Here is a 70946-nt window from a genome sequence, read left to right as displayed (position 1 = left end):
GTGATGCTGCTGTGTGTGAGATTGTGTGTGTGAGAGTGTGTGTGTGTGTCAGTACTTGCTCATAACCAACTGCTTCCTTTGCTTTACAGTAACTTCTTAAATATTGATCCAATAACTATGGCCTACAGTCTGAACTCTCCTGCCCAGGAGCACTTCACCTCTATCGGTATGTATTCTGAAAGTCTGAGGACACTGGCTTCATGTGATAAGGAAGCTGGCAGATTGTTGTGGCTTGTCCTCCAGCAGTAGTTTTTAAATGAGGAAACCTGAGCAATTTCCAACAATAGTCTGACCCCTAGTGGCAGCAGATTCTGAAGATAAGCCTGTTTTTCTTACTACCTGTGTTGTGAGTCACTGATTCCTAAAGAGAACTATTTGTGGAAGGGAAATTTTTAAAAAGCAAGAAATAGGGCTGGAGAGATGGCTTAGCAGTTAAAGCACATGCCTGCGGAGTCTAAGGATCCCCGTTCTATTCTCCAGGTCCCACGTTAGCCAGATGCACAAGGGGGTGCGTCCGTCTGGAGTTTCTTTGCAGTGGCTAGAGGCCCTAGCATGCCCATTCTCTCACTCTCTCCCTTTTTCTCTCCCTCCCTCTCTCTGTCTCTAATAAATAAATAAAAATAGATAAAATCTTTGAAAAAAATCAAGAAATAGTTCTCAGGGCTGGAGAGATGGCTCAGGGACTATCGATACTTTCTTGTAAAGCCTACTTGTCTGGGTTTGATTCCCTAAAACCCATGTAAAACCAGATGCACAAAGTGGCACATGCATCTGGAGTTCGTTTGGAACAGCAAGAGGCTCCTGGTGTACCCATATCCTTTACCCCTCTCTCTCCCTCTCAAATGATTTTTAAAAAGTTCTCTTTCAGGTACAATGTGTACTTAGCTTTGAGAAACCTTGGGCAGTATTTCCCATCTTCATTCCTATACTAAATGCATGTTTGAAAGCAATATAGGAAAGTTGTATGAATGCCAATCATACTCAGGAAGTTGTATGCATATATCTTTTAATGTGAACATTTTATTCCTTAGATATTTGTCAAGGCTGCTTGTCAGTTGAATATATTGCAAGTGAATTTATTCACTCAGTATTATGATGTGCTAGCAGTAAGGACCTGTCTTATCTCGCTCATGCCCAACATGTCTTGTACTGTTGCATGTCTTAAATGGCAAGGCTGGCATAGCATGGTATTCATGTAAAGTATATGCTATTCATCTTCTGAAAATTTTGCACATCACAAAACTTGCCTGGGATGTGTGGGTGTGTGTCATGCACATGTCCAAGAGAGATGGCAGAGATAATTTGTTCTTTGAACCAGATCACGTGTGTTCCCCATCTCTGGCTCTAATTACACCTGTGGTGGTTGCATGGGTGTTCTGATGTTACAGCATCAGGTGTTTCACTAACGTGGGCAGAGAACTGGAGGGCTCAGGTACGCAGGCTCAGTCTTGTGGGGTGGGGATGTGGGAATATCGTACTAACCTTGATGAGCATCCCTTGTTCATTTCAGGGCGTGCTTCACAATCTGTTGCAGTGAATGGCCACTTCTTTGCAGAACATGGTCCATCTCCGAAGTCAAACTTGCCCCCTCTTATTATTTCCCCAAGTGAAAGCTTGGGACATTGTGAAGAGGATCAAATTGTGTGTGGCTTTAAGAAACTCTCAATAAATGGGGTCTGCCCCACCACACCTCCACTTACACCCATAAAAAACTGCTCTCCCCTCCTCCCCTGTGCAGCTGTATGTGATCGGGGCTCTCGGCCACTCCCACCACTGCCCATCTCTGAAGACCTCTCTCTGGACGAGGCAGACTGTGAGGTAGAATTCCTAACCAGCTCAGACACAGACTTCCTTTTAGAAGACTGTGCACTTTCTGGTTTCAAATACGACATTCCTGGCAGGCGAAGCTTCCGTGGGTGTGGACAAATCAACTATGCATATTTTGACACCCCAACTGTTTCTGTAGCAGATCTCAGTTCCGCGTCTGACCAGAATGGGGGTGTCCCAGATCCAAATCCTCCCCCACCTCAAAACCACCGCAGATTAAGGAGGTCTCACTCAGGACCAGCGGGGTCCTTTAACAAGCCAGCCATCCGGATATCCAGCTACATACACCGAGCTTCTCCCAGCTCTGATGAAGAAAAGCCTGAGGTGCCCCCCAGGATTCCTATACCTCCCAGGCCAGCAAAGCCAGACTACAGAAGGTGGTCAGCAGAAGTGACCTCCAGCACCTACAGCGATGAAGACAGGCCTCCCAAAGTTCCCCCACGAGAACCTCTGTCACGGAGTAATTCCCGTACCCCAAGTCCTAAGAGCCTTCCATCTTACCTCAATGGGGTCATGCCCCCAACTCAGAGTTTTGCTCCTGACCCCAAATATGTCAGCAGCAAAGCTCTACAAAGACAGAACAGTGAGGGATCTGCCAACAAGGTTCCCTGCATCCTGCCCATTATTGAAAATGGGAAGAAGGTTAGTTCAACACATTATTACCTACTACCTGAGAGACCACCATACCTAGACAAATATGAAAAGTTTTTTAGGGAAGCAGAAGAAACAAGCCCAAGTGCCCCAATCCAGCCATTACCTGCTGCCTGTGGTATGGTTTCTGCTGCAGACAAGCTGGACTCCAGGATGAAAATGGATCTGGGGGGCCACGTGAAGCGCAAACACTTATCGTACGTGGTTTCTCCCTAGATGTGGGGGTCATGGTTCAGCAGAAGTTACATGGGAGCAGTTGGCTCTCAGTTTTCCAGTTTGAAGTTCACAGAACCATCTGTCAGATTGCAAAATGAAATTGGTGAACTCTGTCTTAATAAGAAAAGGTGTGAGCAGTCATGAGGTGCTGTTATGCGGAGAATCCTTGATTTTCCCTGATTTTGTCAGCATAGGAGAAAAAGTCTATAATTTAAAGATGTGATAGTGGGGAGGGAAGGATGGGGCAACTTTTACATATTGACTACATTATATACCTATGTATAAACTTGTGGTATAACCATAGACCATAGCTGCAGAATAACCAATTAGTCACTATCTTAGAGTAATATATATTCAGAATAATGAAAACTCAAGCTGGAGGAATGGCTCAGGATAGCCTGAAAATTGAGCAAATGGAAGAAAAAAAAAACCAGTATTTAGATCAAAACCATAATTTTGTTATGTTTGGTAAGTTTGAAGATTTTTGGCTTGTAGGCCTGCTATATAGTTTGTTTCATATATTTTTTGCAAGCAGTGTCTCCATCTAGGAAAGGGCCTGTGTTCTTTACTAGGCTTGGACCATCATGTCTAAGTCGTCCCAAGGCCTAATACTTCCAGCTTGTGGATTTTATCTTTTTGAGGGGAAAGATAGCAATTTCTTCACAGCCATATTATCCCTTGTGCATGTCTCCCATTTTGAAAATTGACAGTAAGAACTGGTGGATGATTTTTCCATGCTTTCTCCCATCCACAGAGATGCCCCACTGTTGCAGGGGCTTTGGAGGTGGTAGAATATGGATGGAGTTGTACTTGCCATCAGCGTTTGGGATGTGAGTTTTATAGACTAATGAAGCAGTTAGCTATGTGATTGAGAGTTACTATGTGGAGATGTGTGGTGTGTTTTTTGTTGTTTTTCTTTTTTTTTTTTTTTTAGACTATTAATAAACAAATACAGCACAAGCTGGACTTGTGTTGCTGGTTCCCATTCAGTATTCCCTGGGGATTGTTTGCTTTTTAAGTGAAACACTTCTGACCAATAGCACAATACGTCTTAATGCCAGAGGTCACTTCAGCATCTTCTGCTTTGGAAACTCCCATGGCTAGCTGCTTCACTGCCTCGAGATTCAGAGAGACACGAAGCTTGTGTTCATTTTCTTACATCCTCTGATGCATTTATCTCATATAGATAAGCACAAAAGAGAAGGTGCTCACTAACAGAGGGACATTGCTGCGATGTTCTCTTAATGGTTAAGCTGTTCAGTTTAAACTGCTGAATGACACTATTTGAGCTATTTAAAGCTTATTATATTTTAGTATGAACTAAATGAAGGTTAAAACATGCTTTAGAAAGTGCACTGATTTCTGCATTGTGTACAGTGTTGGACAAAGGACTTGTTCATTTGTTGCATTATTTTGAATATTGTCTTTTCATTTTAATAAAGTTATATTACTTATTTATGACACCGTTAATAGTTTCTTGCCTAAACACTATAAAATGTCTCAAGCAGTTGTGTCCTTTTCAACCACAAGGGAAAATTTGTTCAAGTTTAATACACTTTCAAACTCGCTGTCCTTTTCTAAACAATTTAGCAACTTTATTTGTGGATGTACGTCAGTTGGTAGCATGCACGAAGCCCTGGGTTAAATATCCAACACAATATAAAATCAAGAAGTTTGCTTTTTTATTTTTTTATTTATTTTTTTGTTTTGTTTTTCGAGGTAAGGTCTCACTCTGGTCCAGGCTGACCTGGAATTAACTCTGCCATCTCAGGGTGGCCTTGAACTCATGGCAATCCTCCTACCTCTGCCTCCCGAGTGCTGGGATTAAAGGCGTGCGCCACCATGCCTGGCTGCTTTTTTATTTTTATTGATTACTTTATTCATTTATTTATTTGGTTTTTCGAGGCAGAGTCTTGCTTTAACCCAGGCTGACCTGAAATTCAATATGTAGTTTCAGGGTGGCCTTGAACTCAAAGTGATCCTTCTACCTGTGCCTAAGTGCTGGAATTAGAAGGTGTGAGCCACCGCACCCAGCACAGTTTGCTTTTTAAAAAATATTTATTTGCAAACAGAGAAGAGAGAGATGGAATGGGTGTGTCAGACCCTCCAGCCACTGCAAATGAACTCCAGGTGCATGTGCCACTTGTGCATCTGGCTTTACCTGTCTTTCTCTCCCCTTCTGCCACTCTGGTTTCAGTTCTGGGCACTAACGTGAGTTCTTGGCTGTCACAGCTACATTTCTTCTCTACAGTGTTCTCTACACAACAGCCACAGTAATCTTTTCCAAAATGGTGAATTGAACTTGGGTCGTTAGGCTTTGTAGGCAAGCATCTTAATTGCTGAGCCATCTATCCAGCCCAAGCAGTTTGCTTTTACCTGTAAAGATTATGTAAACTTGATTCTTGTGCTATCAAAACAGTCACACTCGGGGCAGGGGCTGACAAGGAAAGAGCAGTGGCAGAAACCAGTGCAGTCCTACAGAGTACATCTATCTGGTTTCTTTTGAGTTTTAGGGACTAAGTCTGGGTTAGTCTGGGTCCTGTGGGAGGCTTCGCTGCTTGCTTGTTTAAAGCCATTGAGAGAAACCTTGCTGCCCTACCCTCAGAGAGAGAGTGTCTGGTTGCTGTCTAGCAAGGTGCTTCATCAGAGCTACATGGCCCTTGGTCTCAGTGGCTCATCCTCTACTTTCTTGAGACAGTCCCGCCATCCTTACCTTGGACAACCCAGGCTCTGTTATTCCTAGGTGATAGTACCAGCCTCGGGACCTTAACCAAGCATTCAACTGACCTGAGTGAAAGTTCCAACTTTTGCCTTTTTGTATCTGTATTGTGTGGATTATTTGACATTTTATCTCCCTTTCTCCTTGGCAAAGTGTGGGGAAATTGGATGACTATGAAAACTGCATCTTCCCCGTAATCCCCAGCACATGGCAAGGGTCTGAACCATGAGAATGGCTGTGGTCGTCTGAGAGGTATCATTTCTGGCATTTTCCAGATGAGCATGAGTTTAGGATGTTTATTCAGCAAGTTTTGTTGAGTGGCAGCCACATGTTAAAGCTGGAAAGAAAAAGAGACCCTCTCTACATATGGAATTTAAAAGTGCTTAAAGGGTAACAAACAGAAGGGCTGACAGGTGACTGAAGGGCATTTACCCTTGGAGTTGGAGGTGGGGGTAGTGAGTTGTGAGGGATGTCAGAGAAAGCAAGCCTACGGGACCCAACAGCAGGAAGACACTAGGCATAGTCACAGAAGGCCACTGGCCAGGAGTAGGCTGGGTGGTGGAAAAAGGCAGTGGGCACAACTCAAAGGATCCCAAGTGGGAGAGGAACGCTATGTGATTTGTCTTAGAAAAGATGACTGGCTGTTGTGTAGAGAAGAAATGCAGCTGTGGCAGCCAAGAACTCACGTTGGTACCCAGAACTGAAACCAAAGCAGGGGGCAGGGTCCAGATCATGGAGGTGGGCTGTATGCCAGCCTCAGGAGCAGGGACCTGCTTCCTGTCCTCGCCTGAGCACTGCCGGGCACAGCAGTGTCAGAAGGACCGGTGGGTTGAGTGGTTGAGCGTTGCATTTACCTCACCAGCATCCATTTCTTGCCCCTCCCCCACTACCTTTCCTTTCACTTGTTCCTCCCACTTTGCTTTTTCTCTGACTTCTGACTTTTCCCTTGAATTTGCAGGAATACAACTTTATTTATTTATTATTTATTTGACAGAGAAGGAGAAAGAGAATGGGCACTCCAGGGCTTTCAGACACTGCAAACGAACTCCAGACATGTGTGTGCCCTCTTGTGCATCTGGCTAATGTGGGTCCTGGGGAATCGAACCTGGGTCCTTTGGCTTTGTAGGCAAACGCCTTAACCGCTAAGCCATCCTTCCAGCCCAAACAAAACTTTTCACAATTTTCTTTCGTGCCAAAGAAATGTGCCTAGCTACCATACCAATGGCAAACTGCTGAAACATTCCAGAACACATTTGCCCACTAACTTCCCAACTAACACCCCAAGCAAGTTGAAGTCTATAGTTTTCATGGCTTCTGACACTGAGGTGTTGCTCTGACACACCCACTTGTGCTGCGCTATTGAGTTAGTTCTCTCTTAAAGACCACTCTCTGGTTACAAAGTACTGGCCTGAGGTTGGGAAAACCAGACACCAGTGTCAGCCTCTGTGTGTGAGCCTCAGCGCTCATCAGTGTGCAAGATTGTGCCACACTCCTAGCATCATGCACACCTAAGGGACCATCAGGACCTTTTATGCAGGACACAAGCGAGGTCAAGAGGGCTCTTGTGAAGCCAGCTCAAGATGTGGTTTAGAGATCTTATCAGCCCCTATACTGCAGTAATAGGGAGGCCCACCCTCTAGTAAATTCTAGAAATATGTTAAGGGAACCTCATGTTTGTTTACGTCTCTAGGTCTTAAAGGATGTTATTTGTTCATTTACTTGAGACAGAATCTTGCTATGTAGCCCAGGCTTGCCTCAAACTTGCAATTCTCCTGCCTCAGCCTACCAAGTTGCTATGATTATAGGCATGTGTCACCACACCCAGCTTCAGGTGTTTGAACTATAAAGAAAAAACTCAACAAAATCCCATAGAACTAGAGAGATGGCTTAGCGGTTAAGCGCTTGCCTGTGAAGCTTAAGGACCCCAGTTCGAGGCTCGGTTCCCCAGGACCCATGTTAGCCAGATGCACAAGGGGGCGCACGCGTCTGGAGTTCGTTTGCAGTAGTAGCTGGAGGCCCTGGCGCGCCCATTCTCTCTCTATATATATCTGCCTCTTTCTCTGTCTGTCACTCTCAAATAAGTAAAAGTAAACAAATTTTTTTAAAACCCATAGAATCTTCTAAAACAGTTTATAAGTGATTATAAAAAAAGAACCACATATATATGCTACTAGCCAAAGAACTGAAAAGAATAATATGGTGATTGTGAGGATTGAACTCAAGGCTTTATGCATGTTCTGTGCACTCTATCACGGAACTCCCAGACAAGAGCCAAATCTATTTTAAACTATTTTCTCTTAGGGTCCTTAATTTTATCACATAATTAATAGAATATATTGAAGATTTTTGTTCTTAAGACTAAGCTAGCATAGTTATTTTTAGGGCTTTTTTGTTTGACTTTTGATTTTGAACTAATTATACACTTGATAAGATTTCAAAACTCAAAGAGGTTCCCTATATCCATTTCTCAATGATAACACATCTTAGATAATTACCCAAACCATGAAATTGACAGCTGCATAATACTTGGATAATATTTTACTTGGGAAAAAAGTCCTATCAAAATGAACACTGAGGCCGGGCATGGTGATGCCCAGCACTGGGGAGGCAGAGGTAGGACGATCACATTGAGTTGAGGCCACCCTGAGACTACATAGTGAATTCCAGGTCAGCCTTGGCTACGGTGAGACCCTACCTCGATAAACAACAAAACACACGCACAAAAAAGAGCACTGGTCCTATTTTTAAAAGCAGTTCAGAAATTGATTTTGGCATTCTACTAGGCATTTTGTAAAAAGCTAATAAAACCTTTGTAAAAGGATGTTATCCTGTAAAAACGCATGATGCTCACCTATCATGTGAGGCTGCAGTGTGACACTTGAGAAGATAAGGCTTGGTGACTTCATTGTGCCAGGGTTTCCTGCAGGATTGCCTCAACCCTAGGAAAGCCTCAAGACACCCACAGCCTCAAGGTCCCGCGTCTGGGATGACAACGAGCCAGCATGCTAAGTGCTTCTTCTTAATCCTATGCTAAACCTCTGAGGCATTCCTGTCCTTAAGAAAATAAGTTTTGTTCAGAGTGAAAATGCATTCCAGGACTCGTGTTCTTTGCAGAGTAGGTCATTTCACAGAATGTTCTGGCCCCTTTGCTCTCTCTCCACCTATGAGTCACTCAGTTTTTCAGTGAAGTTTTAGGGCCGAGTTGCAGGGGGGAGAGAGCAGAATTTAGTAGAAGGTTCTTCTTTGTCCACACCTGGCTTCACCTCTGACTCCCTGGAACATGATTAAGGCATGCCTAATGCACTTACCCACGTGAGGGTGTGAATCTGCTTGCCTGCTTTTCACCTGCATGGATCGAACCCCAAGATACTTCTCTACCTAAGGCACAAGGAATCTGCTACGACAAGCCCGTTTAAACAAGCTCTCCTCGGCTTTTGTGTTATCTGCCCGGAATCCGGAGCGGCGTGCGCACTCGTGTATGTTTTGTGTACCTGAGCCTGCATCAGAGCAGCCCCATGACTTTCATTTGTTGCTCAGTGGCCACCGCCCTGTGGCAGCAGGTGGGGCTTTAGTGTGTATGTGAGGGGCTGGGAATGGATGGGAAGGAATGTGCTCTGAGCACTAGTTGGCACCTGTCTTAGAAAGAGCTGCTGTCAGGCTAGGGGCTTAGCATGCCTCTCTCATGCTGTCATCTCTCATGCTGTGAGTCCAGACACCTACCGAGAACCCCAGGCTAGAAAACCTGTAGCAAGTTCACAAACAGCATCCATAGGGATCTGTAAATCTGTCCCCTCCGTGGAAAAGTTGTCACCGAGTCCTTAGGAATGTACAGGACATTCTCTTATCCAGACCTAGGCAGTGCCTTCGTTCCTTGGCACTACTGGGGAACCACGTCAGTGAACATCTCATCACACGCCTCCCATGTATTTCTTCACAGTCATGAGGGTTTAGCCAGTGCCTTCCCCTGGGACGGCATGACTTGTCCACTCCCCTCTTGTGTAAGTCAGAATGAGTCGTGTCATTCTGGCCTGCTCGCCAAGCCGTCCTCTGGCTGAGCCGTGGCACCGCCTCGGGCACAGCACACAGGAAGCTGTATTTTGTTATTTGGAATTCCTGGCTGTCCTCATGTTCTCAGATGAACCACTGTCCTTGTACACAGTGTTTCTCCTCCCTCGCTGATCAGAGCTCTTGGCTGAGCCACGGCCAGTTGACAGCTCCTGCAGTTGGCTGACTAATGGAGCCTGGCTCTGCAGCTTGGGGCTGCGGAGGCAGCGTGCACCCACGACGGCATGCACAGGACCGGACTTGCCTGTGCACCACCTGGTCCTAAGCCCAGAAGCTTCTAATTACATGTCTGCTGTTTGCAGGATCCCAGGTGGCCTGCGCTGGCCTGGGCTGAGACCTGGAAAGAGAGTGGGGTTCAGCCCTCAAGGCCAGGTGGGTGCAGAGGCCCCTCAGAGCAGAGCAAGGTGCTCTGCGTCCCGTCAGCATGGCTCTGAAACCGCAGCCACTACTCTGTTTCCCCACAGACATTTCAAGCTACGGCTCCTTCCCATTCGCTTGAGTACAGACAGAAACCAACCTGGCCCCGCAGGAGACTGAGGATGGCATGGCTTCTGTACACAATGTAGCTTTGTCTTAGGAAGCGGCACATGGTTGTCAGAGCTCGGCTTGCTGATGTCTGTCGGGAACTCGCTGCCTGCCAAGCACTGTGCTGGGCCCCCTAGAACACTGCGCGGTAGCATAAGGACCAGCCTTGGAGCCAAGAGACCTCCCTCAGTGGAAGCACAGGGCCTGGGGTGTGATTCCAGAGGACCTGGGTTCAATCCCTACTCCTATGGGAGAAAACAGAAAAGAAAATGGGAGAGGAGGGGAGGATAGAATGAAAAGAACAAAAGGAAAGAGAGAAGGAAGGAAGAAAGGGAGGGAGGGAGGGAAAAGGAAGGAAGGAAGGAAGGAAGGAAGGAAGGAAGGAAGGGAGGGAGGGAGAGAGGGAGGGAGGGAGGGAGGGAAAAGGAAGGAAGGAAGGAAGGAAGGGAGGGAGGGAGGGAGGGAAGGAGGGAGGGAAAAGGAAGGAAGGTAGGAAGGGAGGGAGGGAGGGAGGGAAAAGGAAGGAAGGAAGGAAGGAAGGAAGGAAGGAAGGAAGGAAGGAAGGAAGGAAAGAGAACAGGACATGTGCATGCATGATGGAGAAAAAAGTCCCTATCACAGCACCCAAATTGCTCCTAACTGGTGCCAGCCACGCAATTGATACCGGCTGCACTGTGAGCCACTGAACACAGTCTATTGATCCTGTCAAAAATATCAGCTGTGTAGGAGGATTTTGAGGACAACAGCCAGACACTGTTTTGTTTTTGTTTTTAAAGTCACATTGTTTTTTTTTGGTTTTTTTTTTTTTTCCCCTTACAAACTCAGCTAACGCTGAATCCGTTTGCTTGTTCCTTTTGCAGAATCCAGACTCCAATGCCAGACTACCATTTGTCATCTGGTAAATGACAATGGTAAGAATCTCAAGGAAAAAAAAAAAAAAACTAGTTCATGCCACTGAGGTATCCATTCAAATATTTCCTCTACAGTCTGGTGTTTTAGTCTGTGGACAACTTCTTTTATGTAATTAATTCATTTGTTTATTTCTTACTTTGAGACAGAGTCTCACTCTAGTCCAAGTTGACCTGGAACTTTCTCTGGAGTGATCCTCCTACCTCATTCTCCCCAGTTAACCATCATGCTGGGATAGTCATGTAATTTTTTTTAATTGTATACTTAAAAATTCAGTGTTTTGGGCTAGAGAGAGGGCTTAGCAGTTGAGGTGCTTGTTTGCCCACATAAAGCCAAATGCACAAGGTGGTACACGCATCTGAAGTTCCTTTGCAGCAGCTGGAGGCCCTGGCGTACCCCCCTCCATCTGTCTCTCTCTGCTTGCAAGTAAATAAATAAAAATATTTTTAAAAAAGATTCCATGTCTTCAGTGACCATACAAAAAGTCACTTTTGTGGATACAGAATTTTCTCTGAACAGCCAATATAGGCAAAAGAACTACCACTCACCTGGCATGCATAATTTTGTCCTAGCTTCATCCCCACCCCAATGCCCATTTCCATCAACACAACTCATATTATTCTTTCTGAATCACACATTAGCACCACACCCTTAGTTGCACATAAAACTCTGCATGTTGTGTGTACTGGAACAACCTCTGACTGCCCAAGAAGCCCACCTCTGGGACTGCTTATCATCTTACCTCCCCACAACTGGGTCCAGCTGGGAATTTAGCAGAAAGAGTTGTTACTAAAATTTGGATTGCTGTGAGTTCAAGACCTGCCTAAGACATAGTGAATTCCAGGTCAGCCTGGGCTAAAGCAAGACCTTGAAAAAAAAAAAAGGAGAGGCATGGCTGTGCACACCTGCAATACCAGTACTCAGGAGACTGAGGCAGGAGTCTCACCTAGAGTTCAAGGGTAGCCTGGGCTACAGAGACTTTGTCTCAAAAAAAAAAAAAAGAAAGAAATAAAAAGTGGGCCACAGGGCTGCAGAGATGGCTCAGCAGTTAAGTGCTTGCCTGTGAAGCCTAAGGACCCCGGTTCGAGGCTCAATTCCCCAGGACCCACGTTAGCCAGATGCACAAGGGGGTGCATGTGTCTGGAGTTTGTTTGCAGTAGCTGGAGGCCCTGGCGCACCCATATTCCCCCCCTCTCTCTCTCTTGCTCTCGCTCTCAAATAAATAAATAAAAATAAACAAAAAAATTATAACAAAAAGTGGGCCGCAGATGTAGTCCAGTGGTAGAGCACTTGTCTAGCATACATGAGGCCCTGAGTTTAATCCTTAGCACTCCATAAAACAAAACAACAAAAACCCTAGCCTTCATGCAAATATTTCACAAAGCAAACAGATATAAAAACAATAATTCTCAGAGATTAAAAAGAATAGTATATCCATGAAACAAGAACAGGTTATTATGTAAATGAGCCAAGGGCCAGGCTCTAAGAAGGAACAAAGGATGGATGGCATAGGGGAGATAATGAAAACATAGTAGAAAGGAGGCTGATGATGTAGCTCAGTGGCAGAGCATGTGCCAAGACCTGGGTTCAATCCCTAGTACTGAGGAAAAAAAATAAAAGGAAGGAAGGAAAAAATGAAAATAAATTTCCAAGACCCAGAGATAGAGGAAAATGAGCAAACACCCAGACATGTTTTCCAAAATCACCAATGATAAAGAGAATAAAGTTTCCAAAATGAAAGGAAATGAAAAGCAAAACACACACTATAAATGAGCAAGAATGGCATAGGATCCAGTAATACAGGATGTTAGAGAAAAAAAAAAAAAAAAGCTAAGGAATGGCATGGTGGCGCACACCTTTAATCCCAGCACTCAGAGGCTGAGGTAGGAGGATTACTTGAGTTTGAGGCCATGAGATTACATAGTGAACTCCAGGTCAACCTGGGCTAGAGTGAGATCCTAACTCAAAAACACAATAATAGTAATAATAATAAATACAAATGAAAAGAAGAAAACAGTGATATGATCATGGTTCTAAGAAAAAAATTACTTTGAGCCTAATGGCTTATGCTTAGCTAATCAACATTAAAGTGAGCTTTGAAGTATACAAAATCTCAGAGCATTTTCTAAAATAGATCTCTGAAGCCAGGTGTGGTGGCCCACACCTTTAATCCCAGCACTCAGGAGGCAGAGGTAGGAGGATCACCGTGAGTTCGAGGCCACCCTGAGACTACATAGTGAATTCCAGGTCTGCATGAACTAGAGAGAGAGAGACCATACCTCCAAAATAAATAAATAAATAAAATAGATCTTTGAGGTAGGGTCTCATGTAGCCCAGGCTGCCCTTGAGCTCCTGATCCTCCTGCTTCAGCCTCCCACATACTGGGATGACAAACCCGGCTCCTCAGAGCACTTGTCGCCCATAGATCTGCTGTCTGGGAAGATTTCTCACTATGCTCTGGTTTGGATCTGGAATGTTCCCTAAAGGCCTATATCTCAAAGGCTTGTCCCCAGCTTGGTACCACTGGGAAGCAGTAGAAGTTTTAGGAGGTGGGGCCTGCTGAGAGGACTTCTGGTTATTGCCTTTGAAGGGAATCATGGAACCCAAACCCTTTCCTCCCTTCTGGCTTTGAGATAAGTGGCTTCCGGCTCCTCCACAAATGCCCTGCAATGATAGGTTGTCTCACCACAGTCCTAAAGCTACAGGTAAACCAAACCCTCTAAGCCTGTGAACCAAAACAAACCCTCTCTCTGTAAGTTGATGTGTCTTGGGGATTGTTATAGTTATGAAAAGCTCGCCAGCAAAAACTGCAACCCAGCAAGAAAAAAACTCTAAGTAGGAAGAGGATGGTGTGTCCTATGGTGAGGGCAAGCAGAGCAGCCAGGATAACGTAAGTGACTGCCAGGCATGACTACAGATGAAGAGTAGGGAACTTAAGATTCCAGATTCATCCAAGGAGACAGAGAATGAGGAATAAAGTGAAAACAGACTAAGAATAGCCACGTCCTTAGAAAAGAGGACAGACTTGATTGATTTGAGATCTTGTTGATACTACGTAAACATTGAAAGTCTAGAGGGAGCTGGGCATAGTGATGCATGCCTTGATTCCTAGCACTCAGGAGGCAGAGGTAGGAGGATCACTGTGAGTTCAAGGCCACTGTTAGACTACATAGTGAATTCCAGGTCAGCCTGGGTTAGTGTGAGACCCTATCTCCAAAAAAAAAAAGGAAAAGGCTGGAAAGAGATGATGGCTCAGAGGGTTAAAGGTCTTGCTTATAAAGCTTGCATATGACTAGAGTTCATTTCCAGTGGTAAGAGGCCCTGGTGTATTCATACTTTCTCTTTCCCTCTCTCTTTTCTCTCTCTCAAATCAACAAAACATTTAAAATATATTTTTTTGAGAAAGAGAGAGAATGAGTATTAGTGAACCAGGGCCTCCTGCCACTATAAACAAACTCCAGACACATGGACCATTTTATGCATCTGGCTTCACCTGGGTGCTGGGGAATCAAACCCAGAACTTCAGGCTTTGTCAACAAGTGCCTTTAACCACTAAGACATCTCTCCAGCCCCAAAGCATATTTTTTTTAAAGAGGAAGCCTTTCGATATTCCATCATGAGTGAACAGCAGAGGAGGGCATGAGGCATCCATGTGTCCCTGAAGAATTGGTTGCTGGGGGAGTGGGAGACATTTTAAACAATGGTATGGCTACTGGTAGGACCATGTGCTCTAATAAAGAATTCCCCACCCGGGCTGGAGAGATGGCTTAGCGGTTAAGCGCTTGCCTGTGAAGCCTAAGGATCCCAGTTCGAGGCTCGATTCCCCAAAACACACATTAGCCAGATGCACAAGGGGGCGCACATGTCTGGAGTTCGTCTACAGTGGCTGGAGGCCCTGGCATGCCCATTCTCTCTCTCTCTCTCTCTCTCTCTCTCTCTCTCTCTCTCTCTCTCTATCTATCTATCTGCTGCTTTCTCTCTGTCTGTCGCTCTCAAATAAGTAAATAAAAAATAAACAAAAAAAGGAATTCCCCACCCATGCATGTAACCTTATTAAACTCCATGGGTCACACCTACACACCAGAAAAAAAAACAAAAAAAAACCAAAAAAAACCAAGAGGCATCAAAGTATAAGTAGGACTAGCTGGGAAGAAAAAAAATTCAGTAGAAAGAACAGGGGAAGGGGACTCGCTCAAGAGAAGGTAGGGGAAGACGATTATGATAAAAACACATTGCATATATAAAATTGTCAGGCATCTCAGGGTCACAGAGGCAGCTCTGTGGGTAACAGCTTTGCTATGCAACGTGGCAGTAGCAGTAGGGGCCTTCCAGTCTGGCTCTGGGGCCTTTTCCATTGTTACAGGGGAGACCTCCTGACTCCCATACCTCATGACTACACACCCCACACTGCACACCTCATGACTACACACCTCACACTGCACACCTTACACTTCAGACTGCACACCTCAGACTTATACACCTCACAGTACATACCTCACACTGCACACCTCAACTGTATACCTCACACTGCACGCCTCTCACTACACACCCCAGAGTGCACACCTCACACTGCACACCTCAAGCTGCACACTTCACACTGCACACCTTGGACTGTTGTCCTCAGACTGCAGACCTGACTGTATACCTCACACTGTAGATCTAGGATGGCAGACCTCACAGTGCAGACACAGATATGAAACAAGGGCACTTTGTATGGGTAAGAAAAAACTGTGTGTGAAACAGGCTGATCTACAATAATACACCACCTTAATAGCTCTATATACTCATTACAATGATGATATTAATGTGTGCAGCCATCACATGAGGGGGCCCAAAATATGATGAGACCATGGATCTAGAGGAGGTGGGGAAGAGCAAATATTAAAAGGAAGATGAGAGGGCCAGACATGGTGGTGCACACCTTTAATCCCAGCACTCAGGAGGTAGAGGTAGGAGGATTGCAGTGAGTTTGAGGCCACCCTGAGACTACAGAGTGAATTCCATGTCAGCTTGGGCTAAAGAGAGACCCTATCTCAAAAAAACAAAGAAAAGAAAAGAAAAAAGAAGGATGAGAGCTGAGAAAGAATTAAGGAATGAATTACACTTGTAAGAATGAAGCAGTAGCAGTATTTGACAACTAATGAGAATTTTCTAGAACTGATTAATATACTAAGCTTCCATTTCAAAAATCCTAGTATATCTCAACAGAGTAAAAAAGAAAAAGAAGGGAAGAAAAGAAGAGGACTAGAGGGAAGAAAATACAATCATAATCTGTGGATAAAGAAAAAAATTAGGGAGCTGAGATGACCTTGTGGATCAGAATGTTTGCTGTGCAATCATGAAGACCTGAGTTGGAACCCCAGCATTCACATAAAAAGCCAGGCATGTTCTTCCCCTCTCTCTCTCTCTTTTCTCTTTCCTTCCCTCCCCTAGTCTCTCTCTCATACATATACATATATATGTGTGTGTGTGTATATATATATATAGTTTAAGGCTGAACAGATTGCTTAGTAGTTAAGGTGCTTGCTAGCAAAGCCAAAGGACCTATGTTCTGTTACCCAGGAACCATGTAAAGCCAGATATACAAGGTGATGCATGTCTCTGGAGTTCACTTGAAATGGCTAGAGGACCTGTTGTGCCCATTCTCTCTCTGTCTCTCTCTCTGCCTCTTTCTCTCTCTCAAATAAATAAAATATTTTTAAATATTTTAAATATATATGCACATAATATAGTTTAAAAAGTGCCAGGTGTGGAGGCACATACCTTTAATCCCAGCACTCGGGAGGTAGAGGTAGGAGGATTGTCAAGAGTTTGAGGCCAGCCTAAGACTACATAGTGAATTCCAGGTGAGCCTGAGCTAAAGCAAGACCCTAGCTCAAAAAAACAAAAACAAAAGCCAACAAAAAGTTTAAAAAATGGTTGGAGAGATGGCTTAGCAGTCAAGTCACTTGCTAGCGAAGCCTAAGGACCAACGTTTGATTCCTTAGTACCCAGATAAGCCAGATGGACAAGGTGGCATATGCATCTGGAGTTTGTAGTGGCTAGAGGCCCTGGTGTGCCCATTCTCTCTGTCTTATCTTCTCTCTTTCTTCCTCCCTCCCTCCCTCTCTCTCTCTCTCTCAGATTATAAACAAACAAACAAAAAAACAAACATGGGCTGGAGAGATGGCTTAGCGGTTAAGCGCTTGCCTGTGAAGCCTAAGGACCCCGGTTCGAGGCTCGGTTCCCCAGGTCCCATGTTAGCCATATGCACAAGGGGGCGCACGCGTCTGGAGTTCGTTTGCAGAGGCTGGAAGCTCTGGCGCACCCATTCTCTCTCTCTCCCTCTATCTGTCTTTCTCTCTGTGTCTGTTGCTCTCAAATAAAAAAAAAAAAAAAAAAAAACATGCCAGGCGTGGTGGTGCATGCCTTTAATCCCAGCACTTGGAAGGCAGAAGAGGAAGGATCACCATGAGTCCAAGGCCACCCTGAGACTACCTAGTAAGTTCCAGGTCAACCTGAGCTAGAGTGAAATTCTACTTCAAAAAACCAAAATATAAAATAATGTTTAAATAAAATTTTTTGAAATATAGATATTTATTTATTTATGTGTGAGAGAGAGTATGGGCACACCAGGACCTCTAGCCATTGGAAATGAACTTAAGATGCATGTACCACTTTGTGCATCTGGCTTACGTGGGTCCTGGGAAGTCAAACCTGGGTCTTTAGGCTTCACAGAAAGCACCTTAACTGCTAAGCCATTTCTCCAGCTCTAAAAAGTATTTTTTAAAAAATCAACAGTCAGACATGGCTGTGTATGCCTGTAATCCCAGGGCTAAAGGAGGCAGAGAGAGGGCACTGGGCAGCCAGTTTAACCAAAACAGAAAAAGTAGGGAGCATCAGGTTCAGCGAGAGACTCTGTCTCAGGGAAATAAGGTGAAAGAGGATAAAGGAGCATACTGGCATCCCCCTTGGCCTTTACACACATATGCACAAAGTATACACATGTTGGCACACACATACCCATACACACATACAAAATACATCCACACCAAAGGAAAAGAAATTTCGAAGAAGCCAGAGGAGGTGCAGGGTATGTGACCCACAGAGGATAGTAATCAGACTAACTTGCCACGGCAACAACAAGAAGCAGAAGAAAGGACTCAGCTAAATGAACACATGGTGAGGCCAGAGTTCAGAGTCCAAACGCCATTCATAAGAAGTGCTTCCCAAACATATCATCAATAAAAATTGAAAGCAGTTCTGGGGAGATGTCAGCAAAACGCTTGCCCTGCAAGCATAAGAACCTGAGTTTGATCCCCACAGCCCTGTTTTAAAAAAAAAAAAAAAAAGAAGAGGAGGCTGGGGGCTGGGCGCTGAGGAGACAGCTTAGCAGTTAAGGCACATGCCTGTGAAGTCTAAGAACACATGTTTGAATCTCCACTTGTCACATCAGCCAGATGCAGTGATGCAAGCAGGCAATGCCGCACATGTGCCACAAGGGGTGCATGCTCCTGGAGTTCGTTCACAGTGGCTGAAAGGCCCTGATGTGCCCATTTTCTCTCTCTCTCTCTTTGCCTCTTTCTCTCTCTCTAGTCATGTAAAGCCAGATGCACAAAGTGGCACATGCCTCTGGAGTTCTTTTTCAGCAGTTGGAGGCCCTGGTACACCCATTCTCTCTATCTCTCTTCTCTCTCTCTGTTTGCAAATAAATAAATGAATAAATATATTTTTTAGAGAAATTGAATGGTGATTGCTGAACACCATTGGCAACACCATGGTTGGTTCCCACATGACCAACACTTTGCTCCTAGGGAGGGACAAGAGAGAACTGAGTATGGTGCAGAGGCTGCATGTGTGCGGGAGCAGCACTCCCAACAACCAGAAGGTGGAAACAGCCGGAATATCCGTCAGTGAACGGAAGAATATGACACACACATGTGATGGATCCACTGGGCTGGCTCCCCAAGACATCTCAAACATATTGAGTAACTGTAAAAATAAACATACATACAACGCATTAGCATCAACAACAGAAACCCATATCAACTGTGGGCAAAAGACTTAAATAGCCATTTCTCCAATGAAGAAACACAACTGATAATGAGGGCAAGGAAAAGTACTCAATATGTTTAGTCATCAAAGCCACCCAGGTCAAGAGCACAGTGTAGGCAGCACTCACCAGCAATCCGCGCTGAGGCAGGAGCCTATGAAGGCTGGATTCAGGTGTCCCCCATAAACTCATGTGTTCTGAATGCTAAGGTTCCCCAGCTGGTGGCAATTTGGGAACTGGAGCCTCCTGGCGGCAGTGTATTGCTGGAGGTGAGCTTATGGGTGTTATAGCCAGTTTCCTCTTACCAGTGTTTGGCACATTCTCCTGCTACTGTTGTCCGCCTGATGTTGGCCAGGAGGTAATGTCTACCCTCTGCTCATGCCATCATCTTCCCCTGCCATCATGGAGCTTCCCCTTGAGTCTATAAGCCAAAATAAACCCCTTTCTCCCATCAGCTGCTTGCGGTCAGGTGCTTTCTGCCAGCAACAAGGAGCTGACTGAACAGCACCCAAGCTCAAGGCCTGTCTCAAAAGCAAAACAGGGCTGAGGAAATGGCTCAGTGGAGAAGCACCCACTGCTCAAGCCCGAGCACCTGAGTTGATCCCCAGGCCCCACATAAAAAGCCAGAAACTGATGGACTCTGACAGTGAGATGGGAGGCAGAGATGGGAGAATTTCCTGGAGGCACCAATGAGCCCAGCAGAGCAGCAATGGAGTGAGGTCCAAAGACATGACCCCTGCCTCAAATGAGGTAGAAAGATGAGGACCAACCCAAAAGGTGTCCTCTGACCTCCACCCCCTGTGGCAGATGTGTGTCCTTTCTCTCTCTTTCTCTTACACACACACACACACACACACACACACACACACACACACACACACACACATTACCACCATGAAAATTACCTATGATGCAATTCTGCTTCTCAGTCTAGGCCACAAGGAACAGAAAGCAGGATCTGAGATCCTTGCCCACTCGTTCATGACAGCAGATACTTAAACAACACGTGCTATGTCCATACAACTGAGTCTCCTTCAGCCTTACAAAGGAAGGGAATTCTGACCTGTTAAAATACAAATGCTGAGGATGTTAAGTAAAGTAAATAGGCCAGAAAGAAAAAGACAAACACTACAGAATTCCATGAGAATGAGGCAACAGTCAAACTATGGAGTCAAATATGGAGTGGTGGCTGCCAGGGGCTGAGGGAGGGCGATTATACGCGCTTGATGAGAACGGGCGTCATGTTCTACGGGATGAACAGAATTCTGGAGATGATGATTCCTGCATGACTTTATGAATCTATAGACACCACAACCGCAAGGCTCCAGAGTGGTAATGGTTAGCACTCTGGACTCTGAACCACACAAGTAAAATACTTAGGGCAGGCTAGACATGGTGGCGCACACCTTTAATCCCAGCACTTGGGAGGCAGAGATAAGAGGATCACCATGAGTTTGAGGCCAGCCTAGGACTACAGAGTGAATTCCAATTCAGCCTGGTCTAGAACGAAACCCTACCTCATTAAAAAAAAAAAAAAGATGGCAAGTTTTATGTGTGCTTTTACTGCAATGAAAACAATGGAAACTGGACACGGTGGCACACACCTTTAATCCTAGCACTCAGGAGGCAGAGGTAGGAGGATCACCAAGAGTTCGAGGCCAGCCTGAGATTAAATAGTGAATTCCAGGTCAGCCTGGACTAGAGTAAGACCCTATCTTAAAAATCCAAAAGAAAAAAAAGTTTTTGGTATATGTGTGTGATATGTGCATGTTCATGTGTGTGAGTGCAGACTGCATTTGCATGCATGCCCCAGTGTGCCCGTGGAGGTCAAAGGACAATTCTGAGTGCAGGGCCTCACTCTCCGTCTCATTTGAGGCAGTCTGCTTGCTATTCACTACTGCATTCCCCAGGCTAGCTAGTCTATTCACTACTGCATTCCCCAGGCTAGCTAGTTTCTGCCTCCCTTCGCACAACATGCGCATTGGGATTACAGCCACAGCATCCCAGCACCCAGGCATGGATTCTGGGAATCCAAACTCAGGTATTCATTTGTGCAGCAAGCACTTTATACAGTGAGCTGAGCCCCTTAGCTTTTTTTTTTTTTTTTTTTTTTTTTTTTTTTTTTTTTTTGTGGTGGTGAATTTCAAATCCAGAGCCTTGTTAATCTTAAGAAACAAGTCTTATCATGTTGCCTAGATTGTCCTTGAACTCCTGGTCAATTCCCCTGCCTCAGCTTCCTAAGTAGCTGGAGTGACAGATGGGCCACCATGCCAGGCTGATTTTCATTTTTTTAAAATATATTTTTTTAGGGCTAGAGAGATGGCTTAGTAGTTAAGATCCTTGTCTGTAAAGCCTAAGGACCCAGGTTCAATACTCCAATACCCAAGTAAGCCAGATGTACAAGGCGGTACAAGTGTCTGGAGTTTGTTTGCAGTGGCTGTAGGTCCTGGCATATCTTTCTCTCTCAAATAAATAAAACAAAAAAAAATGTATTTATAAGAAAGAGAAAGTAAGTATGGATGTGACAGGGCCTCCTAACACTGCAAATGAACCCCAGACACATGTGCTACTTTGTGTCTGGCTTTCTGTGGGTATAAGGGAATTAAACCCCAGCTAGATGCCTTTGCAAGCAAGTGCCATTAACCACTAAGCCATTTCCCCAGTCCTGAATCTTTTTTTTTTTTTTTTTAAATGAGAGAAATCCATTCCTAGAAGAAATGGTTAAATAAGTTACACTACAGCTGTGCTGTGGGATCCCACTCCACTCTTCTGGAAACAAAGTTGACCCAACATGGGCAGATGTCCAAGTCATACTGAGTTTCAAAAACCCCAATTTGCAAAATATGCACAATAGCTCCTATTATGTATTTATTTAAAAATAACTTGAAACTCATGTGCATATGTAGTGTGTACAAAAGAGCAAAACTTGTGTGGGTGTAGGTTAGTACATGACATTTGTGTGTTCACAGAAAATCAAGTGCCCAGGGACCCCAGAGTGGGACTTCCCTGAGAGAAGATGAGGGATGGGGCAGGAAGGAGAAATTTCCAGTCCTCACTTAATGCATTTGTGCGCTGCTCGACTCTTTCTTAAAGAGCATACATTGACATATTTGTTGGATAATTAAAATTTTTTAAAAATATATTTATTCGCAAGTAGAGAGAGATAGAGAGAAGCTGACAGAGAGAATGGGTGCTCTAGGGCCTCTAGCCGCTGCAAAAGAACTCCAGATGCATGTACCACTTTGTGCATCTGGGTTTACACGGGTACTGGGGAATTGAACTTGAGTCGTTAGGCTTTGCAGGTAAGTGCCTTAACCACTAAGACATCTCTCCAGCCCCTAGTTAATTTTTTAAAAAAATATTTTATTTTTTTTTATTTATTTGAAAGAAAGAGAGAGAGATAGGCAGGAAGAGAGAGAGAATGGGTACACCTGTGCTGCTAGCCACTGCAAAGGAACTCCAGATACATGCACCATGTTGTGCATCTGGCTTAGGTAGGTCCTGAGGAATTGAACCTGGGTCCTTTGGCTTTGCAGGCAAGCTCCTTAAACACTAAGCCATTTATCCAGCCCCCTAATTAAAATTTTTTAAAGTGCTTTACGACTCACTTTACAGCACTGGGTTGATGCCTCCCACATTAATGACAGTATTATCCACCATCAGGGATAACTGTCTCTGTCCGAAGTGTGCCAGGTGACTGTCGAGATAGGACTGCACAGTGGTAACCAAGCATACATGCCTGTGAACTGACATCCTTGCCTTGGGTGGGGCTGGTGCAGGAGACCGTGAAAGGCCACCCAGCCACAGCAACCCTGTCACTACCGCCCCCCCCCCCCCACTGCCAACAAGCTCTGCATTACAAGGCTCTGGCTAGCCACCCTCTGGCCCTGGGGCTAGTCTTCCAGCTGTGTTTGCAAACTGACCACCCAGCACACACAGCTACAGGCTCCAATCTCTGGCCCGCAGGACAGGGCAAACCCAGCATGGACACTGTCACGTTCCAGTGGGGTCTAGAAACAAAATGCAGCTTTCTCTTTCGTGAGCTGTGAGATCCTGTCCTGCCCGGGAGGTTCTACCCTGAGCCCAGCACTTTTGAAGAGGCACCGAAGGTTCTGAGATGTGAGCCCGGAGGGGAGGTCCTTTCTATCCTGGCGGCTCTTACCACAGCACTTGGGGTTCCATCGTCACCTGCGCACAGTTCATGTGCACAGTGCTCCTCCAATATTACAATTTTGGTCTTAATTTTTTTTGGGGGGGTAGGATCTCACTGTAGCCCAAGCTGATCTAGAATTTACTATGTAGTCTCAGGCTGGCCTCAAACTCATGGCAATCTTCCTACTTGAGCCTCCAAGTGCTGGGATTAAAGGCATGTGCCACCATGCCTGGCCAATTGTCTTAATTTATTTTTATCTATTTATTTTTGGGTTTTCGAGGTAGGGTTTCACTCTAGCTCAGGCTCTCCTGGAATTAACTATGTAGTCTCAGAGTGGCCTTGAACTCACAGCAATTCTACCTCTGCTTCCCTGGTGCTGGGATTAAAGGCATGTGCCACCATGTCCGGCTTATTTTTATTTTTAAAAATATATTAAAATTTTTTTTTTAGGGGGCTGGAGAGATGGCTTAGCGGTTAAGCGCTTGCCTGTGAAGCCTAAGGACCCCGGTTCAAGGCTCGGTTCCCCAGGTCCCATGTTAGCCAGATGCACAAGGGGGCGCACGCGTCTGGAGTTCGTTTGCAGAGGCTGGAGGCCCTGGCGCGCCCATTCTCTCTCTCTCCCTCTATCTGTCTTTCTCTCTGTGTCTGTCGCTCTCAAATAAACAAAAAAAAATTAAAAAAAAATTTAGGGCTGGAGAGATGGCTTAGCAATTAAGCACTTGCCTGTGAAGCCTAAACACCCTGGTTCAAGGCTTGATTCCCCAGGACCCACATTAGCCAGATGCACAAGGGGGCACATGCGTCTGGAGTTCATCTGCAGTGGCTGGAGGCCCCAGCACACCCATTCTCTCTCTGCCTCTTTCTCTCTCTGTCCTGTTGCTCTCAAATAAATAAATAAAAATAAAAATAATTTTTTTTTTTTAGGAAAGCCCAATAGACTGGCCTTTTTTTTTTTCAATGCAAGAAAGCAAGAGTTGAGCAAGAATGAATGAGAAAGAATGAGAGAATTGGAGTGCCAGGGCCTCCAGCCACTGTAAGCAACTCCAGACGCGTGTGTCACATTGTGCGCACGTGTGACCTTATGTGCTTGCACTACCTAGCGCTTCTGGCTGACGTGGGACCTCAGCTGTCAAACATGGGTCTTCAGGCTTTGCAGGCAAGTGCCTTAACTACTAAGCCATCTTTCTAGTCCTATTTTCAAATTTTTAATTAATTAGTTTGCAAGCAGAGAGAAATAGAAAGAAGAGAGACAGAGAAAGAATGTCAAGGCCTCCGGCCATTGCACATGAATTCCAGATGCATACACCACTCTGTGCATCTGGCTCTATGTTGGTACTGGGGAATCAAACTGGGTCGTTAGTCTTTGCAGGTTGCAGGCAAGTGCCTTAACTGCTACATCTCTCTAGCCCAGTCTTAATTAAAAAAAAATAACAACTCCCATTCTTGAATTCCACCCAGCACAATAAGTTAGTTGAGCTAATAGTGGTATTGTTAGGAATCAAACCTAGGGCCTCATTCATGCCACTGTGGAGCAATACTCATGACCCTCTGTGACTTCTTTGTGTTATTTCTGTGTAGCCAGAGGTTAACATCAGTGGTTTCTCGCAATCATTACTTTTCTCTTTACTTATTTATTTTTAATTTATTGGAGAGAAACAGGCAGGTAAAGAGAGAGAGTGGGCACACCAGGCCTCTAGCCACTGCAAATGAACTCCAGATGCATGCACTACCATGTGCATCTGGCTTAGGTACTAGGGAATCAAACCTGGGTCCTTAGGCTTTGCAGGCAGGCGCTTAACTGCTAAGCCACCTCTCCAGCCCTCCTGTTTACTTGAGGCAGGGTCTTTTGCTTGAGCCCAGAGCTCACAGATTTACCTACTCAAAGCTAGCCAGCCTGCCCCAAGGATTACTTGTCTCCATCTCTCACACCATGTGATTACAAGCAAGCACAGTGCCCATCATACACACTCATGTGGTGCTGGGGCTCCAAACTCAGGACCTCACACTTGCAGAGCAAATGCTTTATCACTAGGCCATCTCCTCACTCCAATTTGTGTGTGTGTGTGTGGGATACATGCACGTTCATATATGTATGGGTACAAATGTATATGCAGGTGTGTGTGTGTGTGTGTGTGTGTGTGTGTGTGTGCGCGTAGGCTAAGGGTTGACATCAGATGTCTTCTTAAAATTACTTATTATTTAAAAAAATATTTTATTCAATTGAGAGAGTACTCTATGCCTCCTGTTATTGCAAACAAACTCCAGATGTATGCACCACTTGGTGCGTCTGGCTTTACGTGGATACTGGGGAGTCGAACCTGGCCAGCAAGCTTTGCAAGCAAGTGCCTTTAACCACTCTAACCACTGAGTCATCTTCCCAGCCAGCCAGAGTCTTCCACTGAACCTGGGGTTCACCACTTGGGCTAGATCAGCTGGTCATCAGGACCTAGGGATTGTTCTGTTTCTGACTCCCCAGAGTTGAATCACAGGCACGCACCACCACACATGGAGTTTTTCAGGGGTACTGGGGATCTGAACATAGGTCCTCATGCTTGCACGGCAAACACTTTACTCACTGAGCCATCTCTCCAGCCCTTTGCTCATGTTACTTTTAAAATAAATATGTTTGTGTGTGTGCATGTGTTCATGTGTGTACACACGGCCACCGTACGCATGTAGAAGTCAGGGGATAACTTCCCAGTCAGTCCTTGCCTTCCCTCGTTTGAGGCAGGGTTTCCCTCTGGATCTCACTCTGCTGCTGCTTCTAGGAGGCCCTGTGTGTCTCTCCCATCAAGTCATCCGTGGGCGATGATTACAGAAGCCTCTGGCTTTCTACATGGGGTACGGATCCAGCTCAGGCAGTGCTTTCCCCACTCAGCCATCTCCCCAGCTCCATGAGTTTTAAGCTAGGCAAAGCCATCTTTTTCTTTTTCTTTTTTTTTTTTTTTTAATTTTAGTTGTTTGTGACACTGTCTCTTTGTGTATCCCCAGGCTGGCCTCAAACTTGGTTGGCAATTCTGCTGCCTCATTGTCCTGAGCATGAGGATTACAAACATGCACCATCACACAGGGCCAAATTGTTTTTTTGTTTGTTTGTTTGTTTTCAAATGCTCACGTGCAAAATGTAACCGTCAAAATAAAGCACCTGTATGCACAGGCTGCATTGCTGGGGCCCGACAGGCGGGCAGCCTTGCCAGAGACCTGGTGAGGGCAGCCAGCTCCGGGTCTTGTTCGGGAGCCTGCAACCGGTTGGTCCTACAAGCTGCAGGAAGTGAAAATGGTAAGATAATGTGAGTGATGGGGGAGGTGCCGGTGATGGCAGTGGATAAGGATGAAGCTGATGGGGTGATGGCGGTGAATTCATCACTCACCTGCCCAGTGCCAAAGATCCTCCTCAGAGCAGCTGTCGTGGACAGAGCTCAGTGACAGGAACTACTGCACCCCAGCATATGTGTGAACAGAAAAAAAAAACCCTTCCCTGTGCCTACTGAGGCCTCTGTCTGGCCCCACGGGCCCTTGAAGAGCTATGGCTAACCAGTGAGCGAGGCCTGAGCAGCCCTGCTTCCAGCGAGGCACTTGCTGCTGGCCCTGTCGTGTGCGCAAAGGTGAGACACTCCCTAAAAACACCCAGAGGCTGCTGTAGAATTAGCCTCCCAAGTTCATGTTCTCACTCCTCGTGGAACCAACACCCTAGAATATGGAGCATGTAATCAGACTCCAAGACGATACAGACGGGTATCCACTTAATGCTTCAAAAGGGAAGAAATGTTTTCTATGGCCCTTGGCTTTTTTAATGGCGGGAAGGCGGGGGTGGGGGGAAGCAGGACTTAGAGACCTGTGTGAGAGAAAACTGGTGTGCCAGGACCTTAGCCACTGCAATCAAACTCCAACGTGTGTGCCCCTTTGTGCACGACCATGTGTCTGGCTTACATGGGTCCTTCGACTTCAAAGGCAAAGTGCCTTAACTGCCAAGCCATCTCTCCAGGCTGCCCTTGGCTTTTACAATGTTGCTGTGGCACAGGGCAGATGGGTTCTTGACCTCTAAGAAGACTGTGTGGCACCAGTGATCTCCACAGGGCTGTGAATGGACTGAGTTGCAGGATGTGGTTGACACATGAATCTCCCCAAGGCGGGAGAGAGAAGCACTCTCAGTTATAGTAAGGAAAAAAGCAAGGGGTGCAAACCCAGTGTCTGGCAGCACGATCCCTTTGGAGCAAAATGTGAAAGAAGGCCAGGTGTGGTGAAGCATGCTCATCCAAGCTGAAGGCCGAGGCGGGAGGATCATGAATTCCAGGACAGCCTGGGCTACAGAGTGAAAGCAAATTCATCTACAAAAGTTCTTCCAGCACAAGGCGGGAGTGCCACCCCTGCATGCCAGGTGCTCAGTGGGCTGAGGGCCTTGCTGAGGCACCATGTGGTGCCTGCAAACCAAAACACTCACGGCAGGGGGGTCGGTCCTCACTGCTCTCCAAGCAGCCCTGGTTGGCCCTGGAGCCTAGTTGAGGGAAGCCAACCTTGAAAGTTCCCTTCCTACAGGAACTTAGTCTGGGCAAACGCCTAGACCCCTAGGTGGGGGTTTCCCAGTGTATCCCACAGGCCACTGAGCTCTCAAAGCTCTCTCGAAGCTGTATCTCTTTCTCTCTCTCCCTCTCTTTGAAGGTGAGGAACTTTTACTAAAACCCAAGACAACATACAAGGAAACTAGAACCAGGTGAAGGGCTTCACTTAGGGTGACCCTAGGCTGACTGGGCTACATCCCTCCATCCCAACTCCAGGCCACCATGCCATGTGGACAGCCCCTGCCACCTCAGCTCCAGGGCCCCAGTCAGAGGGAGGGTAGCAGGTTGGACTAGCATGGGAGGCAGCAAGCAGGCAGAGTGGCCCAAGGGCTTGAATCTTATCAAGGCCTCAGAGCTAGCAGATCCCACTGGCTGAGAGATCCAAGGTTTTGATGAAGCAGCTTCCTGGATCACCCACCCCACTCTAAGCACTCCTCCGGGGCTGGTCTGCTAGCTACCCCAGGGCATGTACAGGAAGAGAGTTCATCTCTTCCAGCATCTTCCTCTCAGAAAACACCATTCCAAGAAGCCGCTCAGAGGTGGGGGCTGTAGAACGCTACTTTCAGACCAGCAGTCTGTTTTCTTTTTCCTTATGTTTGTTTTGGACACTCAAGCCCCGGCTGGCCTCAAACTTGTGACTGACCTCCCGGGAGCTGAGCGTACAGGTGTGTATTTTAGATGCCTCAAATTCATCACACTGAAGTATGAATGCATTCCCATACTTTCTGCCATCTCCTTTCCCCAATGCACGAATGGCATCTTCACCTGGCCATCAGTACAAGTCAGAAATGTACCCTTCCTGTCTCACCCCCATGGACATCCTCTGCAGCCAGCCCTACTCTGCCTGTGTCCCGCAAGAGCCTGCGGCACCAAACACTGTGTGCTGGCGCCCCTGGCTCCCATCCCAGCACAGCGGACAGACCTGGAGCAGGGTGATCGGGGCTCCTCCTCCAGCAGCCACCTCTCTAGCTCCAAGTTACTGGTTTCTCTCACCCCAACCCTTGCCTGCTCCTCCATACCCCAGCAAGCTCCTGCCTCAGGGCCTTTGTACTTCTTATCTCTTCTGCTCCAAGGCTCTTAATAGATACCTGCCTTTTACTGCCCAATTTCTTCAGATTTCTCCAAAGATCCCTTATCAGACAGGCCTTCTCTATCTGGCAGGAAATGGCCCTGCCTGGCCTCCTTGCCCTACTTCTTTCTTCATCATGGCAAGTATCTCCACAACTTAAGCTTTACAAGGACAAATACCATTTCACTGGCTGATTCTCAGGACTAGTGACAGGGCTTGCCACAAAGGTACTCAGGGAAAAGAACTCACTATGTAGTCCTCGCTGGTCTGGAGCTCACTACAAAGACTAGACTGGCCTTGAACTTGTGGTGATCATCCTGACTCAGTCTCCAAGTGCTAGGATTCCACCAAACCACACCTAGTCAGCTTACTTTAGGTATGATTTCAGGTCACTACCTCAGAAGCCTACCCAGCCCACCTCTACCACATAAGTCTCCAAGGCTCCTGCTCTCTCTCTCTTGGCATCCTTTTATTTTTTTTCCAAGGTAGGGTCTCACTCTAGCCCAGGCTGACCTAGGATTCACTATGGAGTCTCTGGGTGGCCTTGAACTCATGGTGACCCTCCTACCTCTGCCTCTCAAGGGCTGGGATCACATCTGGCCCTTTTGGTTATCTTTTTATGCTGGCATCACAATCCACACTCATTGTTTTCCTTTTTAGTCTTTTTATTTATGAGAAATGGGTGCTCTACATGGTGGCATGCCACCATGTGCATCTGGCTTACTTGGAACCTGCAGAATTGAACCTGGATCCTTAGGCTTCACAGGCAAGCACCTTAACCATTAAGCCATCTCTCCAGCCCTGTTTTCCTTTTCAGAAGTTAACATCTGTCTTGCTTTCCAGACTAGGATTAGCCATCCGCAGGTGGGGACAAGGTGGTAGTGAGCATTCTCCAGATTTCCCTGTAGCCTCTTGGCCACTTCAGTAGAGTATCAGAGCTGAGTGTCTTCCACTGTCTAGTCTTACCTGGGCATGTGGCCAGGGCACATAGGGCTCTGGTGGGCAGCACCAGGCCATACACCCACCCTCAGTTATTTTTCTCCTAAGCAGGAGCTCAGTGGTTCTTGGGCATAGCAGTACTCTCACCCAAGCAGACACTTGGCAACCTTGGGAAGCTCAGGTCTATCAAAGACTTTCTCCACAGTGGAAAGAGACTGAAAGACAGAAGTTCACCAGCACAATTGCCTTTTCTTTTTTTTTTTTTAATTTTAAATTCTTTATTTTTATTTATTTATTTGAGAGCGACAGACAGAGAGAGAAAGAGGCAGAGAGAGAGAGAGAATGGGTGGGCCAGGGCTTCCAGCCACTGCAAACAAACTCCAGATGCGTGCGCCCCCTTGTGCATCTGACTAACATGGGTCCTGGGGAATTGAGCCTCAAATGGGGTTCTTAGGCTTCACAGGCAAGCACTTAACTGCTAAGCCATCTCTCCAGCCCCTTTGTTTTATTTCTGAGACAGGGTCTCATGTCGTCCAGGCTGGCTTCAAACGTGTGACATAGCTGAGGGTGGCCTATGAACTTCTGATCCTCCTGCCTGTACCTCTGTGGTGGTTTGATTCAGTTACCCCCCATAAATTTAGGTGTTCTGAATGCTAGGTCCCAGCTGATGGCAATTTGGGAATTAAAGCCTCCTGGAGGCAGTGTTTTGTTGGGGCCGAGCTTATGGGTATTATAGCCAGTTCCCTCTTGCCAGTGTTTGGCACACCCTCCTGTTGCTATTGTCTACCTGATGTTAGCCAGGAGGTGATGTCTACCTTCTGCTCATACCATCATTTTCCCCTGCCATCATGGAGCTTCCCCTTGAGTCTATAAGCCAAATAAACACCATTTTCCCACAAGATGCCCTTGGTTGGGTGTTTTCTGACTGCAACAACCTCCCAAGTGCTGGAATTACAGGCCTATTCCACCATGGTCTGGTTTATGCAGTGCTGCAGCTTATCCAGGGCTTTACACACTGAGCCTCGTCCCCAGGCCTTGACCCCTGTGCGTGCGTGCATGCATGTGTGTGTACAATCTTAGGGTGTTGGTCCTCACCTTGTGCCTTGTTTTAAGACAGAGTCTCTCCTGTTACTTGCTACTGCCAACACCAAGCTAGTTAGCCCACAAGCTTGGAGACTCTCCTGACTCTGCCTCCCACTGATGTAGGCATGTTAGGATTACAAACAATACACTACTTGGGTTTGGTTTTATGTGGGTTCTGGGGATTCAAATTCTAGTCAAATGCAGCAAGTGATTCGAACCACTATGTCAGCTACCCAGCCCTTGTTGGCATTTAAAAAAAAATACTTATTTTTATTTGCAAGAAAGAGAGATCAAGAAAAACAGAGAGACAGTGTGGGTACACCAGGGTTCCAAATGCATATACTACTTTGTACATCTGATGTTATATGGGTACTGGGGAATCAAACCCAGGCTGTCAGGCTTTGCAAGCAATCACCTTCAACCAGTGAACCAATTCTTTAACCCACCCCATCAGCATGTTTTTCTTTTTTGAAGTAGAGTCTCACTCTACTCCAGGCTGACCTGGAACTCATCTCTGTAGCCCTCAGGTTGGCCTCACATGCACAACAATCTTCCCATCTCTGCCTCCTGAGTGCTGGGATTAAAGGTGTGTGTCACCATGCCCAGTGCTCATTGGCTTTTTTTTTTTTTTTTTGGTTTTTCAAGGTAGGGTCTCACTCTAGCTCAGGCTGACCTGGAATTCACTCTGCATTCTCAGGGTGGCCTCGAACTCACGGTGATCCTCCTACCTCTGCCTCCCGAGTGCTGGGATTAGAGGTGTGCGCTACCACACCCAGCTTTTGTTGGCATTTTTAACAGTATGTAAGAAACAGCAGTTAAGCACAGGCTGTTCTGTGCTCTTCCTCGCACCTGAGAAGGGGCTCTGCAATCCCTTTGGTCCAGCAGCTATACCAAGAGGAATCAGCAGCAGATGGACTTATGTCAGGAAAGAAACAACACAAAGGCAGCCACAAGGAGCTTGCTAAATGTCCTGTTTATTCTGCCAACAGGGTTCAGAGACGTACAGACACTACAGGATGAGTCTCCCATGTGGCAGCTACTTCACTACGAGGTACTTCATGAAGGTGGCTGGCTCTGAGCATGCACCAGGCCAAGTGAAGGACTACACAATAATGGCCTACCTCCACCTCAGAGTCCACGGCCTAGACCTAGTCTTTAAGAACAAGCGGCGCCTTTACTTGGTCGGCCACCTCCTTGCCATTGAGCGCCTCCACAATGGCCAATGCAAACTCGAAGCTGGTTCCGGGCCCGCGGCTGGTGAGGATCAGGCCGTCCCTCTCCACACGGCTCTCCGAGTAGCTGTAGTGACCTGCGAGAGCAGACAAGGTTGCCCTCAGCTGCACTGGCGGGACAGCGCCTCAGCAGCAGCCCTCCCACCTTTCCATTCTCCATGGAGGCTGCCACTGGTCTCATGTGAAACAATGAAACATTAGGACCCAATGTGGCAGCTGACCACTTAGAGCCCCTCAGGAAGATATCAAAGCAGCTGCTGGTGGACAAGGGGATCAATAGGAAAAGCAATGCTAAGGGGATACTGGTGCCCATCTTCCCTTACCACTCTGCCATGTGGACTTCAGCATCAGGACAGGGCCTGGAGGAGGGGCAGGGATGACAACAGTGGCAAGAGCAGAAACTATCTGTCCCCTACACAAGGGCCACTGGCCCTCAGCAGCCATAGACCAACTGCCCACGCAGCCCCTTCCCATTGGCTAGCTTTAGGCAACTAGAACAATGTGGGGTCCCTGGGCAAGGACTCTTCAAGCTCTCCATCACCCAGGCCACGTCCACTGCACCTGAAGGCAGGCCATACCTGCCCAGTGCTCTCCCACCCAGGACTCTGTTTACCTGTTCCCTCACCCTCACCTCCAAGCCCAGGTCTCTCCTGCAGGGCCAAACCCAGAGCAGCTCCTTTCACGAGGCCCAGATGTGCTCCTCCTACCACTGGGCCTGCACGCCACATGGAGCCATGGAGCAGTCCTGGCCTCGGCAGCGAGTGAGCACCTCTTTATGGCCTCCAGCACCTGCACCATCTGTCTGTCTATCAACTGTTTTTTTGTTTGCCATCTACTCTGCAATGCACTGGGCCCTCCCCCACTTGTCTGCTCAGAGCACTGAAGGTACCCCGGAGGTGAGGGAGTCACCTTTCCCTGACTGAGCACCCCAGCACCCATCCGCTGTCAAGGAAAGGCTCTATATGGTAGTCCTCACTGCTGGTTTTCCCTGTGCAGCACACCCCAGTGGAGAGCCCGTCAGCGCTCTCCTGCACCAACACAGTATCCCGCATTCACGCCATCAAGGCTCTTTCTGGCCTTTGTACTGACATAATCCGCAATTTGTAATCACAGGAGAGGGAGGTTTGGGACAGCTTCCGGGGGGGAAACCGGATGAAGGGATCTAGAGGGCAGCAAGAGTTAGCAGAGGGATTACAGCAGACAGAACTTCTGTGAAGGACTAGACACAAAGATGCCACCCACTTGTCCTCGCTCCCAACTTGGTGGAGACTACCATGCATGGTGCCCATCTTAGGTGCTGGGAGTGGGGGGCGTGGTTTCAGCTCCTGTTTCTGTTTCCAGTGCTTGGGACAGAGGAGGAGCTGGGAAAAGTGTGCTCAGGAAATCCAGATAACCTCAGAAGGTGTATCACTTTCAGTGGCACCAAGAAATTACAGGAGACTCACTTCCTCACAGGGTGAGCAGCAGTGAAATACTGACAGAGGGCCCAGAAGCTCCTGTTTCTACTGCAGAGAGAACAAGGACCCTTCATTTGAAGAAAGTTTCTATTACCTAACTCCACTTTCTGACAGCTAAACCAAGCCAAGATATTTTAAACACTCAAGTAGAAAGTAGACTCGTTACATCTATCAAGAGTGTGAGAGGAACTGCCCAGATGGTAACAGGGAGTTACTGGGCAGTGTCCGGTGGGTAAAGGATTGAAGAAGGCCTCACCCTGGCTCAGCAGGTTAAAAGTACTCCACCACCAAGAAAAGCCAGAGGCCCTTGTCAACTGCCCCCATCTAGTGGCCACAGCAAGAACAGTACTCAGGGCTGCTCAGAGCCTATGAAAACACAGCAGGTGGGATTTGTGAGTTTAGAATAAATTCGTGGATTTAATACCTCATGTTCTTGACACAAAGTGTTATGTTACGAACACAGTGCAGAAATAATTTTGTAAATTCATTTATTTATTCGAGAGACAGAGAGAGCAGGAAAGAGAGGCAGAAAGTAAAAGAGGTAGATAGAAAAAGAGAGCATGCAAGGGCCTCTAGCTACTATAAATGAACTCTAGATGCATGCCTCTGGCTTATGTGAGTACTAGGGAATCAAAACTGGTCCTTCCTGGCTTCACAGGAAAGCACCTTAACTGCTCAGCCATTTCTCCAGCCCAGAAATAATTTTTCAAAATATTTTATTTATTTACTTGAAGGGGTGGGCAGAGATAGAGAGAGAATGGACACACCAGGACCTCTAGCCATTGCAAATGAACTCCAGATGCATGCACCACTCTGTGTATCTGGCTTATACGGGTCCTAGGGAATCAATCCTTGGTCCTTAGGCTTCACAGGCAAGTACCTTAACTGATAAGTCATCTATCCAGTCCAGAAATATTTTTTTAACTTGAAAAAAATGTATCAAAGCCAGAAGTCTCTTCAGAGGCAACCAAATGGGAAGGCTTGGGACATGGGGCACAAGTCAAGGCTGCTATCTATTCATGAAGGGCCCTGTCTCCCAGCCACACTCACCATTTTATACAGTGTTTATAGCCACTGTGGAGTTGTAGCAGAGCAGCTGCCATAGAGCCCTGAAGTCTGGAGAGCCCAAAATGCTTGCTACCTGGTCCTTTAAGAAAAAGTCACCAACCCCTGAGCACAGCAGTCATGGGTCTGCCCTTCAGCAGCTGTCTGACCTCTCTGAGCCTTGCTGTTCTCTTCTGTAAAGTGGGAATAACATGGTTCTAAGAAAGTAGTGCTACTGCCAGAGATGGGGGCTGGCTGAGCAGCCTTTCACTTCCACAACCCAGTGTGGGCCACGCAGTGGTGGCAGGCGGGGTACATCACACAGCCATTCAGAGCCTGGCGGTAATCCCAAGGCAGGGTTCGCCTTCCCCTCACCAATGCACAGAAAGGTTAAGGACCTAAAGCAGGGAGCTCCCCAAGTGACCTGGCTCCTCAAGGGTCAGCAAGGGACCAGGTACTCAGATGCTCACAGGCCAACAACCAGTGGACACTGGGAGTGAAATGTTAGTGCTGTGACCTACTTGTTAAAGAAGTGAGAGGTTGAAAGCCTTTGCTCCTTGGATGGATCGCTTATCCAAAGCAAAATTCCACAGATAACTTATCAAGGGCAAGACAAGGCTAAGAAGGGTCAGGACATACTACCCTCAGCGTCCGGCAATGTGCAAGCATGTGGGAGCCTTGAAACCACAAGAAAGGGGAGGAGAGGGCAGAGGGCAAAACCAGATGACAGATAGGGCTGGGCACAGTTCTGGTTGTCTGAGCCTCAGTTTCCTATTCTGGGCAGTTGAGGGGATGCCACTTGCTTGCTGGGCACTGCTGGGGGTGCTCTGGGTAAGCTCTGTGACTGTGAGCTTTGTGAGCCTTTCACCACTCTTCTGATTGGCCTTCATGGATTTTTTTGTTTGTTTATTTTTTATTTATTTGAGAGCAAGAGACAGAGAAAGAGGCAGAAAGGGCGGGGGGGGGGGAGAATGGACACGCCAGGGCCTCTAGCCACTACAAATGAACTCCAGACATGTACACCCCCTTTATGCATCTGGCTAACATGGGCCCTGGAGAATTGAGCCTTGAACCAGGGTCCTTAAGCTTCACAGGCAAGCACTTAACCACTAAGCCATCTCTCCAGACCCATGTTTTTGAGGCAATGAAAAAAATAGATGCAAAGGCTGCAGCCCACGGTGACTGACACAGGGCCAGCCCTTTTTGTTCATATGTAGCACGCCAGCAACATGACACAGGCCTTCTCTCTCTCCATTCCTTCCACTCTGTCCATGTCCATTAGCTCAGTATAAACTCAGCTCCTACATGTGTGTGTGTATGTGTTGACAGTATGTGCATGCATATGCACACAAGTCAGAGGTATCAGTCCTCAACTTCCATCTGTTGTTTGCTTGTTTTTCCATTTTTTGAAGTAAGGTCTCTCTCTAGCCCAGGCTGACCTGGAATTCACTCTGTAGTCTCAGGCTGGCTTCACACTCACAGTGATCCTCCCACCTCAGCCTCCTGAGTGATGGAATTGAAGGTGTGCACCACCAACCCCAGCTCGTCTCCTGTTTTTGAGACCGTTCCTTATGGTTCACTATTGTGTACACTAGGCTAGCTAGCCCGTGAGCGTTCAGGGAGCCTTCTATCTCCACCACATCAGGCTTTAAGGGTCTCAACTCCGCTCTTTCCCACTAAGCCATCTGTCTAGTCCTTGGCTCCCATATTGAAAACACCCAGAAACCAGAGTCTTCAAAAATATATACTGATCAGGGCATGATGGGGCATGCCTTTAATCCCAGCACTCAGGAGGCAGAGGTAGGACAACCACCATGAGACCACAAAATGAATTGCAGGTTAGCATGTGCTAGAATGAGATCCTTCCTTGAAAAACACCACCACCACACACACACACACACACACACACACACAGTGAGAAAGAGAGAGAGAGGGAAAGAATTGATTGACTTAAGCAGTGAATTTTACTGATAACTTAAGTCTCTTACAGAGGTAGGAGGATCACTGTGAGTACAAGGCCACCCTAGGTCAGCCTGGGCTACAGTGAGACCCTAAGAGAGTGAAGTCCAGTGCTAAACTACAGCCTGAGCAGGGGCGAGGTCCCACACAGATCCACTGATTACAGCAAGATGTGGATGCAGGGCTGACCATGAGGAGACCTTCTATCCTCTGCTCAATTCTGCTGGGAACCTAAACTACCTCCAAAGAATAAAGTTTGTTCCTTTGTCTTTTATGGAGTGGTGCTAGTGATCAAACCCAAGGTCTTATGCATACTAAGCACACACTATGGCACAGGCCCCAGCCCCTAAACTACAAGTGTATTTTTAAAATGCTATATAGTGGAAACTGTGTCATTTAATTTGAATAGGGAGTTCCAGACATGCTCACAAAGTCATTCAAGGATGTTCACTGCAGCACAGATTGGAGATGAAAGCAACTTTAGTCCATCCCAAGAGCCAGCAAAATACATGGCACATTCAAAGACCAACCAGCAGATGAAACAAATCTATATGCACTGCACAGGCTGCCTAAGACAGAGGTAATGTGAAAAGAAAATGTGACTATTGCCTGCACAAGGCCATGTGCCTACCATCCCAGCTACAGTGGGCTGTGTGGAGGGGGGGGGGTCACTTGAGCCCAGGAGCTCAAGGCCAGCCTGGACAATAGAGAGACATCCATCTCCAGATTGGAGATTTAGCTCAGTGAATGACCAGCACAAGGCCCTGGGTTTGCTCCTCAGCACAGGAAGAAAAAAAAAAAAAAAGAAAGAAAGAAAGAAAGAAAAAGGAGAGGCTCTATCTTAAAAACAAATGAAAACAAAAGCTGCAGAGTGATACCATCTGAGAAAAACGTTAAACAAAAGGATGCAGTCCACATGTACAAAGTTCTAGATTTACACAAGACACTTCACAGAAGTTATGTGACAGATGGAAAGAAGTGGGGAAGAAAGGGAAGGTAAGTTTCACTTCACCCCTTATACTGTTCACATTTCACCATGGAGAGAAATCACTCTCTTTTAAAAATATGTTGTTTTTATTTTTATTTTTATTTGAAAGAGGGGGGGGAGGGAGGGAGGGAGGGAGGGAAGGAAAGGAGGGAGGGAGCGAGAATGGGCACACCAGGGCCTCCAGCCACCGCAAATGAACTCCAGACGTATACGCCACCTTGTGCATCTGGCTAATGTGGGTCTTGGGAAATTGAACGGAGGTTCTTTAGCTTTGCAGGCAAGCGCCTTAACCACTAAGCCATTTCTCCAGCCCTGAGAAATTACTCTTATATACTATATAAAAATGGAATGTCTGGAGCCAGGCATGGTGACACATGCCTTTAATCCCAGCACTTGGGAGTCAGAGGTAGGAGGAATGTTATGAATTCGAGGCCACCAGGTCAGCCTGGGCTAGAGTGAAACCCTACCTCCAAAAAAAAAAAAAAAAAAAAAGAGGGAACACCTAGCTGATGTTAATAAAAGCAACATGTCACCAAGGAAGCAGGCCCACCATTGGCGAAAGGGAACTTGCTGAAACTGCATCATGGTTTAACTTTAATCCTCAGGCTGCTGGCAGTATTCAGTAAAAACACTAATTACACTGGCATTTCATAATGCTTTCTGTCTGCAACAAGCAGGGATACAATGCCTCTACACACAGAGAACACATTCTCCCCTGCCAGCCCAGGTGAGCACCAGCCTCAACGAAACCTATGCAGAGGAGACAAGGCTGCCACACAGCAGCCCGGAGACCCAGGCCTACACTGCAGAACTGTACCCAAACCTCAAGTGCTGAGGAACAAGGCTCAGTCAGTTTACCGGGGTCTTTTCACACACAAAAATATAAGCATATACTTACTTCCATTCATCATTTTGTCTTTAGCAAGCGGGTGTGTGGTAACTTTGCTTCCAAAGCCTATTTCATGAGCCAACAGCGCCGTAGGACCTAAAAGGAAGATAAACAAAAAGATCAGAGTGCACACACAGAAACCCATGCCTTAAAAAATGCAACAGTAAGTGTGCTTCAAAATTAAAACTCTTACCTAAAATCATCATGATTCTGAAACTAAACACTTCTTGCTATGAGAGGAAGGTAGGCTCCTGATAAGCCACTTGCCAAGCACATCTACAAAGTGCACACACCCCAAACACTTCAACAAGGCTTAGTCAAAGACCTAGCCCAATGCTAGCAGAGCAAAGACAAATAAACAGAATGGCCCCTCTCTGACAACCAGGGACCCAATATACCCAGGGTATAAAGGTGGGAGATAGCCCTGGGCTAGCCTCCTGTATTCTCTTACCAAAAAGAGAGATAAGTTTCCATGGAGGAGGAGGAGGCATCAGATACACTGAACTTCTGGGCTCTGCTGTATATCATCATCTTACTTTTCCAGTGACAGTAAAAACTTAAAAGATTTTTAAAAAATTTTTATTTATATGAGACAGAAAGAGGCAGATACACACACACGAGGGGGGAGGGAGGAGGGTGCATCAGGGGCCTTAAGCCATTGCAAAAACTCCAGACACACAGCCGGGCATGGTGGCGCATGCCTTTAATCCCAGCACTCAGGAGGCAGAGGTAGGAGGATTGCCCGTAAGTTCAAGGCCACCCTGAGATGACAGAGTTAACTCCAGGTCAGCCTGGACCAGAGTGAGACCCTACCTCTAAAAAACAAAAACAAAAACCAAAAAAAAAAAAAAGAAAGAAAGAAAGAAAGAAACTCCAGACACATGTGCCACCTTTTGCATCTGGCTTACATGGGCCCTGGGGAAATGAACCTGGGTCCTTTGGCTTTGCAGGCAAGTGCCTTAACAGCTAAGCCATCCCTCCAGCCTAGTGGAAGAGATTTAAAAAAAAATATAACTTAAAGGCTGGAGAGATGGCTCAGTGGTTAAGGCGCTTGACTGGAAAGCCTAGTGCCCTGGGTTTGATTCCCCAGTACACATATAAAGCCAAATGCACAAAGGATGAATGCATCTGGAGTTCTTCTGCAGTGGAAGGAGGCCTTGATGTACCCATTCTCTTGGTCTGTCTCTCTCCTTTCTCTCTCTCTGCTTGCAAATAAATAAAAATATATTTTAAAAACATATTATTTGAAGCCAGGCATAGTGGCTCATGCCTTTAATCCTAGCACTTGGGAGACAGAGATAGGAGGATCGCCATGCATTTGAGGCCACCCTGAACCTACAGAGTGAATTCCAGGTCAACCTGAGCTACAGTGAGACCCTACCTTGAAAAACCAAAAAAAAAAGGAAGGAAGGAGGGGAGGGAGGGAGGAAGGAAGGGAAATTTGAGGGCTGGCAAGATGGCTTAGCAGCTAAGGCACTACTTGCCTGCAAAGCCTAATAGGAATGCATGTTCAAATCTCCCCACATAGCCAGATGCAGTGATGCAAGCATGCAATGTCTCATATGTGCCACAAGGGGGTGTACACACCTGGAGGTGGGTCACAGCAGCTGAAAGGCCCTTGCGAGCTGTGCCTGCCTTCCCTCCCTCCCCGCCCTCAACATTTAATAAATAGGGCTGGAGAGATGGCTTAGCAGTTAAGGCATCTGCCTGCAAAGCCAAAGGATCCCAGCTTGATTCTCCATGACCCACGTAAGCCAGGTGCACAAGGTGCCACATGCTTCTGGAGTTCATTTGCAGAGGCTGGAGGCCCTGGTGTGCCCATTCTCGCTCTCTCAAATAAATAAATAAATAAAATTTAAAAAATATTTATTTGAGAAACAGAGAATGGGCACGCCAGGGCCTCTTGCTGCTGCAAATAAACTCCAGATACATGTGCCACTTTGTGCACTTGCCTTTACATGGGTACCCTTTTTACATGGGTACTGGGGAATCAAACAGGGGCCAACAGGTTTTCCAAGCAAGTCCCTTTAACCCAAGCCACTGCTCTAGCCTAAAAGATGGGAAGTTAAGTCACATGCCACCTACCCACCCAAACATAACAAGTGGCAGGATATTAAGATGTACAGCTTAAGCCGGGCATGGTGGTGCACGCCTTTAATCCCAGCACTCAGGAGGCAGAGGTAGGAGGACCACTGTGAGTTTGAGGCCACCCTGAAACTACATAGTGAATTCCAGGTCAGCCTGGACTAGAATAAGACCCTACCTCGGGGGGAAAAAAAAGATGTACAGCTTGCCACTCTGCCTTAACAAGATCCTGTGTTGAAGTCTGAGCTAAAAACACCAGGGACTTTTCTAAAGCTACCAACACAAAGAACCGTGCTGCAATGTCAGATGGTGACATGACCCCCTAGATGAAGTCAGGGCTAGGCAGATTTTCACCTCATATATTCACCAAAAACAATCATTTTCAGTGATAATCACAGCACATACTATATGCAACAGTTCTCAGACACAGAATAAGTCAAAAGACTGTTATACCTTTCACTGTTATCTTAAAACTTAGAAAGTTTTTTACTGTACTTGACCCCTCTAAGCCACATGCACAGAAGTTCCAAAGTTCAAAAGACAATATGATCTTCTGCTGGTGAACAGCCTGTGGACACAGCAAGCCTGAAGGCTCAGACCCAGCCTGCACTGCCCTCCTAAAGCAGTACCTCAAACACATGCCTTCTCAAGCTCACATCCACACTACAACCAAGACAGGTGTGGATGGTAAGGTCTGTACAGGTGGAATAATGACCAACCAGTCTTTATTTGAATGGATTCTTATTTGGTAAGATCTGAAAACCAAGAACCCTACACTCCTCTACTTGACAGTAAGCACCAACAGTTGACCTCACAGGGAGGAGCATGTCCAGGCCAATCAGGGGCTTCTGATCTATGCAACAGGGAGACACAGCCTGCCCTACTCATCTGGCAAGCTCTGAAGTACTGCTTTCTGAGGCTCAAAATTCCTATTTGGAAAATTGCCCAAGAGAGTTTAATTCTGTTTTCATCTGAGACGCTGATGGGTGGAAAAGGCACCAGGAATCATAGGGAGCAAGCTGAAGGCAGCTGACGGAGCCCTCTTCCCATGGCGCCACCTGGTGGAGACAACTAAATCAACTAGCTCTTTCCTCAGCTCCTGGGGTAATGCCCAGGTCTCTAAGGTAGTGGTTCTCTAGCATATAGTTCTGGGGTCCCTTGAGTTTTTATGGGGCTGAACTAACTCTTGGGGGACTGGGGTGGAACCCAGGTACCTAATACATGCTAGGTATATACTCTACCTCTATATAGTCCAAGCCCAAAATTAAGAATTTGTTTTTCTTGAGATAAGAGTCTTGCCATGTAGTCCAGGCTGGCCCTGAACTCATGACTCTTCTGCCTCTAACTCCCTAATGCCAGGACGGTAGGTGGGTCACCATACCCAGCTCAAAATTGGGAAAAAAAATTTAAATATGAGAACATAGCTCATGACTTGTCCAAACAATGGAATCTTCAGCCTGATGCCACTGCTATGAGGAGCAGACGGAAAGCGCACACAACATCCCTGCAACATCTGCTTTGAGCTTTGAACAGAAGCTGGTCACTGCAGCTAGGATGCAGCGTCCCTGTGATCCATGGCCACCCATGATTCAGAAGCACATGGCAAGAAAAAACTGCCCACCCATTCATTCGTCTTGTGCCACACATTTAAAAGGTTTACAACAGGGGCGGGGGAGATGGCTCAGTGGTTAAAGGAACTTTACTTGCAAAGCCTGTTGGCCTGGGTTCAATGCCCCAGTACCACATAAAGCCAGATACACAAAGTATTGCATATGTCTAAAGTTCACAGCAGCAAGAGGCCCTGACTCTTCCCTCTCTTTCACAAATAAAAATATTTTTAAATAAATAAAAAATGAAATAAGCCAGGTGTGGTGGTGCATGCCTTTAATCCCAGCACTCAGGAGCAGAGGTAGGAGGATCACCATGAGTTCAAGGCCACCCTAAAACTATATAGTGAATTTCAAGTAAGCCTGGACTAGAGTGAAACCCTACCTCGAAAAACCAAAAATAAATAAATAAATAAAACAAAAGGAGGGCTGGAGAGATGGCTTAGTGGTTAAGGCTTTTGCCTGCAAAACCAAAGGACCTAAGTTCGATTCCCCAGGACCCATGCAAGCCAGATGGACAAGGGGCACATGCGTCTGGAGTTTGTTTGCAGTGGCTAGAGACCCTGGCATGCCCATTCTCTCTGTCTGTCTCTTCTCTCTCTCTCTCTCTTGCTTGCAAATAAATAAATATAATTTTTTTTTTAAAAAAAAGAGGTTATAACAGAAAAGACAATGACAAATTCACATTTCCAGGCTGGAGAATGTCTCCAGACATTAAAGCAACAAGAATGGATTTTAAATGGTGTCACAAAGCAAACTAGTGCCAAGTTTCAAAGTGTGAAATGCCAAAGGACCATATTTTCAGCTATGTGGCAGGTGACCAGGTATCCCACACCATGCAAATAGGGATTCAGCAAGAGCCAAGGGAAGGTGAACGCATGACGGAACTGTGGCAGTATATTGAGCATATTCTTGCTGACTGTGCTAGCAGAACCATTTCCTGGCACAGAGATCAGCTGGAACAAGCTGTTTACTAAATTCCAGAGGTCCCGTTCCCCCGAGAGCCACCAAATATGGAAAACAGTGAGCTTCACAAAGTGTAGGCTCAGGCACGGGAAGCAGAAGACCAACAAGCAGGCTCAGTACTGAAATGACACTGCTTCATGTTCCCAAACTAAACATGCTGATGTGACACCCTCCCTCCGCTCTGTGAGGGGAAGAGCAGGGAGTGAGGCTGCCGGCAGAGGCCAGCCCGTGCTTCCTGCTGCTCACTCACCGGCACAGATGGCAGCTATGAGGCCCTTCCTGCTCTCCTGCTCCTTCAGGATCTCCTTCACAGCAGCCGACTAGGGAGGGAAAGCCAAACAGCTAGGTCACTAAGCCACAAACCAGCCTCTCGTTGGCAAATCCCAGGACAGTCATTTCTGGCTTACTTTATCTTGATCTATTTCCCCAAAACAGCTCTAAATCATCAATATCAAAATGACCAGGTTCAAACATCCACCCACGGGAAAGGCAGCCCTTCATGTTAAACATGCAAAGAAAAAGCAATGTCACGGGGACATCTGACCTGACACCCTGTGCTTCAGGGAGAAATGAGGGGAACGTAGGGTTTGGGGGCTTGATGGCACAGGGAGAAAAGATCCCAGCAGGGAACAGTGCCACTGACTAGCCTGCTTGCCCGACCCTGGACTACTAACCTCTTTCCCCACCACCTTCCCTCGCTGAGTCCTAAAGACTTCCTCTGGTGCCATCTTGCATTTACACTGGCACCTGGTCCCCATAGGTGCCCTCAAACCTGACCACAGAGCAAGCAGCAAGTTTCCACTTTCTCAGCTTAACTCAAAATTGGACCATTCTGCTGCTTCTGCTGCTGGAGGAAAATTAGGCTTACTTTAGACCACATTTGCCAAGTCTGTTTATAACTCAGCTGATTTCTGAGTAAAATGCTACTAGAACTGTGTTTTGAAGTAGGGTCAGAACACCAGCGCCCCCCAGGACATCTGGAGAACAACTGGGCAGAACCAGGTCAAGGCTGCAGGACTTTCTTTACAGCCCTGCCCTCATCCCCGCCCCAGCGGCTGTTCCAATGTGGAATAACACTTTTTACCTCAGATAAATTCTGTGCACCCAAGTTTCCTCCTGGTAGAACCACCACGTCATATGGTCCCTGTGAATTTGGAAAATCAAAGAGAGAACAGTTCATGTCTAATGTACTTTGAAGTGGCAGCCCATAACAACTTCTATGTTATGGTGGGACAAGCAAAGCTCAGGGAGATAGCCAACTACCACAGAAATAGTTACAAGCTGGCGTGGAGCTCAGAGGTGGAGAACGAGCTCAGTATGCATGAGGCCCTAGTTTGATCCTCAAAAATAAACAAACAAAACAAATAAATACAGGCAACGTATGGTGGTGCATGCCAGTAATTTCAACATTTGGAAGGTGGAGAAAGGAGAATCAAGTGTTCATGGCCAGCCTCAGTCACAGTGATCATGAGACCAGTCTGGGAAATAACACCCTGTATCAAAAAATAAAAAAAATAGGGTGGATGTGGTGGTACATGGCTTTAATCTCAGCACTCAGAAGGCTGAGGTAGGAGGACTGCTGTGAGTTTGAGGCCAGCCTGAGACTACTCTCACTAGCCTGGAGCTCCCCAACAAGGCTAGACAGCCTGGCCAGTGAGCCCAGGGGCCTGCCTGGCTCTGGCTCTGGGGGATTGAGCTTGGGTCCTCACGCTTACAAGGCAAGCACTTCAGCAAGTGAATCATTTCCCTACCCCAGTAAGATGCCTTTAGCAAGGATAAAAATGCCAATGAAAGAATAATTCTTCCACGCAGCCACTCTTGTAAGTGTCCACCCACCCATCCACCCATTTACTCATTGAACATCAGCCATCACCAGGTTCTATTAGACAGAGAGTGGAAAGGCAAAGTTCTTGTCCACCCCATTTAGTGGAAAAAACCTCCAAGCAAAAGTATTTTCTTAGAATTGGTCTGTTTCCTCATCACTGAAGCAGACCCAAAATGAACCCAACATGGCTCAGGGAAATTTTGTGAAAGAGGGGGCAGAAAGAATGTCAGAGCCACATGTTGGGTCATGATACGCAGAGACATTTCTCCTACCCATAACTGTGGGCTAACTCCACAATGCATGACCCATACACCTCAACAAGAAGGGGCCAGGGGAAGGGAGGTAAGACATGGATGAGCCTAACAATGGTACCAACTTGACTGTATTCACTGAGTACAAAACTAATTAATAAAAAAAATTAATTTTAAAAATTTGTCTGTTTTACATCTAGCCAAAAATCATATCAAGAAACTAGTAAGTCATGACAGGGAATGATTTCGTGGATGGAGAACAAACCTGTTTTCTTGCATCTTCAAGACTGGTATCAGGACAGATGACTACATCACGGCTACACTGTACAGGCTCTTTCCCAGCCAAACCTGCCACGGTGACTTTAATCTGGAGAAAGACATCATGACCATCAAGAACACTAAAACATGGAGTAACATTTTCACAGCTGCCCTGCATTTTCTTTGAGTCAAGCACAACAGACTGTCCTTTTTCTTTTTAGATGTAAGAGAGAGACAGGACCTAGAATTAACTATGTAGTCTCAGGGTGGCCCTGAACTCACGGCGATCCTCCTACCTATGCCTCCCAAGTGTTGGGATTAAGGCATGCGCCACCATGCCTGGGCTTTTTTGTTTTTTTTTTAAATGAGTGTGCATGCAAGAGAGAACTAGTGCACCAAGACTTCCAGCTACTATAACTGAACTCTAGACACATGCACCACCTTGTGTGCATGTGCAACCTTGTGCAGCATCACTTTGTGTATCTGGCTTATGTGGGATCTGGGGAGTTGAACATGGTCCTTAGGCTTCACAAGCAAACACCTTAACTGCTATGCTCTCGCTCCAGTTCTGCCCTGAATTCCAAAATAACTTGACAATGAATTCTGCAACAAAACCATGCCAAATACATTTAATAGCTAAGTCTCTTCTGGTTGCCTGGGACAGTCCCAATTTATAGCTGGCGTCTCAGCTCAGCATCATCTGGCTAGAACACCCTTTCTACTACAAGTGTACTGGTTTGGGAGATAAATTACTGGACTGCCCTATTAATAACACATCTTGCAAGGTTTCTGTTGCCATTTAAACGTTCTGGTACTCTTCTAAGGTAGAAATACATGTTAATTCTGCGTGAGAAGGAAAAAACTCAGTTGCAGAGGCCAGTAAGTTAAAAAGGAGATATAAAGGGAAGAGAAAGGAAAGGAGGAGGGTACTTAATAGGTTGGTATTGTATATATGTAAGTAGAATGATTGAGATGGGGAGGGGATATGATGGAGAATGGAATTTCAAAGCAGGGAAAGCGGGGGGGGGGGGTGAGGGAGGGTACTACCATGGGATATTTTTTATAATTATGGAAAATGTTAATAAAAATTGAGAAAAAAATAAAAAATAAAGTTCTGAACACATGGTTAAAAAAAAAAAGAAATACATGTTAAAACAGTAAAATGCCACTTTGTCCTGGAAAAATTTTTAAACCTGACAATAATAGCTATAATAGAAAATGGGGATTTTCCTCATAGTGGGACTACAGATTAACACAGTAGAGAGCAACCTGGCAAATATAAATATAAATGTGTGTGTGTGTGTGTGTGTGTGTGTGTATTCTTTTTTTTTTTTAAACTTTTTGACTATAGCTCTGTGAGGAGAATGAGGCCGTGGCATGTTCACACAGTGCAGTGCCAAGCAGCAATGTGAAATGAAAAAGTAGTTTTGTTTTTGAGAACTGAATATTCAGTAAACAGACTTCAGCCAGACAAGAGGAAGGTCAGAACTCTCCTTTTGTGCAAACTGTGGCTTCAGCACATTATTTACTGACCCTGTGCCTTGGCTTTGTAAAAAGAGGGTTTCAATATCTAACTCAAAGCTGTTGTAAGGTTTATGTAAGAATTCTTAGAAGGAACCCTGGCATAGTGAGAGCACTTGAAGTGTTGCTCCATGGATGAACAGACACTATGTAGAGTGAAGACCGCTGGGTGTGGTGGTGCACGCCTTTCATCCCAGCACTTGGAGGCAGAGGTAGGAGGATCAGCGTGAGTTCGAGGCCACCCTGAGACTCCATAGTGAATTCCAAGTCTGCCTGAGTTAGAGAGAGACCCTACCTTGAAAAAAAAGAGTGAAGACCACAACCTAACTCTGCTCTCAGAATGGGTATGAGGACAGTGGTGATGTCCAGGGAATGAGTGAGGAAATTTACAAACAGGACTTCAAGTATATTTCTTTAAAGCATTTGCTCTTTAAGGAATGGTTCAAGGCTGGAGTGTTGGCGCACATGCTGTCTAGAGCTACTCAGGAGGTGGAGGGGGGCGAAGAAGGCAGGCAGGCTGGCAAAATGTTACCAAGTCCCTAAAGAGGCCAGTGAGCCAGACATTGTGGTTCATGTCTGTAATCCCAGCACCTGGGAGGCTGAGGCAGGACTACCCTGAGGTTTTGTTTTGTTTTCCTTCCAGGCAGAATCTCTAACCTGGGCCTACCTAGAACTCACTCTGCAGTCTGAGGCTGTCCTTGAACTCACAGCCATCCTTCTTGGAGTGCTGGGATTAGCATGGCAACTTACCGGATTTCTGCCAGAGTTAGAGGCCACCCTAACTACATACTGAATTCCAGATGAGCCTGCTCTAGTGTGTGAAATCATATCTCAAGAATCAAAAAATGTGGGCACGGACTAAAGTAGTATTACTATGTAACCGCTGTAGCTTTGTATTTGAAATATTTCATGAAGTACTTTGAACAGATACTCAAATGACTTCAAGTACCACAAATTTTAAAAGGGAGGGCTAGAAAACAATGGGGACTTACCCCAGCTCGTCTCATGACATCCACAGGGATGACTGTTTCCATCTCCTCTGCTCCTTTGGCCAGGATGACCAAAGCTCTTTTTGAAGCCATTTTTGTGTTTATTTTTCAAAGACTTTAAAAAAAAAGGAAAGAAATAAATATTTTTGCTGCAGCTTTAGAATAGCTAATATCTTTAGGAAACTTTTCTTTTCTTTCTTTTTTTTTTTTTTTTGTTTTGTTTTTCGAGGTAGGTTCTCACTCTGGCCCAGGCTGACCTGGAATTCACTGTGGAGTCTCAGGGGGGCCTCGAACTCTTGGCAATCCTCCTACCTCTGCCTCCCAAGGGCTGGGACTAAAGGCATGCGCCACCACACCCGGCCTAAGTTTAGGAAACTTTTCAAGCAGAGTAACTAAGTATCTTATCTTCCAGGGAAAGGTCATGATAAAAGAAAAAAAAAAAAGCATTTTAAGTTAATATTGTTTTACATCATCATTTCAGTTCTGAGGTGAACACAGGTTGTTGGTGTGTTTGGTGGAGTTTTGATTTTTTCCTTTCCCATGTTTTTCTTAAGTCCAATTTTTAATAGTTTTCTAAAAATAAAAGTATGAGTCTTGCATGTAAGTCACACATTGCTGGGAGATTTCACAGAACAACAACTTCATTTCACAGGCAAAAATTTAAAAGCTATAATCTGGCAATATGCCTGTAAATTTTGGAGGGGGTTTTTGATGTTCCAATAAGTGTAGTTAAAATTCGGGGGTGGGATTGGATAAACAGTGCTAAATCTCTTGACACTTAGAATGAATAAGGAACACAGAAACTCCCCTCGCAGAAGTTAATCCAAGTATATTCTCGGTGCACACGGTGCACTCGCTGCGGGCAAGAACAGCTTAACGGGGTTCTAAGTCACTTTTCACGTTATTTTCTTCTGCACGACTGTCCATGCACAGGATTTACTAAGCACTCGCAAGCAGCACGGGGTTCGCGGGTACCAAACTGCAGGGACACCGCGCTGACACGTCGCGAAGTCCCGACTAGGCGGGCGGTCACCGGCCCCAGCGCGTCACGCCCCGGGCCTTCCCTCCCCGCCCCCCCCCAGGCTCGCCCCCGACAGCGGGCAGCCGGGCACGCTTAACGGCCGGGAGCACCGCCCACGCGCACCCCAGGCGCAGACCTGCACCCCTCGCCTCTTCCTACCCGCAGGGCGGCTCGACCAGCCCCGCGACGCCGCCGCGCGGAGACCACTCACGCCAACAGACTAGCGGGAACGCACGCGAGTACGCACGCGCGCCGCCTGCCGGCCCCGGGCCCCGTACTGCGCAGGCTCGCGTCGCTACCGCTACGCGTTGCGTCACATCCGGTCGAGCCCATCGCAGACGGCGCCGGGGGGAGCCTATCGCTGGGTTTAACCGGCTGTGCAGTTGCGCTGGCTTACAGTGATAGGTAGTCTGTAGGCTGAGTCCTAGAGACGGACGCGAGTTCGAGTGAGTCCTTATACTTAAAATAAAATAAAATAATAATAATAATAATTGGTAAGTTGGAGAGATGGCTTAGCGGTTAAGGCGCTTGCCTACAAGGTCCAAGGACCTAGATTCGATTCCCCAGGACCCATTTAAGCCAGATGAGGAAGGTGGCCAGTGCATCTGGAGTTCGTTTTCAAGGGCTAGAAGCCCTGGCGCACCCGCTCTATCGAACTGCCCACCCCACCCCACCCCAGTCATACATACATAAAATTTTTTTTTAGCCGGGCATCGTGGCCCACGACTTCAATCCCAGCATTCAGGGAGACAGAAGTAGGAGGTTCACTGTGAGCTCGAGGCCAGCTTTGGACTACAGAGTGTGTTCCAGGACAGCCTGAGTTAGAACTAGACCCTACTTCAAAAACAAAACAAAGAGGGCTGGAGAGATGGCTCTGTGATTAAGGTATTTGCCTATAATGCCTAATGACCCAGATTTGATTCCCCAGTACCCAGTTAAAGCCAGATGCACAAAGTGGTGCATGCATCTGGAGTTCCTTTGCAGCGGCTAGAGGCCCTGATGCACCCAATCTCTCTCTCTTCCTCCCTCTCCTTGCACATAAATAAATAAAATACTTTTTAAAAAAGGAAGATTTTTTTAAAATTTTTATCTTGGGCTGGAGAGATGGCTTAGCAGTTAAGCGCTTACCTGTGAAGTCTAAGGACCCTAGTTCGAGGCTCGGTACCCCAGATCCCACGTTAGCCAGATGCACAAGGGGGCACACGCATCTGGAGTTCGTTTGCAGTGGCTGGGAGCCCTGGTGCGCCCATTCTCTCTATCTCCCTCTATCTGTCTTTCTCTCTTTGTCTGTCGCTCTCAAATAAAAAAAAAAAAACTGGACAAAAATATTTAAAAAAATTTTATCTTATCTATTTCAGCGCGTTTAGGAGGCAGATAAATTGATAGAGAGAGCAATCTCCTCAAGCCCTCACTGCTGTTTTTCAAAAGACCAAGCTAACCTGGAACTCACTTTGTAACCCATGCTGACTTCCAATTCAAGGCACTCCGCCTACTGCAGCCTCCCAAATACTGGGATTAAAGCCATGCCTGGCTTTTATCTAGTTCTGTTTGTTTGGATGGTATTTCAAGGTAGGGTCTCACTGAAGCCCAGGATGACCTGGAACTCACTCTGTAGTACTCAGTTGGCTTGAACTCACAGTGATCCTACTACCTCTGCCTCTTAAGGGCTGGGGTTAAAGAGGTGGCCCATCATGCCCAGCCTCATCAGCATTTTGGATTCATATTATTTATTTAATGAGAGAGAAAGAGAGAGAATTGATGCATCTGGGCCTCCAGCCACTGTAATCAAACTCCAAGTGCATGCACCAACTTGTGTGTATGTGTGACCTTACTGACAAGCCTGTGCCACCTTGTGCATACATGGGACCTGGAGAGTTGAACATAGGTCCTTAGGCTTCACAGATAAGCACCTTAATCGCTAAGCCATCTCTCCAGCCCTGGATTAATATTTTTATCACATTCAAAGACTAAGTCCTCATCTAGTCCCATCCTAAACCACACAGCTAACATGTTTGTTTGTTTCGTATCTCTCAGTGCTTTACACAAACACAAGCAACCCAAACAATTATTTTCCTTCTTACATAAAAAGAGATCATATGCTTATCATATAGTTGATTCTGCATCCCCACACACACACACAAATTTATTACATGTTCATTTGAGACACCTGCCTGGACTACATAAGGAGTTCAAGGCCAGTCTGGGTAATTTATTGAGACCCTGTCTCAAAACAACAACAAAAGGGGTAGGGATTAGCTCAGTAGTAGAGTTTTTGTCTTACCATACACAAGACCCCATGCTTCAATCCCTACTTCTGGGAGGGAAAGAAAGAGGAGAGAGGGGAGGAGGAAGAGAGGAGAGGAGAAAGGAGAGAGAGAGAAGGAAGAGAAGAAAGAAAAAGAACCAAAGAGGGCTAGCTGTATAGATGGAAGGAAAACCCAAAAACAAGAGTTGTCAGCTGCAGCATGAAACAGTCATGAGCAAAGCTGATAGGACAGATGGTGTGTGGGGTGGGGGGCACCAAAGTTAACCCTTGAGCTATTCACATCACCACCACCAACTGAAATGCAGCCAATTCAGAATTAATTTTTATCCAATTAATGCCTTGCACAGTTTTTTTTGTTTGTTTCTTTTATTTTGTTGGTGCTAGAAATTGAATCCAGAGCCATAGGCATTCTACATAAGTGCTCTACCACTAAGCAACATTCCCAGCCTGCACAGTTTTAAAAACTTAAATATTATTTTCTATTATTTATGGTAGGTTGGATTTTATTCTCCTAGAAACAGCCCTCTTTCTCCTTCCAGCTGTATGGGTGAGTGTACTCCCTGTCCCTTGACCTTTGATGTCGGCCTTGTCTTAGTCAATGGAATATTAACAGACAACTGACCAAAGTCTTAAAAAGTCTGGCCTGTGCCCTTGAACTTCTGAGTGACCACAGGAAGAGCTTTCTCCTAGAGCAGCTGCACTGCCCTTAAGCCTGAATTTTGATGTGAACACACATTCAAAAGAGTGCCCAGCCAATCTGTACAAAGCTGCCTGCAGCCTATGGCTGATCACAGTGGTCAGATCTTGTTATTCATACATCTTTAGCCCTTGGCCACAGTCCTCCATACTCTTCCACCTAACTCCCCAGAAGCAAGTATTTCCAACTCTTTTTTTGGTTGTTGTTGTTGTTGTTTAAAGTTTTTACTTATTTATTTGAGAGCAACAGAGAGAAGGAGGCAGACAGAGAGAGAGAATGGGCGTGCCAGGGCTTCCAGCCACTGCAAACAAACTCCAGATGCGTGCGCGCCCTTGTTCATCTGGCTAACGTGGGTCCTGGGGAATCGAGCCTCGAACTGAGGTCCTTAGGCTTCACAGGCAAGCGCTTAACCACTAAGCCATCTCTCCAGCCCCCAAGTATTTCCTACTCTTTAAATATTTTCCTCCACCATTTAACTCAGTATTTTAAATCAGTGTGCTAATATTTCCTTCCTCATTTATTACCTTCAGAGATAATAATGACTTTTCAGAGGAATAATTGTCATCTTAAAGATACAGCGATTGAAGTCCAGAAAGAGGGAAAGGACTAGATAAAGACCTATAGTCTTGGTCAAGTTCAGATAATTCTGCCAGTGCCACATTTCACATGTATTCTGTCTCATGTCTCACCATGTATTCTGTCAGCATTACTTACTGAAGTGCCAGTAACTTAGGACACCTATTGTAGTTCATACATATTTCCTGCCACACATTTATAAAACAAAAAAAAATCAAGCATTTACCAAAAAGGAAAAAAAAAAGCCCTGATCTAGTACTGGTAACGAAATGCCCTATTTCCAGGAACAGCCCAATCTTACCCACTCCCTTTTTTGGTCAACATCTGACAGGACTTTTTGCACTGTGGGAAATACAAGCTTCTAATTCTCTGGGGTTTCAAGAAACTTAGTTTCTTGCAGCAGTTGCAACAATCAAGGGAGAGATTGTGATCTGCCTTGAGCTCACAGTCCAGTAATGGAGAAATGGCATGGACCTATGAACAGCAGTGGCCACATGGTCCCTCCCTAGAACTGTCCCAATGACCATAATAAAAAACTGTTTACTTATTTTTTTTTTTTTTTTGAGGCAGGCCTCACTGTACTCGGGGTTGACTTGGAACTCACTATGTAGCCCAGGCTGGCCTCCAACTCACCGTGATCCTCCTACCTCAGCCTCCTCAGTACTAGAATTGAAGGAAGGCATGCAACACCATGCCTAGGTATTTCCTACTTTTTTTTAAATGAGTCATTCTTACAGATGGCATCTGAGGTAAAGTAGACACTCTAAAATTATTATTCTTTCTTTTTTCAAGATAGGGTCTCACTGTAGCCCAGGCTGACTTGGAATTCACTATGTAGTCTCAGGGTGGCCTCAAACTCACAGTGATCCTCCTACCTCTGCCTCCCAGGTGCTGGGATTAAAGGCATGCGCCACCATGCCCAGCACTAAAATTATTCTTTCTGACTGCATTTTAAAAAAAATTCACTGATAGTAGTCATCATTGCATTATCTTCTCTTTTGTAATATTTAATATTTAATTAAATTAATTTATTTATTTGACAGAGAAAGAGGGAGAGAGATTGTGCATAGGTGTACCAGGGCCTCCAGCCACTGGAAACGAACTCCAGACGCATGCGCCACCATGTGCATATGGCGGACCTGGGTCCTTTGGCTTTGCAGGCAAATGCCTTAACAGCTAAGCCATCCCTCCAGCCCTGCATTATTTTCTTTTGTCTGTCTCCTTGGTTCCCTCCGCTGGTCTTACGAACTCCAAGAAACCTTCTTGCCTGTGTCACTTCTGGGTCCTCATCTTTGTCTTTGCCAACATTTTGGGTTCTCTAGGTCACGAGGGATGAATTGTCTAGGGCCCCAGTCTCTGGCACATACCAACTGCTGTACATTATTATCTTGATTTCACCCTGTTCTATGACAGTGTTATTCTTCACAATGCAATTTCTCCTATTTTAATCTTTTCACATCAGTTGATCCGACCGCGAATGTGAAACGTTACATTTCATGTGTCATGGGAAGTTAACATTTTTGCCTATGTTGGGCAGAAAGGAGACCTTTGGGACACTTAACAAAACAGTCTGACACTATAGCCAGGCTGGCCCGGGGCAGCAGTAATTCTCCTGCCTCTGCCCCTCGAATGAGGCAATGACAAGCGGTTAATGAACGTGTTTTCCAACCTCCAATAAAGGTGGGTGACGGGTGCAGACTGGCGAGAACTTTCCCCCCCGCCGAGCCCCCAAAGGTTAAGCCGGGGCGACGTGAGAGAGTGGGCGAGCCCTGACCTTTGAGGTCGCGCTGGCGCAAGGGGGAAAACCTGACACAGGGGTCGGCCAGGTGCCCGAGAGCACTAGGCCTCCGCTCGGCGCCCGACTGTGCCGCTCCTGTACCCAGACCCTCCAGGACCCGCGAGCGCCGTACGCCGCCCCCCGGAAATGGGCGGGCTAGGCAGCAGTGACGCAAGGCCCACTTCCGGGTGTCACGACACTGGGCGCTCGGGATTGGCTGAGCCTTCCCGCAGTGGGCGGGTCTGGGAGCGGGAGTGGGCGTGGCTTGGCACGGGGGCGGGGCACGTGGGGCACTTGCGGCCTCTGGGCTCGGTGCACCTGCGTCGCTGTTGTGAGCCAGGCCTTGCGGAAACACCCCCGGGCAGATCACTTCCTTCAGGCGTCATGGGTGGCTCCTCTGTCCTGAGGGTCACCCAGCGCCAGCAACCTGGCGGACTTCCGGGGGAAGAGGACGCTCTCCGCGGCGCATCCCGGGCGCCTCCAAAGCCCAGGCATGGGCTGGCCTGAAAATGACACCACCGTGGAACTTATTCCCAATCCCAGGGCCTTGGGTGTTTTGAGGAATCACTCCAGGTCCTGAGGTGTTAAGCCCCTCTATTGATGGCTCTTTTGAGAAATCTTGAAATGCCCAGTCAAGCCTGCTTCTACGGTCATGACGGGAAAATACTATCTTAGTTCTGGAAGTGACTGTAAGGCTTGGCTATGTACGGTTCCAGTAAATTACCTCCAGGCCTACTTACTCCCCAGGTTGATAAGCAGTGGTTAGAAGTCAGCATAGACAGAAGACTGTGGTGATCTTTTACGTGTGAGTTGTATGGGTCTGCTGATTTAGGCAGTGACTTGTATGTAGGGCATTAAACCACAGTAGTGGATATACCAGCTGCATTTGAACCCTGCATGGTGAGGCCCAAATATATGCATTCTCACAGTCCTTGGTCTCACTATACTGTCTGTAAGGCTGTGTGGCCTCATGTATGTAACTTCCTTCTTCCTCAATGTTGGGAATGCTGTTGGGATGGTGCAAGGTGTACGTATGCCCTACAAAACAGCCTTTCAAGAAGCTTGTTTGTTTGTTTTTCAAGGTAGGGTTTCATTCTAGTCTAGGCTGACCTGGAATTCACTCTGTAGTCTCAAAGTGGCCTTGAACTCACCATGATCCTCCTACCTCTGCCTCCCCAGTGCTGGGATTAAAGGTGTGCGCCACCACGTCCAGCCTTTGATGACTGCTGTTTTTTTTTTTTTTTGCACAGGTTTGCGCAGTATGTGTGGTGTGGTGTGTTTTGGTATTACATTACATGTGTGTATGCAAATGCACTTTCCCTGCGCAGGCATGTGGATGTCCTCCATTTCTGCTCATTCCTGTATTTTTTTGAGACAGTCTCTCACTGCACCGGGAGCTGTCAGTTGGATCACAGTGACTGGCAAGCAAGACCTGTTGTTTTCACTCCCTATGGGATGGGGATTACAGGTGTGCATGGCCACAGCCAGTTGTTTGTGGGTGCTAGGAAATTAAAAACTCCAGGGCGATTCAATCCATCATTCTTATGCGGCAAAATCTCTTACCCACTAAGCCATCTTTCCAGTCCCCAGGCCATAGTATGACCAGTCGAAGAGGGAAAGGAGCGAATCATAGGCGAGTGTGTGTGCATGTGTGCAGGCTGTACAATGAACATGTGCACACATAGGCATCTTCTGAAAAAAAAAATTTGTGTAAGTTACTGTTGTTGTCAGCTTGGCTGATGAGGCCCAGCAATTCTGTCTCTCCCTGCACCAGAGCTGGGGTTACAGGCATGTGCAGCCATGCCTCTGTTCTGTGTGGGTTTGAACTCGGGTTCTCAGGCTTGTGCAGGAAGCACTCTTCCCCGCTGTGCCATCTCCTCACCCCACATATGCATGTTCTACATCCTGGTCAAGAACACTTTGTTCTGAGGAGTAAACCGAAGTATGGAGAGGGGACAAGTCACACGGAAAGTGGAAGGGCAAAAGCCGGGTGTGGAGGCACACGCCTTTAATCCCAATACTAGGGAGGCAGAGGTAGGTGGATCACCATGAGTTTGAGGCCACCCTGAGACTATATAGTGAATTCCAGGTTATGGTGCTTGCCTGCAAAGCCCAAGGACCTAGGTTCAATTCCCAAGGACCTACGTAAGCCAGATGCACAAGGTAGTGCATGCATCTGGAGTTTGTTTGCAGTGGCTAGAGGCTGTGGAATGCCTGTTCTCCCTCTCTCCCTCCCTCTCTGTCTCTCTCTCTCAAATAAATTTTTAAAAATATTTTTTTAAATTTTTTAATTATTATTATTATTTTTATTTTTATTTATTTAAGAGCAACAGACACAGAGAGAAAGGCAGATAGAGGGAGAGAGAGAGAATGGACGCACCAGGGCTTCCAGCCTCTGCAAACGAACTCCAGACACGTGCGCCCCCTTGTGCATCTGGCTAACGTGGGACCTGGGGAACCGAGCCTCGAACCGGGGTCCTTAGGCTTCACAGGCAAGCACTTAACCACTAAGCCATCTCTCCAGCCCTTAAAAATATTTTTTAAAACTAAGCCAGACATGGTGGTGCTCACCTTTAATCCTAGCACTTGGGAGGTAGATGTAGGCAGATCTCTGTGAGTTCAAGGCCACCATAAGATGACATAGTGAATTCCAGGTCAGCCTGGGCTAGAGTTGAGACCCTACTTTGAAAAACCAAAACCAAAACCAAAAAAAAAAAAACCAAAAACAAACAAACCAAAAAAAAACCTTGTGGAAGGTGGAAGGGAAGAAGAGAATAGAATGGGAATGTGTTTAAGTTACAGTATGCTCATGTATTAAAGTTCTCAAAAGTTTTAAAAAAATGACCTAGTGCTTGATAAAGATGTCTTAGCCATAATCTCCAAATCCTAATTTCTATAATAAGAAAAGAAAGTGGAGAGCAATTGAGGTAAACATCCAATGTCAACCTCTTGCCTCCACATGCATCTGCATACAAGTGCACCCATACAATATGAACACACACATTTAAAAAAAAATGAGGGGGGGGCGCTGGAGAGATAGTTTAGTGGTTAAGGCACTTGCCTGCAAAACCTAAGGACCAATGTTCTACTCTCCAGATCCCACTTAAGCCAGATGCACGAAGGTGAGGCAAGTGTAAGGTTGCACATGCCCACTAGGTGGCGCAAGTGTCTGAAGTTCAATTACAGTGGCTGGGGTCCTGGTGTGCCAATTCTGTCTGTCTCTAAAATAAAATAAAAAAAACCTAAAAACCCCAGGGGAGAACAAAATCTGCCTGCTGGTATCATCTGCTTTTTATTTGTTTTTGTTTTGTTGTTTTGTTTGTTTTGTTTTTTGAGGTAGGGTCATGTTCTAGTCCAGGCTGACCTGGAATTCACTCTCTGTTGTTTTTTTTTTTTTCATTATTTTAATTTTATTTATTTGAGACAGAGAGAATGGGCACCCCAAGACCTCTAGCCCCTGCAAATGAACTCCAGATGCATGTGCTACCTCATGAATCTGGCTTATGTAGGTACTGGGAAATCCAACCCAAGTCCTTAGGCTTTGTAGACAAGTGCCTTAATGGATAAGCCATCTCTCCAGCCTCCCATTATAATTTTTAAAAATATTTTAATGTATTATTATTTATTTTTATTTTGTTTATTTTTATTTATTTGAGAGCGACAGACACAGAGAGAAAGAGGGACAGGGAGAGAGAGAGGGAGAGAGAATGGGCACGCCAGGGCTTCCAACCACTGCAAACAAACTCCAGATGTGTGTGCCCCTTGTGCATCTGGCTAATGTGGGTCCTGGGGAACCGAGCCTCGAACTGGGGTCCTTAGGCTTCACAGGCAAGCGCTTAACCTAAGCCATCTCTCCAGTTCCCTAATGTATTATTTATTTATTTATTTATTTGAGAGAGAGAACAAGAGGCAGATAGAGAAAGAGAGAGAGAATGGACGTGCCAGGGCCTCCAGCCACTGCAAACAAACACCAGACACGTGCGCCCCCTTGTGCATCTGGCTAACATGGGTCCTGGGGAATCAAACCATGATCCTTAGGCTTCACAGACAAATGCCCTAACCACAAGCCATTTCCCCAGCCCCCCTTTTTTATTGTTGTTTTGAGGTAGGGTCTCGCTCTAGCCCCGGCTGACTTGGAGTTCACTATGTAGTCTCAGACTGGCCTCAAACTCACTGTGATCTCCCTACCTCTGCTTGTAGGAGTGCTGGGACCAAAGGCCTGGGCCACCCCACCTGGTTGTCCATCCCTGCTGCTATATCCCCCCCTCGCTCAGGTAGCCTCAAACTCACTATATAGCTGAGTTATCACACTTGGTCAGTGTTAAAGTCACTTTGGAATCGAAGTCCTGGCTTGTATTCCTGGCTTCCTTTCTGAACCCTGGTAGGATGGTTGCCCTTGGAAACTGTGCTCTTTCTGATGCCATCCTGCCTGGACCTATGCTTCTCTATGTCCCTTGCTGTCTGAGTACTCATGAAAGAGTGGTTGACCCCCATGCCCCAGGCTGTCCAGCTGTGAAGCAGCTTATTGGCATGTGGACCCTGCAAAGCCTTATTATGAGAGTGGGCTGAGGCCTCACAGCATGAGCAGCAGTACTCACAGGAAGTGCTTATCCCTTGCTGCTCACTGAGCTCCACAGCCTCTCCTTCTCCAAGATTAATTAGTAATAGTAGTTCTGAGTAGATAAGAGGTGAGTTGAAAGATTCTAAGCTGGATGTGACACCTCACTCCTATAACCCCAGTACTCAGGAGGCTGAGGCAGGAGGATTGCTGCAAGCTCAAGGCCAGTCTGGGCTACATATTTTCAGACCAGTCTAAGTTACAGTGTAAAGCCTTGTCTTAAAAGTCAAACACCGTACCAGGCGTGGCGGTGCATGCATTTAATCCAGCACTCGGGAGGCAGAGGTAGGAGGATCGCCATGAGTTCGAGGCCACCCTGAGACTACATAGTGAATTCCAGGTCAGTCTGGACTAGAGTGAGACACTATCTCCACAAAACAAACAAAAAATAGAAGTGAGAATAGTTGGAAAGAGGAAGAGATTCAGTGGAGGAGGGATCAGGAGGAGGAAAAGGGAGGATGGTGGGAGGGGATGATGATCATGTTTCATTGTCTGTAAAAAGTTTTTAAAAAATGAATGGCATCTTTGAGTTTACTGAGAAACTCTGTCTCCAGGAAACATGTGCATGAATGACAGAGAATATCCAATGCTCTCTGGCTTCCACACACATATATGTGCATACACCAAATATCCATATGCTCTAACACACACACGTGCACTAATGAGTGTACTAAAAAACAACAAAAAGTTCAAATATTTAACATTACAGTTGCAGTGGAAAAGCAACGCCTAAGCACTAGCTATTACTCAGCATTAGGAAACAGATAAAAAAATATAGATGTCAGTACAGCAGAGACAGAATAGAGGAACAGAGCCTGCAATACTTGCAAAAGTGTCATGCTGGTGAGGAAAATGAGGTAGTTTTTGTCCAAAGGTACAGTGACAGGATCTGAAGAAATAAAATGATGATAACTTGCCTTGAATAAAAAGGTTGCAGCCATGTATGTGCCTGAAGGGCGGTGAAGAGACTTGGGAGAGGCACATAGATAAAAGTCAGGTGGTCTCTGAGCTTGGATGGAAAATTCTTTGTTTTGACTAACTTCAAATAGAAATGTAGCATATCCTTCCATTTTGAATGTTGAAATTCAGAAAGCATAGCTAGAAACAGTACCCATGACTTTCCACCAAGAGAAATCCAAGTTACCTTCTCCCCACATCACAGTTCCTACAGGTAACCCCAAATACCATTTGCATTCATGATTTTTTTCTTTCTTTTTTAAAAATTATTTATTTATTTGAAAGAGAGTGAGACAGAGAAAGAGGGAGACAGTTGAGAATGGGCATCCAGGGTCTCTAGCCATTGCAAATTAACTCCAGGATATGCATCACCTTATACATTTGACTTTATTTAGGTACTGGGGAATTGAACTCTGGTCCTTAGGCTTCGCAGGCAAGTGCCTTAACTGCTGAACCACCTCTCCAGCCTGACTTTTCTTTTTGAGTCAGGGTCTTACTCTGTAGTCTAGGCTGGCTTCAAGCTCACTGAAATCCTGCCTTATCCTCCCAAGTGAGGAATTACAGGTGAATGCCACCATGCCTGGCTTTACTTTCATAATTAATTTAAAATTATGACAGCCATGTATCATTCATATATTACCATATCACCTACTGTGGTATTTCTGTGCCGGGAGGACAGAAGTATTTTTCTTTTTATAGGAAGGGGCATTTTTTTCTTTCTCTTTCTTTTATTGTCTTCTATTTTTTGTTTGAGCAGGGTCTCACTCTAGCTCAGGCTAACCTGTAATTCACTCTATAGCCCAGGCTGGCCTTGAATTCAGAGGGATCCTCTTACTTCAGCCTAGAGTGCTGGGATTGAAAGTGTGTGCCACCAGACCCAATCCCTTCCCTTCCCTTCCCTTCCCTTCCCTTCCCTTCCCTTCCCTTCCCTTCCCTTCCCTTCCCTTCCCTTCCCTTCCCTTCCCTTCCCTTCCCTTCCCTTTTCCTTCCTTCCTCTCTCTTTCTTTCCTCCCTTCCCTCTTTTCTTCTTTCCTAATAAATATTTTTTTATGTAAGGTGGGGGAGAGAGAGAGAGAGAGAGTGAGTGAGTATATCCAGGGCCTCCTGTCAATGTAAAGGAACTCCAGATGCATGTGTCACTTTGTGCATCTGGCTTTACATGGGTACTGGAGAATCAAACCCAGGTCATCAAGCTTTGCAAGCAAACACTTTTTAACTGCTGAGTCATCATTCCAGCCCTCCTACACCCTCTTTCTTTCTTTCTTTCTTTCTTTCTTTCTTTCTTTTTTTTTTTGTTGTTGTTTTGAGGTAGGGTCTCACTCTAGTACAGGCTGACCTGGAATTCACTATGTAGTCTCAGGGTGGCCTTGAACTCACAGCAATCCTCCTACCTCTGCTTCCCCAGTGCTGGGATTAAAGGCATGCGCCACCATACCCTGCCTCACCCTCTTTCTTAACAGGGTTTCACATACCAGTATGGCCTTGAACTCCTTATGTTGGCCAGGGACAACCTTATGCTCCTGACCCTCTTGCCTCCAAGGCCTAAGGACTGGGATGTCAGATGTTTTTCTCCACACCCTTCTTTTCTGCCCCTCTGGCAGCCCAGGTGCCAACACTTCCCACAGCCAGCTGTAACGGGGTTGGGAAGGGTTTGCGGTTTTGTGAATTTTTCTTGCATTTGGAAGTGAGAAGCTACAGATCCAGTGACATGGCGTACTGAAAGTTAGTGATAAGTTCATCCTTTCTAGCACAGTTCTACCTGTGACCACTCAGCTGCCTCCCTGGCCCTGGCTGATTAATGATTTTATCACCCTAAACTGTAGGGACACCCAGAATGCTGAGTGGAAACTTCCGTAGAGTAATCCTGAGGTGGTCGGTTTGGTTTAGCTGTAGGCTGATAAGACTAATCTCGAGGATCTCTTAGCTCAGCGAAGCTCTGTGGCGTTGGTACAGAAGCCTGAGAGTGTGAGCTCATCATGGGTACTGGGAAAGGAGTGACCGTCACTTCAAGGGAGGTGACAGCTCTGCCCACAGACCATCATGGTGAGTAGGCAGTGCCTTGTTAAATGAACATGCAACCTAGTTCAATGACACAGGGCACTCGGAAATGAGGGGCCACTTACTGGGGTGGTGACCTTAAAGGTATGTGAACAGCAGCATGACTTTTAAAAATATTTGTTGCAGTCAGGCTTGCATTGCTGGCAGAAAACACCCGACCAAGAGCAGCTTGTGGAGGAAAAAAAAAAGGTTTATTTTGGCATACAGACTAGAGGGGAAGCTCCATGATGGCAGGGAAAAACAATGGCATGAACAGAGGGTGGACAGCACCTTCCTGGCCAACGTCAGATGGATAACAGCAACAGAAGATTGTGCCGACACTGGCAAGGGGACACTGGCTATAATATCCACAATCCCACTCTAATAGCATACTGCTTCCAGGAGGCTTTAATTCCCAAATTGCCATCAGCTGAGGAACCTAGCGTTCAGAACACCTAAGTTTATGGGGGACACCTGAATCAAATAACCCCAATAGCTTTATTTATTTACTTGTTTGAGAGGCAGAGAGAGAGAGAGAGAGAGAGAATGGGCATGCCAGGGCCTCTAACTACTGCAAACAAACTCCAGATGTGTACATCCTGCTTTCATGGGTACTGGGGAATCAAACCTGGGTCCTTAAGCTTTGCAGGCCAAAGCCTTAACCTCTAAGCAATCTCCCTAGCCCCAGCAGTGTCATTTTTTTTTAAAAAAATTATATTTTGTTTATCTAAGAGAGAGAGAGAGAAAGAGGCAGACAGAGAGAATGGACTTCAGCCACTGCACACAAACTTACGCTGCCTTGTACATCTGGCTTTACGTGGGTACTGAGGAATTGAACCTGGGTCCTTTGGCATTCCAGGGAAGTGCCTTAAGCACTAAGCCATCTTTCCTAGTGTGATTTTTATGGTAGGATGTTTTTACATTTAGCCAATGATGCCAGAGTCAGGGCAGGGTCATCCCATAGGTATCACAGGTCAGTCAGCAAGATATTCATAGATGTGTGCAGTATCCCCTATTGTTTATTAACTTGCCCTATTATTTGATGATGAGGCTAGGGGGACAAATACTTCAAAATCAGGTCCATTGAGAGTCATTTTCTTTTGTCTTTCCATTTAATTACTTAAAATATTTATTTATTTAAGAGAGCAAGAGAGCATGCATGAGCATGTCAGAGCCTCTTGCCACTGCAAAGGAACTCTAAATGCATTGCTATTTCGTGCATCTGTCTTTATGTGGGTACTGGGGAATTGAACCTCAGGCTGGCAGGCTTTGCAACCCTATTTATTTATTTTTGCGACATGTGTCCCAGGATGGCCTCTGAATTCACTATGTAGCCAAGGATGACCTTGGACTCCTGATCGTCCAGTCTCCACTCCCCAAGTGCAAGGGTAAGCTGCCACTCCTGGTTTATGTATGCTGGAGACAGGATGCAGGGCTCTGCCTGATAGATGAGCACTGTGCCAACTGAGCTACATCTCTAGCCCAAGAGTTACGTTTTCTTGAGAAGCAGGCACCAAGCATTGGGTTAAGCAAATTGTGTTCATTGTTTTCTTTACCTCCTCAACCCATACTCACTGAAGGCGGGTGGGGCACAGCGTCGCTGTACTGAAAGGCACAGTTGAAGAGTTGAGACCTAAGACCGTTATGAGATCTGCGTAAGGGCAGACAACCATATATGCAGAGGCTCGGAGTTGATCTAGATCTGACTGAGGACAAAGTGTGGGCTCTTAGCCTCATGCTGCCTTGGGTAAGTGAGCCAGTCAGCCTCGTGGGAAGGTTAGCAAACCAAACCTCAGTCAGGTACCACTTCAACACATACTAGGGTGCTTATAATTTTTTTTTCCAGTGGAAAAATGGCAAGTGCAAATGAGTACATGGAGAAATAAAAGTCTCGTTTGTGGCTGATGGCAACGTGGAGGGGCAGCTGCTATGGAGAGAGCAGTCTGGCAACTTCTCCTTAGCGAAATGGAGCTACTGTTTGGCACAGCCCTTCCACCCCTACGTGTACATGGAAGGGGATTTAAATCATCTCTGTGCAAAAACCTACAGCCACATTGTGCCTAAGAGCCCCCCAAATGAAAACAACCCAAATGTCCATCAACTGATGAAGCAGAGAGACAAATGGATGAACAAAATGTGGTATAACTGGGCTGGAGAGATGGCTTAGCGGTTAAGCGCTTGCCTATGAAGCCTAAGGACCCCGGTTCGAGGCTCGATTCCCCAGGTCCCACGTTAGCCAGATGCACAAGGGGGCGCACGCGTCTGGAGTTCGTTTGCAGAGGCTGGAAGCCCTGGTGCGCCCATTCTCTCTTTCTCCCTCTACCTGTCTTTCTCTCTGTGTCTGTCACTCTCAAATAAATAAATAAAAAATTTAAAAAAAATGTGGTATAACCTATGGCAGACGATTATTCAGCCAAGAGAAGGAAGGAGTATTGATCCACCACTAGTCCACCAAATCCTGAAGACATGCTAAGTGAAAGAAGCCAGTTGTATAAACCACATGTTGTACAATTGCATTTTACGCCATGCCCATAACAGACAAATGCCTGGAGACAGCAGACTAGTGGGTGCCAGAGGCAAGCAGGGAGGGGCAATGGGTATGAGATTTCCTTTTGATTGATAGGAATGCCCTGGAATATGTTAGTGGTGATGGTTACACACCACAGTGAGCAACTTAAAGCCACTGAATGGTGCACATCTTAAAATGGCAAATTTCTTGTTATGGAACAAGGCTACCTTAAGATCAGATCCAAGAAGCCCTGAGTTCTGGCCTACAGAGCTCACATTTTCTGTACGGGCAGTAAGGAGTCATTGATAAGACTGGACTCATGTAAACTACAGAGTGCTTAACACATAAATGTTTAGTAAATGTATATTCCTTCATTCCTGATTCAAGACCAAGCCTCCATCCACATGGAAAATTATCCTATTTAAGTCAAAACAACACGCCATTTAAAAAATTTTTTATTTTATTTACTTATTTATTTGAGAGAGGAGGGTGCATGGGCATGCCAGGGCCTCCTAGCCACTGCAAATGAACTCCAGACACATGTGCCACCTTGGGCATCTAGCTTATGTGGGTTCTGGGGACTCAAACCTGAGTCCTTTGGTTTTCCCAGCAACTGCCTTAATTGCTAAGCCGTCTCTCCAGCCCAACATACCCCATTTTTTTAAATTCTTTTTTTTTAAATTTTTTTTTATTTATTTGAGAGCAACAGACACAGAGAGACAGACAGATAGAGGGAGAGAAAGAGAATGGGCGCGCCAGGGCTTCCAGCCTCTGCAAACGAACTCCAGACGCGTGCGCCCCCTTGTGCATCTGGCTAACGTGGGACCTGGGGACCCGAGCCTCGAACCGGAGTCCTTAGGCTTCACAGGCAAGCGCTTAACCTAAGCCATCTCTCCAGCCCCCAACATACCCCCTTTTTTTTTTTTTTTTTTGGTTTTTTGAGGTAGGGTCTCACTCTGGTCCAGGCTGACCTGGAATTAACTCTGTCATCTCAGGGTGGCCTTGAACTCATGGCAATCCTCCTACCTCTGCCTCCCGAGTGCTGGGATTAAAGGCATGCGCCACCACGCCCGGCCATACCCCATTTTTTAAACAGGCTCATATTATGTAGCCCAGATTGACCTGGAACTTGAAACTCATGATCATCCTGCCTCAGTCTCCCAAGTGTTGGGAGGCCGGGCATGTGCCACCATGCCAAACCTCAAGCCACCCATATTACCCCCCTCCTCCCGCTCTAGCTGACAGTCTCCTTATCTTCGGAAGGGTCTCTAGTCACTGGACAAGCTCGTCTCAGAGTAGCCAGGGCACCTTCCTCTGCTCCCACTCTACTCCTGCTTTGTCTTCCTCCCCTCTCGCCTCGCCTTTATTCCTCGTCTTCCTTCCTTCCCTCCTCTCCCTCCTCCACCGTCCTTCTGCTTCTCCTCTGCTTCTGCTCCTTCTCTACTCTTCTTCCTTTCCCCCATCCTCCCCTTCTCCTCCCTCCTCTTTCTCCCCTTCCACCTCTTCCTTTAAAAACAATTAGAGCCGGCATGGTGACACACACCTTTAATTCCAGCACTGGGGAGGCAGAGGTAGGAGGACCAGATTAGCTTGAGGCCAGCCTGGGACTACAGAGTGAATTCCACGTCAGCCTGGGCTTGAGAGAAGACCCTGCCTTGAAAAAAGCAAACAAGCAAAAAATTAAAATCTTGGTTTTCTCAAAATCTCTTGTGGCCTCCACTTTGCCCAGTCTTGTCGCCTAGTGTTTTTGAGGGCCCTGCTCCCCTTGTTTCCACTTTGTCCACTGCCCCTTCCTTCTCCATCTCAGCGAGCACAGGCAGGGACACTGTCAGCGGAGCCTTCTCATTTGCATATTGCCACCGCAGTAGTACCAGCAGTGAGCGCAGCCCCTGGGATCCCTCAGAGGACAGCTCTGTCGGCCAGGGGCTAGAGGCACAGTGTCTCTGTTGTTGTGGAGTGAGGGGAAGCACGTGGCAAAGACGCTGATCTTTACTTAGAAGTTGGTTTTATCCCTCAGCTCTCCAGTATTTTAAGGACATGCTAGCTAAGCTTTGACATAGAGAACTACTTTAACTGAGGAAATCCTTCCCCCAGAGTCCTCTAGGAAGTGTTCCAACAGACAGCTGATTCTAAGAAGCCGTATAAAGTGACATTATCAAGTGGGGACAGGGGTCAGGGGATTTTGAAGGCAGCAAGCTAAAGAGCCACCTTGAAGAGCTGGGTGGGGATTTCCCAGGAGGCCCCGCCTGGTTGAGTCACCTGGTTGAGTCACAGCCCCTGTGTTTAACCTGCAGCCTTCCATTGCTGTAGACCTTTGAAGAGCTTCGGAGAGGTGGATGGTCCTTCCCACCCTAAGCATGCAAAATCTGTCTATGCAGAGCTGACTGGGGACTTGAGGAGGGGTAAGGAGACATTTTCTTCTCATTGTACATTTTACAGTTTCTTATTTATTTATATTTTCATTTCATTTTATTAAAAATTTTATTTATTTGGGGGCTGGAGAGATGGCGTAGCGGTTAAGCGCTTGCCTGTGAAGCCTAAGGACCCCGGTTCGAGGCTCGATTCCCCAGGTCCCACGTTAGCCAGATGCACAAGGGGGCGCACGCGTCTGGAGTTCGTTTGCAGAGGCTGGAAGCCCTGGCGCGCCCATTCTCTCTCTCTCCCTCTACCTGTCTTTCTCTATGTGTCTGTCGCTCTCAAATAAATACATAAAAAAAAAATTAAAAAAAATTTTATTTATTTGGAAGACAGTGAGAGAGAAAAAGAGGCAAACAGAGAGAGAATGGACACACCAGGGCCTCGAGCCACTGCAAATGAACTCCAGATGCATGCGCCATCTTATGTACCTGGCTTTACCTTGGGTACTAGGGAACTGAAGTCTAGTCATTAAACTTTGTAGGCAAGCGGCTTAACCACTGAGCCATCTCTCCAGCTCCCTTCATTTTATTTTATAATTATTGCAAATAATTATAGTTATTTATAATAACTTCAATTCAACAGCCCACTACAGACAGACAAAAAAAATGTTTTTCTTTTTCTGTTTTGTGTTGTTTCTGAGTCAGGGTCTCATAGAGTCCAGGCTAGCTTCCATCTCTCTGTGAAGCCAAGGATGATGTAAACCCATAATCCTCCTGCCTCCACATCCTGAGCTCCGGGATCACAGGTGGGCACGTAACACCTGGTTTATGTGGTACTAGGATACCCCCCAAGGCTCTGAGCATGCTAGGCAAGCTCTCTACATACTGGGCCACATTCCCAGCCCAGAACCAGCTCATTTGATTAAAAGTCACTTGGGATCTCTTGGCTAGTGTTACATCCATGCCAGACCTCATCATGGCAAGAGGCTGTTACAGTATGGTGGCGACTGTATTGCTGCTCATGAACTTGGAGAGGACAAGATCTGTGAAGGACTCCTGTGACAAGTGTGAGGCTGGTGAGTACCAAACGGACATGCCCATCATCTGGCCTGTTAGAAGCACCATTCATCCTATGAACCTAGTAACCAGGGCTCCCTTTTAATCATGAGTTATTCATTCACTTGCATATGCTTACTGGATACTACAAACTAGCTGTGTGAACCCAGCCCAGTCATCTTACCTTGTACTTCAATGTGCGCATCTGTGAAAGGTTAATGAACCACTGAACTCGGGGGACCATAAAACTTTCCTGGACCATCATGTGATAAGGGACTTCTGTGTTAGAAAGCAAGCTCCTAACTCAGAGATCCGGTCTCAAGAACTATCAGACCACCTGTGCAAGGGATTAATCCTTACCCTGCCCCCATTCTTTACTCCCAAAGACCCCCCCAATTCCTCACCCTTTATATCTTCAACCCCTCCCACTTTCAAGGGCAGCAGCAGTTTGATCCTGGAAGAGCTGCTGTTCCTCCAATAAAAATAGTGTGTGCAGGCTGGAGAGATGCCTTAGCGGTTAAGCGCTTACCTGTGAAGCCTAAGGACCCTGGTTCGAGGCTCGATTCCCCAGGACCCACGTTAGCCAGATGCACAAGGGGGTGCACGCATCTGGAGTTCGTTTGCAGTGGCTGGAAGCCCTGGCACGCCCATTCCCTTTCTATCTGTCTCTTTCTCTTCCTCTCTCTCTGTCACTCTCAAATAAAGAAATAAAAATGACATATATATATATATATATATATATATATATATATATATATATATGTATGTATAAAGAAAATATACTTAAAAAAAATAGTGTGTGCTAGCCAGGCGTGGTGGCGCACGCTTTTAATCCCAGCACTCAGGAGGCAGAGGTAGGAGGATTGACATGAGTTTGAGGCCACCCTGAGACTACAGAGTGAATTTTAGGTTAGCCTGGGTTAGAGCAAAACCCTACCTCAAAAAAAAAAAAAAAAAAAAAAAGAAAGAAACACAATAGTCTGTGCTGGCATTTTCTTTCCCTCTTGTATTTCTCACATTGCTCCAGTCAATCCCGAATTCTAACAATCTGGGGCTAGTCAGAGACACTGTCGCACAGCACTGGTGAGAAGGACGCAGTATGGCACGTGGAAAGACCTCTGTATGCAAGGCTTCACGCACAAGGCAGCCGAGGTGGCAGTAGGTGGCAGCAGGCGGCAGCAGCTTTACCAGAGGGGAAACATTCAGCCGCGTTCCCGTCTTAGGGAGCTCATTACTCTCCTGGGCGCACCTGGAGAACTGTCTTGTCTTGTTCAATAGAAGAAGGAGATGATTTTCATCTCTTGTTTTCTTTGCCACAGTATCTATGTTTCGTGACTTCTCGTTCTTGGATGATGACTAAGATAATCTTGCAAACATATACGTATAAATATGTTGTTCCAAAAGTAATGTCTAGGGCTGGAGCGATTGCTCAGTGGCTAAGGTGCTAGCCTGCAAAGCCTAATGACCTGAGTTTGATTCCCCAGTACCCGTGTAAAGCCAGATGCACAAAGTGGTGCACACATCTGGAGTTCATTTGTGGCAGCTGGAGGTCCTGGTGCACCCATTCTCTCTGTCTCCTTTCTCTCTCTGCTCGCAAATAAACAAATCTTTTAAAAAATAATGTCTATTTCTGTGGCACTTAGAGAGTAAATCACGCTTTTGCTCTGCTTTTCTTGTGCACATCACAACACATCATGTGATGACTCTCTTCACATGCCTCTCTCAGGTACTTTCTGTGAGAAAAGCCAGGGTCCAAGTTGTACCCCTTGTCCTCCAGAGAGCTATTCCAGTACAAATGGACAACGGACCTGTGACATATGTAAACGATGTGAAGGTATGTTTGTTTTTTGAGACAGAATCTTATTTGGTAGCCCAGGCTGGCCTTGAACCTGTGACCCTCTTCTCATTTTCAACATTCTGTGTGTGAAGTATGCTTTCGTTTGGCTTGTATTTGTATGTGTGGTGTTGTGTGTGGGGAGGGGTGTATGCACATGCATTGTTTTTGTAGTGCTCAGCATACTTGCCTGTGGTGGGGTGTGCTGGGCCGCGGTGGCTGCAGGGAAATACTGGTGTCTCACTCCATTGCTCTTCCACTGGTTCTCAGTTGAGCAAAGTTTCTTAATGAGCTTGAAATATACTTTTTTTTTTTTTGTAATGTGAGCTCTGGTGATTCTCAGACCTCTTCTCCACTATGGAACTGGGCTTGTAGACATGTGTGGCCATGTCCAGCTGTTTACGTGGGTTCTGGGGTTGAACTTGAGCAATCTCTCAGAGCTGCTAAGCCCCTCATGCTTTCCTAGGAAGTGCTCTTGACCACCGAGCCAGCCCTGCAGCCCTGGTGAAGTCTGCTTTAGATGAGGCTCCACCCTTCATCTGGAAGGCTGCCGGGAGGACACAAACACTTGTTCCCTCTTTGCTAATTGGTCTCTATCGAAAACGTTAACATCTCAGGTGCTGACTCTTCTGTCCATGGGCAGGCAGGGGTAGCAAAATGAGTCATGTGACAGCAAAATGATTTCATGTGATAGCAATCATGTCTGCTGAGCTTCTTAACTCTGAGAGAAAATGCTCATTGACCAAGTAAAGATATCTTCATGGAGATTAAAAAGGAAACATTATAAGCCAGCCATGGTGTCACATGCATATAATCTCAACACTGGGGAAACTGAGGCAGGAGGATTGTGATTTGGAGACCAACCTGGACTACTTAGTGAAGAAAACATTGCATCAGTCACTTTTCCCACTGCTATGACAAATATCTGAAAAAAGCCGGCCGTGGTGGTGCATGCCTTTGATCCCAGCACTCAGGAGGCAGAGGTAGGAGGATCACTGTGAGTTAGAGGGAGAGTGCATTCCAAGTCAGCCTAGGCTAGACAGAGACCCTACCTAAAAACAAACAAACAAACAAAAATCTTGGCTGGATAGATGGCTTAGTGGTTAAGGCATTTGCCTGTGAAGTAAAAGGACCCAGGTTTGATCCCCCAGGACCCACGTAAGCCAGATGTACAAGATAGCACATGCATCTGCAGTTTGTTTGCAATGGCTGAAGTTCCTGGTGTGCCCATTCTTTCTCTCTTTCTCTCTATGTATCTGCCTTCCTCTTTTTCTCTCCCTCCCACAAATAAACATAAATTAAAATATACTTTTTAAAATCTGACAAAAGCAGCTTAAAGTAATGAAGAGGTTGTTTGGGCTCACAGTTTGAGGAGATACAATCCATCACAGTGGAGAAAGAACGGTGCAGAAGCAGAAGGCAG

At 46.3% G+C, this 70946-nt stretch overlaps 3 protein-coding genes across 5 annotated transcripts in view; 2 read left to right on the top strand and 1 right to left on the bottom strand.

Moving 5' to 3' along the window:
- Errfi1 (ERBB receptor feedback inhibitor 1) overlaps positions 1 to 4164 on the top strand; it is a 15969-nt gene extending 11805 nt beyond the window's left edge. For both annotated transcript variants that reach the window (XM_045150393.1, XM_004657676.2), the window contains exons 3-4: positions 90 to 166; positions 1511 to 4164. In XM_045150393.1, the coding sequence (XP_045006328.1) occupies positions 90 to 166; positions 1511 to 2694 (1261 nt within the window). In that variant the 3' untranslated portion in view covers positions 2695 to 4164. The remainder of the gene's footprint in view (positions 1 to 89; positions 167 to 1510) is intronic.
- Positions 4165 to 31701: 27537 nt separating this feature from the next.
- Park7 (Parkinsonism associated deglycase) lies at positions 31702 to 49106 on the bottom strand. Of its 2 annotated transcripts, none has more exons than XM_045149942.1 (7): positions 48999 to 49106; positions 47822 to 47933; positions 45316 to 45417; positions 44059 to 44118; positions 43225 to 43294; positions 38326 to 38412; positions 31702 to 32056 (listed from the first exon to the last, which is right to left on the bottom strand). In XM_045149942.1, exons 2-7 carry the CDS (start codon positions 47909 to 47911, stop codon positions 31896 to 31898), a joined length of 570 nt encoding a protein of 189 aa, XP_045005877.1. In that variant the 5' UTR covers positions 47912 to 47933; positions 48999 to 49106; the 3' UTR covers positions 31702 to 31895. The 2 variants fall into 2 exon arrangements, with proteins under 2 accessions (XP_045005877.1, XP_004657734.1); XM_004657677.2 differs by having other exon boundaries at positions 48976 to 49105.
- Positions 49107 to 66588: 17482 nt separating this feature from the next.
- Positions 66589 to 70946, top strand: part of Tnfrsf9 (TNF receptor superfamily member 9) — a 17286-nt gene continuing 12928 nt past the window's right edge. Inside the window, exons 1-4 of the mRNA XM_004657395.2 lie at positions 66589 to 66678; positions 67339 to 67439; positions 67585 to 67709; positions 69416 to 69523. Coding sequence (XP_004657452.2) covers positions 67595 to 67709; positions 69416 to 69523 — 223 coding nt within the window. The 5' untranslated portion in view covers positions 66589 to 66678; positions 67339 to 67439; positions 67585 to 67594. The remainder of the gene's footprint in view (positions 66679 to 67338; positions 67440 to 67584; positions 67710 to 69415; positions 69524 to 70946) is intronic.

The sequence above is a fragment of the Jaculus jaculus genome, chromosome 5 (assembly GCF_020740685.1).
Source record: "Jaculus jaculus isolate mJacJac1 chromosome 5, mJacJac1.mat.Y.cur, whole genome shotgun sequence".
Classification (NCBI taxonomy): domain Eukaryota; kingdom Metazoa; phylum Chordata; class Mammalia; order Rodentia; family Dipodidae; genus Jaculus; species Jaculus jaculus.
The sequence above is the reverse complement of the archived record's forward strand: the minus strand, read 5'-3'. Positions and strand labels throughout refer to the sequence as shown.

What these genes read in the sequence shown, in the direction of transcription:
- Park7 (XM_045149942.1), bottom strand. Translation starts at nt 47,911, where the DNA reads ATGGCTTCAAAAAGAGCTTTGGTCATCCTGGCCAAAGGAGCAGAGGAG. An exon ending in TTGAAGATGCAAGAAAACAG is followed by an intron (nt 44,119 to 45,315) that starts GTTTGTTCTCCA and finishes CCAAATTCACAG; the next exon opens with GGACCATATGACGTGGTGGT. An exon ending in AGACAAAATGATGAATGGAA is followed by an intron (nt 32,057 to 38,325) that starts GTAAGTATATGC and finishes CTGCTCTCGCAG; the next exon opens with GTCACTACAGCTACTCGGAG.